At 46.7% G+C, this 72,089-nt stretch overlaps 1 long non-coding RNA gene across 1 annotated transcript; it reads right to left on the bottom strand.

Moving 5' to 3' along the window:
* Positions 1-48,355: 48,355 nt before the first annotated feature.
* On the bottom strand, positions 48,356-52,428 carry LOC129037457 (uncharacterized). The gene is made up of 3 exons (XR_008502814.1): positions 51,925-52,428; positions 50,968-51,058; positions 48,356-48,689 (listed from the first exon to the last, which is right to left on the bottom strand). It is a non-coding gene; the product is annotated as an uncharacterized LOC129037457 (long non-coding RNA).
* Between the last annotated feature and the right edge of the window lie 19,661 nt (positions 52,429-72,089).

The following is a 72,089-nucleotide window of genomic DNA, read 5'->3' as shown; positions in this document are numbered from 1 at the left end:
CTCCATCTTCCTCCTCCATGTCTCTCTTTATGCTGTCTTCATTCTTTCCTATTGTAAAAGGGCCTCCTCCCCTGGGCAGGTAGGTGGCTGCCTGCAACTCTCACCTCACCTTCTCACAGATATGCCTATTTCTATTTTAAAACACAAACAAACCAAAAGCCAGAGAAGGATCCTGACAGGCCCAGGAAAGGATGTGATTAGCTTAGTCTGGGCCACCTGCCCGTTTTTTATGGACTAAATGTTTGTGTGTCTCCAAATTGGTATGTGGAAGCCCTACCCCCAGTGTGACAGTATCAAGAAGTGGGGCCTCTGAAAGGTCATTAGGTTTCAATGAGGTCATGAGGGTGAGGGGATCCATGATGGAATTAGTGCCGTTATAAGAAAACGAAGAGACACCAGAGTTTTCTCTCCACCATGTGAGGTTACAGCAAGAAGGCAGCTGTCTGCAAGCCTGAAGAGAGCCCTTACCAGGAGCCAAATCTGCTAGCACCCTGATCTTGGACTTCCAGAACTGTGAGAAATAAATTCCTGTTCCTGAAGCCAGTCCATGGGATTCTATTAGCAGTCGGGACTGACTTGGATACTGCTCCTGGAGCAACGCTAGTGGCCTGGGGAAGCTGGGCCCTGGGACTGGTGCAGGGAGGGCCACAGTCCCAGCCTATAGCAGCTGAAGCTGCATTTGTCCCCAGGAAGAAGACATCACAGACACAACCCCAGAGGCAGTGGGAGGGGGCATGATTGATTGTGAGCAAGGCAACAGTCTAACAGGGCCCATCTGTGCCCAGGAGCAGAAGAAGCTCCTGGCCATGAAGAGAGCCCTCACCAGAAGCCAAACCTGCCAAGACCTTGATCTCGGACTTCCAGCCTCCTCCCTGGAAACACATGACAGCACATATGGGTGGTCTCCCTTCTTGAGCAAGGCCTGAGTCTTCACCCAGGATCCTCTAGACTGAAAGGAGCTGTCTCTTTAATAGCACTCCGTCAGCATTCAGAGAAAAGAGATTTCCACCTGGTGTTTTTAACCAACACAACCTCCTTCTACACCCTAACCCATAGAGGGCCCTGGGACCAATATAAGAAGGGTGGGTGTTAAGCTGGGACTGCCAGAAGGAGCAGCAGCACCATGGGAGAAAGGCAGGAGGGTCCCCTTTTGACCTGCTGATTGCAAACACTGCAGCCGGGGAGACACTCACTCAGGCCATGCTGGGGAAGCCCAGGGGAGGCACATGTCCTCATTCTGCTAAGGCAATAGGGCTCAGGCACAGGACAGGCGATTTGACATCAGAAAATCCTGCAGGGGCTGGCCTGGCCTCTAGATGCACGTCCTCCTCTTCAGACCCACCCCACAGTCACCCAGCCCTGGGCTGTGGCCACTCCATGGACCCCGTGGCAAAGGCCTGATGTGTTCTCAGTGAATCCAGGTCAGAGAGCGGTCGAGCAGCAACTTGGGGAGCCAAGTGGACGAAAATCTGGACAAGAGAACAAAGCCAACCTGTTGGCCAAGGAAACTCAATCCGATTATGCCCCAGAGCCCCCCGTGGCTGGGAGCAGCCGTGTGACAGAGAAGAAAGGGCGCTTTCATGGGCCCGGCCCTGCCTGCTGGCAAATGGGCCCCACGAGTGCCCTGCCCCCTCTCCAGCGGCCCCACAGGATTGTCTGGGTGTGGGGAAGGAACCCCTCCATTGAGTCTCAGAGGAGACAGGATGGGGGAGACGGGCATCAGGATAAGCCTTGGCCAATGAATACCTTCAAGGTTAAGGCTCTGGAGATTAAAAAAAAAAAAAAAAAAAAAAATGCCTGTGCGCGTTTGTCCTGGAAATTGGCTCGTGGACAGATTAAATTTAGGAGTAACTGGGGCAGATACGCAGGGAAGCATGTTTCCTTAATGAGCCTGTCTTTATTTAACTGCTTAATCATTTACTGGGCCAAAAAATCTGGAGGTGACTCCGAAAGTCACGATGGTTAAGACAGTGATGGATTGAGCCCTTGTCGGGCCATTTCAGGGCCTGGCTCTGGTGACATCAATTCCCTGCTCCTGTCCTTGTCACCCCTGATGGGGCAAGGAGGGGCTACACTCACCGCCAGGGTAACCCCAACGTGGGTTATCAGCCACTTGGTTCCAGAACAGTTTTGCTTTGCCATTTCATTGTCCTCAAAGGGAGGCTCCTGAGACGGGCAATGTTGATTTGGGTGAGGCTTCCTCTTCTTGCCCTGACACCTCCTTCCTCCAGCCTCCTTCATTCCCTCTACTTCACTTCTCATTCACTCATTCATTCATTCATTTGTTCAACTGTTTACACTAACATATGCCATGCACTGTGAGAAAGCCCAGGAAACACAGTGTGGCAAAGCCCGATGTAGCGGTTGCCCTTGTGAAGCTGCTTACGGTCCTGTGGGGAAGGCCGATTTTAATCAAGTAATTCCAAATTCGATCTTTACAACTGCAGTAAATGCACTGAAGAAAAAGTGAAGAAAACTGGGCCCAGGGTAGAAGGAGGGGGGTGATGCGTAGGCGGAGCATGGGGCAATTTTAGGGCAGTAAAACTATTCTGTATGGTACTATAATGATGGGTGTGGAGACAACGCATTTGCCAAAACCCATAGAACTGTCTAACATAGAGAAGGAACCCTAAAGTAAACTATGAACTGGAGCTAATAATAATGTATCAATATGGGTTCTCCCATTGTAACAAATGTACCACACCAATGCAAGAGGTTAGCAATGGGGCAGACAACTGGGAGAGTGCGCGGAGGGGATATACTGAAAGTTTCTGTATTTTCTGCAAACCTAAAACTGCTCTAAAAAATAAGGTCTATTTTCTAAAAAAGTGAAGAGAGCTATGAGACGATATTGTGAACTTATCTACACTTGGGGATCTGCAGAGGTGCTACTTGAAACTGGACTCTGATTGACCTTCAACTGGCCATGGCTGCAGGGTCTGCCTGCAGGTCTCCTTTCCTCTGCAGCGTGTGGGGACCCACTGTTAAGTGAGTGCCTGTCATCTGCAGCTCATCACCGGGCACTGCCCACCTGTTCCATTTGTGATATGGGGGTGATCTTCTGGGGGTATACTAGAACTAAGATAAGGAAGGCGAGGGGAAGCAAAAGGGTATAGCTCGGAACAACAGAGCCAGCAGCAAAACATAATTTTACATTTTTGGAAGACAAAAAAAGCCTTTCATTTCATAATACAAATTGTGGGAAAGTTGGACAAAGTGTTCTTGGCTGGTAAATGTGCATGAAATACTTATCAGTGGGGCGGTATAGAGAGGTGGAGTCTTCCACAAGGAAGGCAGAGATTTTTGTGTTTAGCAAAAGGGACACGGGCTAGAAAAGTTTGGAAACACTGCACCACCTCATGTGAACTCACTGCCACACGGTGAGCAAGATAATAGAGTCCTTGCTTTCCAGAAGGGTCAACCGAGGCTCAAAAAGTTTATGTCACATGCTCATGTCACACAGCTAATAAATTGCAGGGGCAGAATTGGAACTCTAACTAGACACACAAATGTAATAGCCATCACTGCTGACAGGGTCGTATAGAGGGCACTAGTGGACATTAGGGGCATTCTTTGGGGGACTTAAATTTATGGACAGAGTGTCAACTGGGGATTGGGCTCTGAGCTCGTCACCCTCTGCCTTGATAGCATGTGCGGGACAATGGCAGGGAGTCCCCCGTGGCAGACAGTCCTTCAGGAGAGAGAGGAACCTGTGCTCGTGATGCAGTCTGGAAGCTAGAGGCACCAGCCTAGGAAGCAGAGTAAAAGCCTCATTCGTCTGGACATCACTAATGCTGTAGGACACTGTTACCCTGACCTGGGCTGAGCTGAAGTCCAGGCTGCTCCTAGGTGCTAAGAAAGGGCTATAGAGCAAGTAATAGAATAAGATGAGTGAGAGAACACCTAACCAATTTCAGCTAACTCTGCAAGTGTTTTGGATATTTGTATCTAAAAGAAAACTAGGTGTGATCAGACATAGTGGCTCACGCCTGTAATCCCAACACTTTGGGAGGCTGAGGTTGGAGGATGGCTTGAGGCCAGGAGTTCAGTGAGCATGATCACACCACTGCACTCTAGCCTTAGTGACAGAGCAAGCCCCTGTCTCAAAAATCAATCAATCAATCAGTGTAGGAGCAAATAAAATCATGTAGTGGATGATTTCAAACGCATGTTCCCCTCTTTCTCCAAAAAGCAGATCTGAGGGGACTTCCAACAGGCTATGTGTCATTAGCAGTGTTAGGACATGAAAACAATAAGCATGACACAACCTACCTGGTGCAGTCCCATTGGGCTCTTTGCCATGGTGGACATGTCCCCATCTGCACTGTCCAACACAGTAGCCACTCTCCACATGTGGCTACCGAACACCTGCGATGTGGCTACTGTGCAAAAGGAACTGTGCTTCATTTAACTTAATTATCTGTTGAAAGTAAATAGCCACAGGTCTCAACTGGCTACTGCTTCAGACAACACAGACTTAGATGGTTCCCTGAGGTGGTGTGACTTCTCTCCCTATTTAGTTCAAATTCTTACTCTGAAGGCTGCAGCCTAGCAGCAGCTCGCCTCCATGGGATGGCCCACTGTCCCAGAGGCTTGCACGTCTCCTGAATTGGCACAAAAGCCTGGGAGGGAGGCCCATGAGAACACCTGTGGCCCAGAGAGGAAAAGGACTCACCAAAGTTCTCGCAGCTCTGAGGGGGCAGAATGGGACACAGATGTGAGGCCCCTGAGGCCCGTGTTTTCACCTATGCCCTTGTGCTCCAAGCTACCTGGCAGAAGAGGCATTTATTTCTCTAGGTCAGCAAGCAAGACTGGCTGGCTTAGGATGGCCCTTCTGGCTACTGTGAGCTATAAGAAATAAACATTTGCTACCAACAAACAAATATAAATACATACATATGTACATGCACACAGGTGTGTCTGTATCAAGCACCAGGCCCTGGGGCCACCACACTGCTGAGAATAGTCAGGCTCCCTCCTGCCCCCTCTGGAGCTTCCAGCCCAGTGAGCACATCACAGGCACCCAGCTGCCTGAGCTGTGAGGATGGGGCTTTGGAGACAAGGGGACAAGCCAGGAGTCCTTGAGTCCCTAGTATCTGATTCTCAAAAGGCACTCTGCACTTAAAAAATAAAAATGAAAAAAGAAGGAAGAAAATAAATGAGTTTCAACTGACAAATAGGCTTGGGAATCACTGAAAACAATATTTCTCCTCCAGGAGTCTGACAAATGCTCCTTAGCATCTTAAAGAAAGGGACAGGGAGGAGAGAGGCAGTCGGAGGAGTGGACAGAGGCCTGGATTTAGCCTGTGTCACTCCAAGTCCTTGCTCTGTCCCACTTACCAGCTGGGTGACTTTTGGGAGGAGCCTCTCCAAGATTAAGTCTGTGCATCTGTGAAACAGGAATGAAGTGAGTACTACGTGTTTTATACGCCAGGGCGTGGGTCTGCGCCCGGTCTTGGGTGATGCTCAGTGAATTACCGAGTTTCTTTTTCTTTCACCTGGTTGGGAAGCGGAGGGCAAGGAAGGGAGGGGAATAAACGGAGGCTGAACAATGATTATCTGTCTGGCCAGCCTGGGCAGGCCTTGACCATTAGGTAAGGAACTCTAATTAGCAGTCACCTGCCTCCTTGCAGAGCATGCAGCATCCTGGACAGTGGAACTGAGCAAAGCCCATGCACTCGGCCCTGAATCTCCCATCTCTTCACCTGCCCAGGTTTCTATCCCAGCTTGGTGTCCTTGCCTGCAAGCACAGGGTAGCTTCACAGTGAGACCTGGCCTGCCCTGCATGTCCACACAACAGGAGCCCACCATGGCCCAAGCCATGCCAGCCACACCAAGTCCTGCAGGAGAATGTGAGTGACCTCCCGGGGCCATGAGGCAAGCCGTTAGGAATTTCTGGCAGAGGCAAAATTAAAATGTAACACCACCTCCCCGAGGCCACCTCTTTGGATGGTAAATCAGGAAACCTGGACTGAGTTCTGGTTTTGCAAACTTTCTGGCTGTGGACACAGTCACCTCCTTTCACATCCTATGTCCTAGCTAAAAGACAGTAGGAAATCAGATTCACCTATCCAAGCTTCCATTTCCTCATTAGAAAAATGAAACTGAAAGGCCGGGCGCGGTGGCTCACGCCTGTAATCCCAGCACTTTGGGAGGCTGAGGCGGGCGGATCACGATGTCAGGAGATCGAGACCATCCTGGCTAATATGGTGAAACCCCATCTCTACTAAAAATACAAAAAAATTCGCCAGGCGTGGTGGCGGGTACCTGTAGTCCCAGGTACTCGGGAGGCTGAAGCAGGAGAATGGCGTGAACCCGGGAGGCGGAGCTTGCAGTGAGCCGAGATCATCGCGCCACTGCACTCCAGCATGGGCGACAGAGCGAGACTCTGTCAAAAAAAAAAAAAAAAAAAAAAAATGAAAGTGAGAATACCTACCTCTCCTATTTGGGCAGTACTGGGCTTACAGTAAGGATCGGCTAGGCTGGTGGTCTTCAAAGTGTGATCCCGGGACCAGCAGCACCAGCATCACTTGGGAACTTGTTAGAAATGCAAATTCCCGGGTCCCACCTCAGACCTGCTGAATCAGTAACTCTGGGGGTGGGACCCAGCAATTTATGCCTTAATGAGACCACCAGGGATTTCTGACACTTGCTCAAGCTTGCCAAGCACTGCATTAAGTGGTAGCTGTCTGGGGGTTGTTGATATTCTCAAAAAACCCTGCAAGCTGAGTCTGACTATAGCAAGGCTTGTGGTCAGACAAACAAAGGAGAAGTCCTGTTATCTCCATTTTTCGCCAGTGACTTCAGGCAAGCTGGTTGGTATCTCTGAGCCTCAGCTTTCTCATCCTTCAAATGGGAGTAGTACTTGACTGGCAGATTGCCCTAAAGCACCTCAGCTTACCTAAAGCCCTGATCTGCGTGCCTGGAACATTAGAACTGCTTGCTAACTAGAAGTTACTATTATTGTTGTTGTGGTTATTGTTTTCTTCTTAAACCATCAGATGTCAGAGGTTTTTTTTTGTTGTTTTGTTTTTGTTTTTGTTTTTTTTTTGAGACGAGGTCTTGCTCTGTCACCCAGGCTGGAGTGCAGTGGCGCAATTTTGGCTCACTGCAAGCTCCGCCTTCCAGGTTCACGCCATTCTCCTGCCTCAGCCTCCCGAGTAGCTGGGACTACAGGCACTCGCCACTACGCCCAGCTAATTTTTTTGTATTTTTAGTAGAGACAGGGTTTCACCGTGTTAGCCAGGATGGTCTCGATCTCCTGACTTCGTGATCCACCCGCCTCGGCCTCCCAAAGTGCTGGGATTACAGGCATGAGCCACTGCGCCCAGCGCCAGAGATTTTTGTTTCTAAAAATGGTCAACTTTCTCTGGCATAAATCTCCGCTCATACTGCCATCATACCCCAAAGTCCCCAAAAGGACTGGCAAGTAAATTGCCAAAGGGCCCTCTGCTACCCGTCAGATGGTGGGCTTTCCAAGTTTGAATAAGGCAGAGGATTTCAATTACCCGGATTACAAAGGAGGGCCTCGGATGCACCATATGGCCCAGGCCTGGCCGCCCATCGTCCTGCTTGATCGGAGACTCTCGTGTGAGATATTAACATAATATCTCTTCCAAAAGCGATTACAGAGTTGCAGGCAGCAGAATGTCATTTGGTGGCCGTGGCCCGCTCTCATCAGCAGCGATGACTAAACAAGCTAATCAAATCAGCACAAATTTGCACACAAGCCCAGCCACTGGGCCTGGATATCATTTCGGTGAAGGCATAATCCTGCCTAGGATGACTTCACTAATGGGCTCCCGGTGGGCAGCCAGGCCAGCCTGCAGGGCGAGGGCGGCAGCACTCACAGGCAGCCACAGCCAGGGGCCCGGAAGTTACGGAGGCTGTGGGAGCAAACAGCAAACAGAGGGGGAGGACAGGCAGGGAAGACACCCGTGCATTCATCACTCTAGTCTCAGTATGGGTGTATGTGCGTGTGCGCGCACATGTATGCGTGTGTGTGTGTGTGTGTGTGTGTGTGTGTGTGAGGCCGCCCCATGCACCTCCCCTAGCTTCCTGAGAACACTGGCTCCAGAGCTGCTTTGTTTCAAGCCTCAGTTCTGTATTTTACTGAGTGTCCTTGAGCAAGATACTGAACATCTCTGAGCTCAGTGTCCTCATTCATAAAAATGGGGGTAGTGTTTGATCTTAATTATTGAGGCTGCTGTGAGGATTCAATAAAATAATAGAAATAAAGCCCATCACGCAGTGTCTGATGCAAGGAGTATTCCGTGAATGGCAGTTGTTACAACTATTATTACTGTTCAACAGTCTTCACCATGGACCTTCCACAGGCCAGGCCCCGGGTCCTGGGAATGTCAAATTAAGGAAGGCCCTGTACTTGCCTCAAGGTGCGCATAATAAAATGGGGTGATGGACCCATAACCAGATAGTCACGCTGTCCTGTGGGAAGTGCTGTGGGAGTCACAGGGGGCTGAGAGCAAAGCGGGGGTGCCTTCACCCTGGGGCCCCAGGAAGTGGTGCTAGAGAAAGTGAGGCTACAGGTGAGTTCTGGACACTGAGTGGAATTTCCATAGCAGCCTGGCCAGGAAGTGGGAGTCCCGTGAGAGGGCAGACAGGTGCCTGCTGTGAGGGATGGAAACTGGGGGCGTTTACCTTCCTGCTCACACGCCAGCAGGCCATCTGCCCAAAGACTGAGGGCTTCTCAAGTATGAGGCAAGATCAGAACTTGCAGCAATGTCTGAAGAGGCTGGGATAAAGAGGACACATTTCCAGGTGTGTAAATGACAGAGGGTGCAGAGGGAGGCATTGCAGGTCCTCAGGAATAAAAAGGTAGTAGGGGAGGTGCCCACTGTCAGCCTGGAGGACTGGCTTCCTGCACGTTTTGGGGCAAGCCCCGCCCTGTCTCTACACTCCATTTGCAGAGTGGAGGGCCAGCAGGCTCAATGCCTCCCACCTGCACTGACTTTCCTTCTATTCCACAACATTGCCACATGAAGCCTGCGGCATTCATGACTTAATACTTGTCTCCCAAACAGCAACCTCTTAAAACCTAAATCACTACCTTAAAGGAGGTCTTTATAATGTTACTGTCATTAATGAGCCGGGACCATTTGCCACTGATAGAAGGTAACAGTAGAAATAAAATGAAAACTGAATGAGGAAGGTTACATGCTTTAGTTAGAGGCTGGTCCTTCCTAAACACTTGGAGGGGTGAGTGGAAGGAGACTGGCAAGTCTTAGGGGACGTGTTAAAGAAACGCCAGCACCAAGGTGAGACCCTTCTCCCTGCATGATCACAGGCTTGAAGGAGAACTGAAGAGGGACTGCAATCCTCCCTGCTTAACACATTATTTAGAACCAGGCTTATGCACCATCTCCCTGTCCTCGCAGACCCCAAGTAATCACCCCCATCTATTGCCCTCCCTACACACACACTTTGGGAAATGCTGGTCCCAATAATCTGGATAAGCTATAAGCCCTTCAATGCTGTGAATTCAACTCTTCAGAATAGGTAGGAGTGACTGAATATGAACCACCAGGTCACTGCACCTGTTCTCCTCTCTGAGCCCCTCCCTAGTCTTACCCAATGAATGCAGACCTGGTGCCACTCCTGGGAGGTGCTGAGCCCAGCCATGGGGCCCTGGTATGGTTCCATAGATGGCAGTGCTCAGTGTGGTCTCCTTAGATTCTTAGCTGGAGGCATCTCAGAAAGGCCATCCCGTGACGCTCTCATGGTGCTACATCAGGGATAGTTGTTTCTATGGCCTCCCTTCACCCACCAGCCCAGCTCAACCCCTACCTGCAACTCTAGCCCTGTGACTTCACCCCTCACTCCCAGAATGGAGGCAAAGCTCACCAAAGGCCAAGGCAGCCCCGACTACCCGGCTCCAACTGGTTGCCTCATCCGACTCCCTAGCTGCCTCCCTTTTCTCCAAAGACCTGGCTTCAAATTCTACCTCTGCTACTTGCCTGCTGGGATCTTGGACTACTCACTTCACCTCTCTGAAACTCAGTCTCCTCATCTGCATCTTCGTCTCATCAGCTACAACGTAACTGATCTCATGAGTTTTTATTTTTTGAGAATCAAGTGAAATGATGTAGGCAAACTCACTGAAATGCTGCTCAAGGGACTGAATAAATGAATGAGTGAATAATTGAATGAATGAATGAATGAACCTAGGAGGCTTCTAATAGATGAAGAACTGGATGCAAAGTCTAGAGACCAGGGTTCAAGCCCCAGTCCGGAACGTTTCCTCCCTGAGCTTTAGTTTCCCTGACGGCCAGCAAAAAGATTAAATTTAGATGACCACAGGGATTGTTTCCATCTTTAAATGCTAAACTATGATTCAGGGTGTGAGACCAGCAAGCATACTTTTGCAAGCCCTTGCACAAAACCCAAAGCACAGGCTACACCTATAATTTCTCCAAAGCTGGGAGGCATAGGCAGGAAGGAGGTCGGCTGAAGAGGCAAGGCCAGATGAAAAAGCACTCTCTCTTTTGCAGCAGAGTTGGCAAATGTTTAATAGTACAGGTAAAAATCACAGCCCCGCCGTTTCCTAGCTGTGCAATTATCTTAAGAAAGTAATGTGAGTTGTTGGCCTCGGTTTTCCTCATCAGGATAATGGGCATAATTTTACCATCCTCTCTGGCATGTTATGAGGATGGAAAGAGTGTTGACTCTTACTACTTGCTCATTCTTGCTACCTACATGTAGCAAACTCTCAACAAATGGTAACATGCTTACTTTTTACATTTTAAATGACTGTTATCCTGTTATAAGCAACAACCTTCACATTGAATACAAGGGCCTAAAACTAAAGGCAGGAAGGGCCCTTTAGCGATGATGGCAAAGGAGTTTAGAGGTGCTCTGTTCTTCCACATCCTCCCCCCACACACATCTGGGCCACCTGATGCAGCCAAACCTGCATGGGCCCAGAGGGATGGCAGAGGCAACCCTGAGAGATGTGTGTGAGAGAGAGGAGCCCGGCTGAGAGACGAGCCCGGTCTTAGGGATGGACAGTGGCTCTGTCCAGCTCCTTCCCCTTCTCAGTCTAGCTGAGCATACTCTGCCCTGGGCCCCTGGAGGCTGGTGTGGAGATCCCCAGCCCTCACCCTTCACACACTCACATCCTGACTCCTCTCAGGCCCATGTCACAACCTCAATAAACAGAAATCAAACATGCGCAGGCAGATGTGTGTGTTGGTGAGCACACAGCGGGCTGAGAGGTTACCAATGTCAGAGGGAAGATGAGACTCCGAGTTTGAATCCTGCTGCCACCAACTCTGCAACCAGTGCAAATGACTCCACCCCTCTGGGCCTCAGTTTCCTCCTCTGTAAATGAGGAATTGTTGTAAAAATGAAGTTAAAAACCATGCAGGGAGCCCAATTAGCACAGAGTCCGGGTCACAGTTCACACTCCATCGATCCCATCTTTTTAAAAACATTTTTAAGGAATCACAGGTGTATTTCCCTTCCCTACCTCACAGGTGGAAACCTGGGATTAATAAAGGTGAAATCAGGAAGGAAACATCAGCTCTCAACAGCTCCCTGGCTTTCTGAGAGAGGAAGCAGTACAACAACGTGTGAAATGGGGTTAAAGCAGGGCCCCTTCACCCTGGCTGCACATTTGAGTTGCCTGGGAAGCTTTGGAAAACCCAGTGCGGGGGCCAAATCCCTGGCCAGCTACTTCAGACCCCCTGGGGTGGCAGGGGTGGAGGATTATGTTAGGCTCCCCAGGGACTTTCAGTGTGGAGCCAGGCTTGAGAACCAAAGGCTTAGATCCAAAGGACGAGCTTCGGTTCAGACCAGACCAGCCCAGGTTGAATCCTGGCTCTATTCCTTATCAGTGTGGCCCTGTACAAGCCACTCAATGCACTCGAGTCTTGGTGCTTTAATTTGTGCAAAAAAATGGGAATGATATAGAGATTCAGTGAGACATCCGGTGAAAGCATGAGGCCAGGCATATATTAAGCACTCAATAAATGAGAGCCTCCTACCATATGGGGCCTTCCAACCAATTTATATGTACAACAAATAAGACATTTACTGAAGGCAAATGCAGCCACAAACCATTATAAGACCATTATATTTACCTATGTATTTATTTATTTTTATTTGCTTGTTGATGTTTGTTAAACCCTACTTTGTTGTATTAATAGAAAAAGATGTAAGACTGCCAGGTATGTCTGCATTACAAATATCTATCCTGAAGTTATTCAAAATAGCACCTTTCGCTAGCAGACGTGACTGCCTCTGGCTTGGTTCCCCATTATTGAAAGGGACATCTAGCCGGGCACAGTGGCTCACACCTGAATCCTGGCAATTTGGGAGTCCAAGGTGGGCAGATCATCAGAGGTTGGGAGTTCAAGACCAGCCTGACCAACATGGAGAAACCACGTCTCTACTAAATATACTAAATTAGTGGGATGTGGTGGCGCATGCCTGTAATCCCAGCTGCTTGGGAGGCTGAAGCAAGAGAATTGCTTAAACCCAGGAGGCAGAGGTTGCAGTGAGCCAAGGTTGTGCCATTGCACTCCAGACTGGTCAACAAGAGCGAAACTCCATCTCAAAAAAAAAAAAAAAAAAGAAAGAAAGGGACATCTCTTTGAGCTATGTAGTGGAGCTAGGTGTTAATGAAGTCAGGCGGGCCTGATCCCCTGTGACAGCTGCTCCTTCCCGTGTTCTCAGATGGGCCCTCATGCCCACCAGCCATTTGCTTGGTATTGGAAGAAGCTGCTTTGGGACCCGGCAAACCTGTCCTGGTTACAGACACAATCACAGCTCATAGGCCACCAGTGCCTGGTGCAGGGTGGCTGGCAGAATGTTCCAGAAAGGACAGTGCATGGAGGAGGACTCAGGAGAGCCAGGTTCCAGGCTTGCCACTGGTGAAGCTCACTGGCTATGTGGCTCAAGCAGCTCCTTCTGCCTCTCTAAGCCTCAGTGTCCCCTCTCTAAAATGGGGATGGCCAAGGCTGCCTGCCTACTCCACCCAGTCCTCATGTGGTTTCAGGGTGAAAAGGGTGGAGGGCACTGGATTTGTTTGCTCTGGCTGCTGTAACAAACTACCACAAACTGGGTAGCTTCAAACAACCATTTATTATCGAAGCATTCCAGAGACCAGAAGTCCAAAGTCAAAGTGTGGGCGGGGCTGCACTCTCTTTGCAGGCTCCGGGGGAAAATCCTTCCTTCCTCCTCCAGCTTCTGGTGCTTGTTGGCATCCCTTGGCTTGTGGCTGCATCTCTCCAATCCCTGTCTCCAGTCATTATCTCTGCTTCTCCTGTCAGGCTTCTCCTCTCTGTGTATATTGTGAGGACACTTGTCATTGGATTTAGGGACCACACGGATAATCCAGGATGACTGCATCTCAAGATTGTTAACTTAATTACATCTGCAAAGACCCCTTTTCCAAATGAGGTCACATCCATGAGTTCCTGAAATCTGGATGTGGGCATATCTTTTTTTCCAGTGGTGGGGAGCAGTGTCAACACTCAGCCTGCTGCAAGCAGCTCGTAAGTCATTTTAGTGAACTTGAACTGCATCCTCTTGCTAGGGGCAGTGGATTTGAGAGTGCGTGCCAGCCTGATGGGTTGGCGACAGTGTCCTGGAGAGTAAGAGCACATGATAAAGGAGCACCTAGTATCTGCCAGGCAGTGCACTGAGTACTTTGACAATTTATCTCATTTTATCTTCACAGCAAGATACATTTATCTTCCCCTTCCTCAGATGGGGAACCTACCTGAGGCTCAGAAGCACGAAGTGACTTGGCCGAGGTCACTCTCATAGTAAGAAGTGGAGCTGGCATTTGAACCCAGGCAGGCTGTGATTTCACAGGCCATGCTCATAACCACTGCTATCCACTGCCTCCCACAGATACAAGCAGGCCTGAGGTTGGCAGGGAAAGAGACCACAACTAAGAACCACATGTGGCAGGAGGCCTCGTAGGTCACATCCGTGCGTAGTTACAACAATAATGGTAACTAATGTTAATAATCATAGCTAATGATGATGACACTAACATTACATGTGGTGTTGTGATCATGGGAGCTTCCTACAGCCAGACACCGTGCTGTGTACTTTTAATGTATTATCTCATTTAATCTCACTGGCACCCTGTGAGGAGGAACCTACTATTATCCCCATTACAGGCTGGCCCAAAAATCCATGGACTGTAATATGACAACTCACAAAAACAAAGAACTCACAGGGAGAAGAGAACAGGGTGGAGAAGCCACAAAGCTGGGGCAAATTACTAAAAAGAAATGTGTTTCAGAATGTCCTGGTTTTCACCTTGGCCCTTGCCCCCTCACTGAGTAAGACTCCAGTACCTTGCTGTCTGCATCTCATTTCCAGAGAGGCTCAAGGAAGCCCCAAGTCCAATCTGCCCAGAACCGAGCATGCCATCTCCCTCCCTAAGACACCCCAACTGCAGCAATCCTTGTCCATCAGGCACCCAGGCCAGAAACTCTGGCTCCCCCTCCCTCCCCAATGGTCCCCATCAAGTAGGTAACATCCTGCTGATTTTAACTCCCGTGCAGCCCTCAAATGCACAGCTGCCTCCCATTCCTGCACAGTGCCCCAGTTCAGGCCTTCACCACCTTGTTCCTGGGCCACTGCCCAAGTCTCCCCCGACTGCTTTCTGGACTTCTGATACTTTTCCAACTCCCCACTCATTAAATCCATCCCCCTCTCATTAGCTAGTGTGAATTCAGGAAAACTGAGTTCCAGCCATGTCATTCTCACACTCATGACCCTTCCAGGCCTGCAGGACCTAGTTCAAACTCCTTAATTGCATGTACAGTACATGCCATTATAACCTGCCACTTTCTCCCTTTTCAGCCTTATCTTCCACCCCTCCTTCAATCATGACTCAGCTCCCCAGCACTGACCTGGTTGTAGCTCCCCATCTACAATGTGCTGTTTGCACCTCAGGGCCTTTGCACAGGCAGGCCTCCCTGAGGAAATGCCATTCCCACCTTCCTGGTCTCTCTGTCCCATTTTCCAGCTTGCATACTCCTTGACGGCAGCAACTGTGTCTGTCTTGTTCACAGTTTTATCCATAGTCTCAGGATAAAGCCTGGGTCACAGGAGGGGATTTTTTTTTGTTTTTTTGTTTTGTTTTTTTGTTTTTTTTGTTTTTTTGAGACAGAGGCTTAGGCTGTCACCCAGGCTGGAGTAAAGTGGGGTGATCTCGGCTCACTGCAACCTCCGCCTCCCGGGTTCAAGCGATTCTCCTGCCTCAGCTTCCCAAATAGTTGGGACTACAGGTGTGCACCACCATGCCCAGCTAATTTTTGCATTTTTAGTAGAGACAAGTTTCACCATGTTGGCCAGGCTGGCCTCGAACTCCTGACCTCAAGTGATCCACCTGCCTCGGCCTCCCAAAGTGCTGGGATTACAGGCAGGAGCAACAGTGCCTGGCCTTTTGGGGTTTTTTTTAACATTTTAATTAATTGTGAATATTTCGATGTTGGGTGATCTCATAAAAATTCAAATTCAGGCTTCTCTTAAAGATACTGGGATCTGGCAACCCTGAGCCTGGTCCCTGAATGACAAGAATGGGCTGGGTTGGAGTAGCTGCTGCCCCTTCCACCAGGTCACTGGCTGTCCAGTCCTCACTGGACCACCCAGCCCACTTCATTCATCTTTGTCACCTGCCTGGCCCTTCTGGTGTTTGAATTTTCAGGTGTCAGACACATCGAATTTAGCTATGAAATCCTTCACTTATGCACGTACTTATTTGGTCTCCGATATGTGGCATGCCACATATCGGAGACCAAATAAGCTGACACTTACATCAGATTAAACCTGCTTTTCTTAGCAAAGAGAGAAACAAGATCAGTCACAAAGAGTCATTTATGCCCATGAGATTTTAAAAAGCACAAGCTGTCTAAAGTCAGCACAGGCATCCTCATAATGAGGACAGAGGGACAGGTCCTCTAAAGCAGCACTTCTCCAACTTTAATGTGTGCAGGAGTCACCTGGGGCGTCTGCTACACTGCAGCTTCACATGCAGTGGGTCTGGGACAGGGTATGAGACCACGTTTCTAACCATCTCCCAGGTGAGGACAATACTGCTGGTCCCTGGACACACTTTCAGTAGCAAGGCTCTGTGACATCCCTGCAATAAAATAGAGGGTCCTAACCCCCGGATAGCTCGGCCATCTCCTGGAGGCAGTGCCACCACCCCTCCTGCCTGGACAGAATGTGTTCTAGGTCATTCAGCTATTCTTGGAACCCACCTTTAGTGTCACCACTGATGCTGAAGGTAGGAAGCCCTTTGCTTGGAATTCCCAGCTGCATCACTGTGGTCCAGGACGGGGAAACATGGGAAGCAAGGGACACACAGCAAGAGGAGTGGGGTGACGGTGGGGGTGTGGGTGGGGGTGATGAGTGGGGTGGGATGAGGTTGGGTGGGGCGAGAGTGGTGTGAGGATGGGTGGGGTGGCACGGCCCAGCTATTTATGCCTCTACAGTTGCCTTTCCCATTCCCCACTCCCTACCACCCTTGAGTCCCAAAATGGGTTGTCTCACGGGATCTAAGATGCTCCCAGAGGGACCAGAAGACCTGGGATCGAATCAACCTTAGTCACAAACCCCAAATTGCAAGTGTGTTGTTTTAAGCAGCCTTTACAGGCAAGCTCATGTTCCCGGCCTGCATATTATTTCTCCAGGCGGCAGGAGGAAAACCCTTTGCCCTCCCACATCAGGGATCTCAGAGGAAGAAGAAAGAAACTGACACAGGCAGAACGGGTCTCAGGGGCTTCTCACCCTAAGCCTGTAAACAGGAAGTGCAGCTATACTCTCAGGAACACCCTGGTGTTTGCCGGTTTGTTTTGCAGCCTTTGGGCCCACTCAGATAAACAGGGGAGAGGATTGCCAGAAACTCACTGAGCCCTTCATGGCACTCCCTATCTCGGCAAGGTTTGGTGATACCAAGGCTGCTGGCCAAAGATTTGCATGGGGGGAGGGACAGGGCCCGTGCTATCGGCTGCAGGGAGGATCCCACCTTCCCCAAAGTCCCCTTCTGCCATTCCCTGGAAGAAATATTTCTCGGGGCCGTCAAGGGTGGAGAAGCCAACCTGTCCCTGGTGGCTGCAGCTGGCATAAAGCCGGCTGCAGCAGTGGGCCGGAGGAAACAGGAGATGGGGTGCTAGGCCCGTATCAGGCTGCCTGCTCTTGGCTTTCATTATTGTCCTATGTTTTCAAAGTACCAGCTCCGGAGGGGGCAGGAGAGGGTAGAGTTTTGAGACTTGTTCGGCCTAGGTATACATAAACAGCAGCAGACAAAATGTCCTTTATCAGCTATTTCCCAGGAAACAGGGAGAAAATTCTTCTCAGCGCCAGATGATTAAAGAAGAGACTCACCCTTCTGGGAGACAGCCCTCTATTTTTCCCTCTCCCCTTTGCGGAACACTAAGTCACTGTTCCGGATACCCACCAGGAGGGTCCCTGTTGGAGAGGAGGCAGCCGCAGGGCTGGAGGAGGAGGTCAGCTGCTAAGGGGACCAGTTCACTGCCAGCCAGGGCACAGAAATTCTTTCCCAGGCAAGGGGATGTTACGTAGCCTGCTGGGTAAACTGGAAATTATTAACCAGGGGATGAGTAGAATCAAAAGGTTTTGAAAACTGGTTGTTGGCTTTACTGGGAGTTGCAAGCACGCTAGGGAAAAAAATATTACAAACATATTTGGAATTTTTTTCCCCCTGAACCAGGAAGAGGCGTTTCTAATAATTCTGTCAAGTAAAGCTCTCCAGTGTTCTTTCCTGCTGGTATATCAAGGGTGGTTTTGTTATTTCTTCACACAGATGGCCAAGGAAACAATGTATTTTTCTTTTCTTTCTTCCTGGTTTTTTTTTCCCCTCAAAAGAATTTGAGTCTTTCTAAGCTGGCCATTTCTTATTTTTTTCCTATTTCTGCTTTAGATAAAATGGTGACTTCAAAGGGCCTTTGAGACCACTTACATCACGGTAGAGTTTGAAGTTCCCTCTCATCATAAAAATAAAATAGGTGCCACCTCCCGCCATGGCCAGTGAGTGTCTGGATCTGCGTGGGTGCCTCACAGCAGGGCTTCTTCAAGGCATGATGTGTGTGCAGACCCTTTAGGGATCATTAGAAGAGCCTGACTCAGCAGTTCGGGGCCCTCGGTGTCGGCGTTTCTGACCACTCCCATAGGGTGCCCATGCTGCTGGTTTCTGGACCACTCATTGAGAAGGAGGGCTTCTTCCCCCAGTCTCATCCAATCAACCCTCATCTCTGGTTGGCAGGATTGAATTTATTTAAAGAAGCTGAGGGATTTCCCCTTTGAAAGAGAGGCAGACAGGCCTTAAGCAATCTTTTTTTAAATTTTTATTTTTTTATGAGATGGAGTTTTGCTCTTACTGCCCAGGCTGGAGTGCAATGGTGCAATCTCAGCTCACTGCAACCTCTGCATCCCGGGTTCGAGAGACTGTCCTGCCTCAGCCTCCCGAGTAGCTGGGATTGCAGGCATGTGCCACCACGCCCGGCTAATTTTTGTATTTTTAGTGGAGACAGGGTTTCACCATGTTGGCCAGGCTGGTCTCAAATTCCCGACCTCAAGTGATCCACCCACCTCAGCCTCCCAAAGTGCTGGGATTACAGGTGTGAGCCACCGTGCCTGGCCGGCCTAAGCAATATTGAATCTGCCTTTGGAACAGGCGGTGCTGACATGGCACGGTGAGCAGATGTAAGTAAGATACCTGTGGGTACAACACGCCCAGGCTTGAGACATCCTCCCTGAGCTGCGAAAGAGGGGCATATAGACTTCAGGTTTTGGAGGCAGAAAGGAGGCAGAAAGGTAAAAGTTCGAATCCCAGCTCTCCTACTTACTAGCTGGATGGCCCTGGGTAAGTCATGTCACCTCTGTGAGCCTTAGTAAGTGGGGCTGTAAAATGGGGGTAAACTCTAACCCTGAGGGTTATGGAGCAAATGAGAAAACACACATAGAGCACCTTGCATCTGCCCAGTGCCTCATATCTGCACAATAAATGGTAGCTTTTCATTTACCCAGCAAAGTCAATGAACACCTACTAATTTCCTGGTCTGTTCTACACACTAGACATGTAAAGGGAAAAAACAGATATGGTGGTCAGAATGATGCGCCCCAAAGATGTCCATGTCTTAATCCCTGGAATTAGTGAATATGTAATCTTACATGGCAAAAGGGATTGTGAGATGTGATTAAGGCTAAGGACCTTGGAATACGGAGATTATTCTGGATTATGCAAGTGGATCCAATGTAATCATGTGGGAATGAAGGCAAAGAAACTTTCCCGGCTACGGTCAGAGAGAGATGCAATGGCTTGGAGGACGGAGCAAAAAGCCACAAGCCAAGGAATGTAGGCAGCCTCTAGACGCTGAAAAAATAAAAAAAATAAAAAAAGATTCTCCCCTAGAGCTTCCAGAAAGGAATGCAACTTAGACCTGTGTTGCACTTCTGACCTACAAAACTGTAAGATAATATATCTGTCTTGTTTTGGCTGGGGGCACGGTGGCGCATGCCTGTAATCCCAGCACTTTGGGAGGCCAAGGCAGGTGGATCACCTTAGGTCGGGAGTTTGAGACCAGCCTGACCAACATAGAGAAACCCCGTCTCTACTAAAAATACAATTAGCCAGGCATGATGGGGCATGCCTGTAATCCCAGCAACTCAAGAGGCTGAGGTAGGAGAATCGCTTGAACCCGGGAGGTAGAGAGCTTGCAGTGAACCGAGATTTCGCCATTGCACTCCAGCCTGAGCAACAAGAGTGAAACTCCACTTCAAAAAAAAAAAAAAATTATACGTGTATATATATATATTGTTTCAAGCCACAAAATTTGCATTAATTTGTTACAGCAGCAACAGAAAACATCCAACTGACACGATTTCTGCTCTCATGAAACTCACACATCTAATGTGGATAGATGCAATAATTGGGTAAATGAATAAATGAGCAAGGAAAGATGGAGTTACACACCATGAACACATGCAGTGATGTGACAGAAAATGAGTTTGGGGGACTGGGTGCCCAAAAGTCCTCTCTGAGGAGCTGGTGTTTCTGCCAAACCTCAGTAACAAGCAAGAACAAGGCAGGAAGAAAACAGACCCACGCAGAGGGCTCGGCAAGTACAGGGTCAGTAGTAGGAACAAGATGGGTGTATTTTCCCATGGAACGGTGGCCAGTGACGGGGGAGTGGCATGTGAAGCTGGAAAGGCCTGTAATGGGCCAGACCAGGAAGGAGCTGGATTCTAAGTGTGATTTCTATTCTTCTGGTGTATCACCAAGCACATTCTGTATGTCAGAGTCACCGAGACCTAGCAGAGCACCAGAGACGTGGCATATTGTCTTGCCTGAGTGCTTTGCCATAACAAAGCGCCCTAGACTGGGTGGCTTAAACAATAGTAATGTATTGGGATTTTGATCCCAATACATTTTATTCCAAACGTAATATCAAGGTATCTGCAGTGTTGGTTTCTCCTGAGGCTTCGCTTTGGCTTGTAGATACATGGCTGTCTTCTTCCAGTGTCTTTATGTGCTCTTCCTTCTGTGTGTGTCTGTGTCCCAATCTCCTCTTCTTATAAAGACCTCACTCACGACTGGGTGTGGTGGCTCACACCTATAATCCCAACACGTTGAGAGGCCAAGATGGGATAATTGCTTGAGCCCAGCAGTTCAAGACCAGCATGGGCAACATAGAGAGACCTCATCCTTATAAAAAATAAAAAATAAAAAGTAGCCGGGTGTGGTGGCATGCACCTGTAGTCCCAGCTACTCCAGAGGCTGAGGTGGGAGGATTGCTTGAGCCTGGGAAGTGGAGGCTGCAGTGAGCCATGATTACAGCCACTGCACTCCAGCCTGGGTGACAGAGTGAGACCCTGTCTCAAAAAAAAAAAAGACATCAGTTATATTGCTCATTAGGGCTCACCCATGCGACCCCATTTTACCTTAGTCACCTCGATAAAGGCCCTGTCTCCAAATACAGTCCCATTCTGAGACACTAGAGGTTGGGTCTTGAACATGTGAATTTGGGGGACATACAATTCAGCCTGTAACATCTGGAAGTGCTGGTTCCTAATGATGGTGGGGATTGCATTGCCAAGACCCGTCTTCAGAAAACTGTGTTTGAAGCAGTCCCCTTCACGAACCACTTGACTGGGGTGGAGGAGGCCTCCCAGAGAGCAGCGATTTGGATGTTCTTTTGAAAAGATGGTACTTTGTTAAGCACAGAACCGAGCAACAAGGAGCCTGGGGGTGTGCCAGTCTGGGGCAGAATGTAATTGTTCTACAGAGGGAGGGAGAGAGGAGACACCAAGGTTTCATGCTGCGATGCCCAGGACTGCTCAGTCGAAAGGAGAAATGAGAAGCAGCAGCATGGCTAACGGTAATCTTTAAGCAACTTACCGTGCTATAAGAGCTTCTCTTCTTGCTTCCTCATGAGACCATCAGTAAATTCCATATTCTGTGAGCAAACTATTAGGAAAAGCTCAAAGGGGAGGATGGGGAGATCCCGATGTACAGTTTACATTTACAATGCTGTACACAATATAGAACACAGACATGTTGTGTCCAGAGTTGGTTCCTGCCAGTGGGTTCATGGTCTCACTGACTTCAAGAATGAAGCCACGGACCTTCATGATGAGTGTTACAGCTCTTAAAGGTGGCACAGACCCAAACAGTGAGCAGCAGCAAGATTTATTGTGAAAAGTGAAAGAACAAGGATTCCACAATGTGGAAGGGGACCTGAACAGGTTGCCACTGCTGGCTGGGGGGTGGCCAGCTTTTATTCCCCTATTTGTCCCCTCCCATGTTCTGTTTCTGTCCTATCAGAATGCCCTCTTTTCAATCCTCCCTACAATTGGCTACTTTTAGGATCCTGCTGATCGGTGCATTTTACAAAGAACTGATTGGTGCATTTTACAATCCTCTTGCTAGCTACAGAGCACTGATTGGTGCATTTTACAATCCCCTTGCTAGCTACAGAGCACTGATTGGTGCATTTTACAATCCTAGCTTCAGAGTGCTGATTGGTGCATTTTACAATCCTCTTGTAAGACACAAAAGTTCTCCAAGTCCCCACTAGACCCAGAAAGTCTAGCTGGCTTCACCTCTCAATATTATGTGGGACCTCCTAACATTTGTATAGTGTATTACAGTGAGTTTCAAACTTTTAATAACAGAACATTTGGTCCACATTAAATCTTATGCCAACCTAAGCAGAGCAGCTGCCCATCTTCCCCCATCAAGACTTTTCTGAATTTACTGAGGCTTCAAAGGCACAGTTTCAAAAGACTGGATCACTGAATATTTCTATAATTTCCTAAGCAGTAAAGGGACCCTGGATGAGAGTGGGTTGGGGCCTCTCCAGAATCGCTCCTGATACCACTTCAAACACTATGTCCAATCCCCAAACTGTCCCCATTAGAAGAGCAGGGGACACATGCACTTTGAAAACCATCAATATATTGTGGTTTTAAATAAAAACCCAGCTGGACGCAGTGGCTCATGCCTGTAATCCCAGCACTTTGGGAGGCCGAGGCGGGTGGATCACCTGAGGTCAGGAGTTTGAGACCAGCCAGGCCAACATGGCAAAACTCCGTCTCTACTAAAAATACAAAAATTAGCTGGGCATTGTGCACGCCTGCAGTCTCAGCAACTCGGGAGGCTGAAGCAGGAGAATTGCTTGAACCTGGGAGGCAGAGGTTGCAGTGAGCCAAGACTGTGCCAGTGCACTCCAGCCTGGGTGACATAGTGAGACTCCATCTCAAAAAAAAAAAGAAAAAGAAAAGTATGTAGTGATTAAATAAAAATCCTGTCGCAAAGAGGATTGGGGAATGTCCATGGTCCTCAAGCTTGAGTGAGGATGAGACATGATATGTCCCTATGGCAGGGAGCCTGAATCCTGCCTGGCTCTAGCATCTGCTGTCATCTTGAAGTTCAATTGAATAAGAATAATACTGCAACTTCTGGGCTATTTTTCCAAAAGTTGGAAAATGTTGGCATTACTGAATCCATCCTGGCTAAAGTTAAGAGAAAATGTGTCCCAGCTTGCCGGGCCCAGTCACCTGGAAACAGGATGCTCTCTGGCTAATGGTGCCAAATCCATGGTGTAATCTAGCCCTTCGTGAGAATTTAGAGTGACTCTCTCACAAAGTGCTTTTCACGGTTCATCTGCTTAGCGAGGATCTAGCTATTAGCTATTCACCCCTTGCTAGAAATATAGAATACAACATTCAGTATAAAATCCATGACAAAGAAGAAAGGCCCATGTCCATGGCTAGAAAAAAATGATTTAATCCACCAAAATTTCTTTCAGGGAAAGCACTTGAGGAGTTAGAACAAATATTTGGGGAGCAAGTGGGTAGGGCTATGGATGGCGAGGGCTGCTACTGTACAACCTAAGAATGCACTGTCTCCTGGAGTTGTACAACTTGGGGGTACTGGGAGACCCCGATGGCATACATTGATAACAAGTGTGGCTCCTACATTGCCTTCTGGCAAGGTCAGCCCTGTTTCCTAGCGGGCCCAGTTTTGGAGAAGCCCCAGTAATTTACTTAAATAAAAACCCAGCTTGGCACAGTGGCTTATCCCTGTAATCCCAGCACTTTGGGAGGCCGAGGTGGGCGGATCGCCTGAGGTCAGGAGTTTGAGACCAGCCTGCCCAACATGGCGAAACTCCATCTCTACTAAAAATACAAAAATTAGCTGGGCGTGGTGGTGCATGCCTGCAGCCCAGTAACTCGAGAGGTACTGGAGACCAATTATTGTACTGGTCATTATCAGTACAATATCAAATCAGTATCAGTACCTTGTAGGGAGCAGTATTTCTTTGCACAACTCAAGGGAAGAAGGGCAGATAGAAGAACACTACTTGGTGGTTGCATGAGATTCTTTAAGATTTTAATGTGAACTGTAGGACCAGACCCCACCCTGTGATCACAGAGATCTTCTGAAAAATCTACAGGTCTACAGGAGTGCGTCTTTTTTTGTTTTGTTTGTTTGTTTGTTTTTTGGTTTGTTTTTTGGTGGGTAGCAACGAGGAGGCTGAGTTCCATGTCCAGATTGAACCTGCATCAGGGAGGAGGGACATCTGGTTTACATCAGTGATGACTCTTTTTCATTCATTTACTGAGCACCTACCGTACACAGGCAGTGATGGAGGAACAGGGAGCATACATATTCTAAATAGATAAGTCCACATTGTTGTGTGTGATAAAATACACATAACTTAAAAGTTACCATCTTAACTATTTTTAAGTGTACAGTTCAGTGGCATTAAATACGTTCATATTCTTGTGCAACCATCCCCATTGTTCATCTCCAGAACTTTCTCATCTTGCAAAGCTGAAACTCTACCCATTAAACAAAAACTCCCCCTTGCTCTCCACCCTCGCAACCACCATTCTGTTTCCTGTCTCCTTGAATTTGACGGCTCTAGGAACCTCATTTAAGTGGAATCATACAATCTTTGTCCTTTTGTGTCTGGCTGATTTCACTTAACATAACGTCCTCAAGGTTTATCCATGTTGGAGGAACACGGATCTGAACATGGATCTGAACATGGATGATCGGAATTTCCTTACTTTTAAAGGCCGAATAAAATTCCCTTGAATGGATAGACCCCATTTCATTTATCCATTCATCTGTCTATGGATACTTGGTTTGTTTCTACCTGTTGGTTGTTGTGAATAACGCTGCTGTGATCATGGGTGTATACAAATTATCTCTTCAAGACCCTGCTTTCAATTCTTTTGTCTTTAAACTGGAAGTGCAATTGCTGAATCATGTGGTAATTCTGTTTAAATTGTTGAGGAATGGCAAGATTGTTTTCCACAGTGGCTGTACCATTTTACATTCCCACCAATAGTGCACGTGGGTTCCAATCTCTCCACATCCTTTTTATTTTTATTTATTTATTTATTTACTTATTTATTATTTTTGAGACAGAGTTTCGCTCTGTCACCCAGGCTGGAGTGCAGTGGCACGATCTCAGCTCACTGCAAGCTCTACCTCCCAGGTTCACACCATTCTCCTGCCTCAGCCTCCTGAGTAGCTGGGACTACAGGTGCCCACCACTGCGCCTGGCTAATTTTTTTTTTTTTTTTTTTTTGTATTTTTAGTAGAGACAGGGTTTCACCATGTTAGCCAGGATGGTCTCCATCTCCTGACCTCGTAATCTGCCCGTTTCAGCCTCCCAAAATGCTGGGATTACAGGCATGAGCCACCGCGCCCGGCTCTCCACATCCTTTTTAATGCTTTTTAAACAATAGTAGCCATCCTAATGGACAGAGTTTTGATTTGCATTGCTCTAATGATTAATGATGTTGAGCATCTTTTCCTGTGTTTATTGGCCATTTGTATATCTTTTCTGGAGAGTTGTCTATTCAAGGCCTTTGCCCATTTGTAATTGGGTTGCTTGAGGGTTTTTGTTGTTGTTGAGTTGACAAGTTTGAATTTTTGAGTCCTTGTAAGACCTACTTAATTTTTCTGGCCTTTGACTACCAAGATTCTAAGACAACCCCCATTGACAAAATAAATAATCGATGACAATGACTTCCACACGTCACAAAACAAGTAGTATTTCTAAATCTTCCAGACTTATCATGCTTAGACCCTGTTAGGAACAACTTTCAGCTTCTGAGAAGAAACTGGGAATATCTAAGGCCCAAGCATACGGCTTATATTCCTCTCATCTAAACAGTTCTCATCTAGGTAGCTTTCATTTAGCCTTCATTTTGCAAGGGGTGGAAATACCCTTCACCCAGTTCCAAAACTGCAGCTGCTGATGTGTGAAAAAACCCCCAAAGTCACATGTCCCACAGGCAGCTGCCTTTTGACTTGAGTGTTTCTACGTAGAAACACTTTTCCTTTAAAACAAGGGAGATTGCATGATAAGTATTGAGAAAAATTTCTCTCTCCTGGTACCCCAAAGCAAAATTGAATTGGTGCAGGATTTAGGTTGTTTATTCTTAAGAATATGTTTTTTCTCACTCTAATACTTGCAAATTTGAGTCTACAGGGCAATTATACAATAGTATACCTAAATGTGTTTTTTTTTTAGCTCCAAGACATTGGTATGTTCCTTTGTACAAGGCCTGCACACTGTCTTCTGACCTGTATGCACAGTCTATTGTAGAATGCATGTTGTGTTGTATACTGTGCAGTGCGTTAAACAGCTGATCATCAGGACCACAGTGTGCCAGTCATGTTGCTAAGCATTTTACATGTATTGTGAATAGTAACCAGCAAGAATCAAGAGCAGGAATCCCAACTCTGACCATTATTAGCCTTGAGATACTACCAAGCTACTGAAGTCTCAGTTTCTTTATCTGAAAAATGAAAATAACATTGAGAGGTGAAGCCAGCTGGACTTCTGGGTTGGGTGGGAACTTGAAGAACTTTTCTGTCTTACAAGAGGTTTGTAAAATGTGCCAATCAGTGCTCTGTAAAAATGCACCAATCAGGGCTCTGTGGCTAGCTAGAGGTTTGTAAAATGAGCCAATCAGCACTCTGTAAAAATGCACCAATCAGGGCTCTGTGGCTAGCTAGAGGTTTGTAAAATGGGCCAATCAGCACACTGTAAGATGGACCAATCAGTGCTCTGTAAAATGCACCAATCAGCACTCTGTAAAATGGACCAATCATCAGGACATGGGCGGGGACAAATAAGGGAATAAATGCTGGCCACCCCAGCAGTGGCAACCCGCTGGGGTCCCTTTCCACCCTGTGAAAACTTTGTTCTTTTGCTCTTCACAATAAATTTGCTGCTGCTCACTCTTTCGGTCTGCACCACTCTTAAGAACTGTAACACTCACCACGAGGGTCCCCGGCTTCATTCTTATAAGTCAGCGAGACCACGAACCCACTGGAAGGAACAAACTCTGGACACAATATTACCATCTTTCATCTATTCTAAGATGCATAATTTTTCACATTTTAGCAGATCTGGAACCACAGCATGTCACACAATCAACAGAGTTTTAGATTTAATAAAAAATAGTATAAACTGTTCAAGATGTTGTTATGAAAATTAAAGGAGATCCCACGTATAAAATGCAGAGCACTGGCTCTGAGGCATGGTAGTCCTGAAATGCATATCAGCAGATACAACTTAATCTGTGTCTTCCCACTCCAGACACCCTCATAGCCATCGAATGGACATCTCAACCTGCCCCAAGCAGGACCCTGATTTCTGTGCTCCACTCCTACCCTTGCCCAGTTTTTTCCTTCCTTGTGTACAGCTCTACCTTACACCAGCTGCTCCAGGCCAAATATCTAGGAGTCCTCTCTGAGTCCGCTTTCCTCATTCTGAGATAAAATTCATCCCAAACCCTGTCAGCACCGTCTTCAAAATCTATCCAGAATCTGACCATTTTTCACCACCCCCGTGCTGCCAGAGTCACCATCACCTGTTACCCTTTTCATGACATCAGTCTCTTCACTCAGCTCCTCTGAATGCCCCTTCCCTCCTGGCTGTGCCCCTCCCTTCTCAGATACTCCATCCACACAGCAGGCAGAAGGATTCTTTAAAACCCAAGTCCCTCACCTCCTCAGAACCCTCTCATAGCCTCTATCCCACTGACAGCACCATCGTCATCTCCCTGCCTGCAGAGTGCTGCATGACCTGGTGTTATGAATTGAATTGTGTCCCACCAAAGTCATATGTTGAGGCCTTACTCCCAAGGTGACTGTATTTGGAGATGGGGCCTTTAAGGAGATAATTAAGGTTAAGTGAGGTCATGATGTGGGTCCCTAATCTGATGGGATTGGTGTTCGTATAAGAAGAGGTGGCTGGACATGGTGACTCACACCTGTAATTCCAGCACTTTGGGAGGCCAAGGCAGGAGGATCACTTGAGGCCTGGATTTCAAGACCAGCCTGGGAAAGACAGCAAGACCTGGTCTTTACAAAAAAAAAAAAAAAAAATCAAATTATAAATTAAAATAAAAAGAAGAAGAAGAAATAGCAAAGCACTCTCCTCCTGCTTGTACAGAGGAAAAGCCGTATGAGAACACAGCTAGAAGGTGGCTGTCTGTAAGCTGAGGAGAGAGACCTCACCAGAAACCAACCCCGCCAGCACTTGATCTTGGATTTCAAGTCTCCAGAACTGTGAGAAAACAAGTATCTGTTGTTAAAGCCATGCAGTCTGCAGTAATCTGTTATGGCAGCCTGTACTGACTAACACATAGCCCCTCCTGACCTCACCTGCCCTTCCCAAGACTCTTTTCCTCCGCCAATGTGTTGCTCTGAACACACACTTCCACACTGGTCTCATTGCTGTTTCCTGAAGCTGCTAAGCTCATTCCTGCCTTACAGCATTTGTGATTGTTGTTCTCTCTGCCTGGAATGTTCTTCTGTCTTGTTTTTGCTGTGGTGGTTTTGCTCACCACCTTCAGGTTTCTACCTGGTGTCACCTAAGAAGGCATCTCTATTCATCCTAAGTAAGACTTTCCTTTCTGGATCACCTTGCACCCCCAATCTTGTTTTATTTTTCTCCACAACACTTTTTTATTGTCTCTCTCTCTGTGACCAGAATAAAACCTCCTCCCAGAATAAAAGCTCCAAGATGATCAGTCTCAGATCTCTCCTTGAGAAGATCAGAGACTGATCATCTTGCTCCCTGCTGTATCGCAGCACCCAAACGATGCCTGGCACATACTAGGATTGTAACATATGTATGTTGAATGACTAAGTGAATGAATTAGTATGTATCATGCTTGCTTTATGGACATATGAGTATATGTATGTATGTATACATACATGTAACATGTGTGTGTATTTACACACACATATTCATCTATATATTTGTATCTATATCAACATCTGCACCTGTCTATAAAGCAGGACATGTTCATTTGTAAAGAGGATACAGACCAAGATTTTATTTCTGATTCTATATGGATGGAGGAATTCTAGTGGCAAAATGATGTTGTGTTTGAAAACCAAAAGCCCAAGGTCACACAGCTTCCGGTCCCTCAGAGGCCAATTTCCTTATCATACTAGATTGGCTCTTGAAAATCTCACTATAAATTATGAGGAAGAAAGAAATTCAAACCAAAGAATAGTAGAGCTAGAGGGTTATTTGAGATTCTCTAGTTCAGTCAACAAAAAGTGTGCTACTCCTCTCCCATCTCACACCCTTGGCAGACATCACTAATGGATTATGGCACTTTCCACCATTGAACTTCTGAGTCTTTTTTAGCATAATGCCTCAGGCTGACTTAGCTGCTGAAATGAAGTGATTTGTCATCCCAAATCTAACCCACCTCAATCAGTTTTTGGATTGACAATCTGAGGCCCAGAGAGGAGCATTCATTTGTCCCAAATTGCACAGCATGCCAGAGCCAAGGCCTGGGTCACCCAAAGCTGAGCTGGCTTGTGTTCCTATGGTGCAACATTAAGCTTGAAGGGAACTTAGAGGTCATGTTCAATATAAAATCACATAGAAGGTTATTATTTCTAAATTATCTTTCATTACTTCTGATTACTTCTAAGAATTTTGATCACTTGCTGCCAAAAGTTAACTTACCAGTAAAATGAGCTACAGGAATCAGACCAATTCTGGCAGCCAGCAAGATGCTAAATAGAACCAATTGTAGTCAAGAGACCAAGAAGAAATTCCTGCCTTTTGAGATCAAGGAAAGTAAAAGACAGTTCAGCAAAAATAGAGAGTGAGAACCTTGAATGGTGAAAAGTGAGGGCGGATCAACACGTTTTTCAAACCCGTGCAGGCTGCAGAAGACACTGTCACCTTCCTCCCAAGAGCCATCCTCCACTTTTATCTCTGCTAACAGAAACCCAGTCATATTCTGATCTCCAACCCTCAGGCGAGGTAACTATTCCTAGCTCAAGACTAAATCCCAGTTGTCCAAGCCAAACATGCAATCTCATTCCCCCTGACAATGATGAATACAAAACTGCATGTGATCTGATTCTGACCACAGTCCTGCTACAGGACTCTGGGAAAAACTGCTCACTCTTAAAATGAGAAACACAAAAATGCCAGTCTCTTGTTGCCTTTGGACATTGGTACATTTGAGTGTGATGACTGGGCTATGGCAACCATCCTGGCACCATGAGGAGAACAACTTGAGGCAGGACTGACGGGCCCAGGACCCCAGAAAGGAAGGACAGTAGAAGAAACCTGGATGCTTGGAAATGTGGAGAACCCCAGGAGACACCCTGCCTTGGGTCATAGATCTTTCTTCTTCTTTAAACCATTTGGCATTGGGGTTTCTCTTACCTGCTACCTAAAGCATACCAACTGGTACATGAGATACCTCTCATTTCTTCCTAGAGACTGAAACAGGCTTAGTCAAAGCTCCAGGCCTCTCCCAACTCCCAGACATTGCACCCTCACTTTCCCAGTTGTCTAAGGACAGAACAGACCCTTATATCTGAGGGTACCTGGGGCAGCTCCACCATGACCCATGTGTATTCCAGGTGCCTGAAATACCACCCTTAGTGAGGTATCGTTCTGTTTAGAAATGCAAATTGTCCTGGGGTAGATTAAGTCCCCTAAGTGAGAAAGAACTAATTGCATCTCTTCTTCCAAGAAACTTTGGCAGACTGTTACTACAGGAGAAACAGATGCCGAGATGGGAGTTAATGCACAGGGCTTTCATGAAGGCAAAAGCCTGTGAGAGAAAATGGGTGGAAGGGAGGGTAGAGAGAGCAGTCAGGCCATGTGATGCAAGACCCTGAGTGGAGGAGAGAGGGAAGGAAGATTGGGTAGAAGCATTCTAGGCAGTTGTGCCAACTTGATAGGCTTGGCAGTGCCTTCCTTGAGCCAAGGTCTAGTAACAGCAGAGTTCTGTGTCTGCCAGTGATAGGTCCCCTTCAATTCCTGCCAGGCAGTCCTGGGTAGGAGCAGCCTCTCAGAGGTGTGGCCTTTGCACAGACACAGCTGGAAAAAATAGGCTCCTGGGGCAGAGGGGAAGGAGACTTGGGGTGGGAGACACCCCCACAGGGGGTCATGTCTGTATGATGGTCACACCCTGCTCCATCCAGGCACTCACTCAGTAAACCTCTTTCAGTGAAGCCAGCTCAGACCACCAATTCTTCACATGGTGGTCATGTCAACGGCTGTCGTTGCTGACGAATGGAAACTAGAGAAGGGGCTAGGTCACTTGAGAACACAAATGTGTCAGGCCAGGTTGGCACAAGAGAAAGCTGAGCTCACAAGGCAGAGGCTTCAGGAGCCACATGTGCCTGGGGATTAGTGCTGCTCTGGACTTTACAGGCCATGCAGCTTGGGGCAGTTTGAGGCCATTTTCTCTGGTTCTCACTGGCCAGGAAGAACCCCACCCAATCTCTGAGTTACTCATTGTAAACCTGGCTGCTGCATCACAGATTCAAAACACTGGGCCTTAGGTGTTGCCTTCTCACATGTTAGTTCTCACATATTAGTGCAGGTGCAGGTCTGGGACGGGGACCCAGGCTCCTGCCCTCTTGTTGCTCCGCCGTCCCCAGAGTGCTGTGAAAGAATACCATCCACAGAAAAATATTGATGAGGCAATGCCTTGGCAGCCCATGTATGTGCCAGGCACTGTTCTCAATACTTTATAAGTATCAAGCCTTTAACCCTCAAAATCTCTCAGAGTAGATAATATCCTAATTTTACAGAAAATGAAGCCAAAGAAATCGAGTTGCCAGCTCCACAATCTATGCTGGCGACAACCACGCCTACTAGCCAGAAGGAAGGGGGGTGGGGGTGTGCAGAGAAATGGAGCCCTCCTTCCCTTTAAGGACTGAGACAGATACCATGAGTCAGGTGGCCACTCTTTGTTTCCAGGGTGGCTGAGAGATGTAGTCTTTAGCTGGGCAGGCATGTGCAAAGTGCCCAGTTAAATTACTACTCTGCCTGGAATGGCTCTTCCAATCATTTACACCATCATTCATGATTTACCAGGCCATGATTTAGGCTAACATTATCCAAGATTCAGTTCATCTGTACTGGGAAGATACTCCCAACTCCACCCCGGCTGGATTAAATGCCCCACTTAGGGCTTCCATTAGCCCCTGGGATGCCTCCTATGTCACTCTTATATGTTATTAGAAGATCCTCCCTGGTCCCAATAGGCCTACAGACATGATTTGTTTGGCCCACACAGTGTTTAAAGAAAAAAAAATAGAAAACAAAACCACACTCACACACACACACACACGCACACACACACAAGCAATTCCAAACATATGGCTTCCCCTTAAAAATTATAAGGCACAACAATACTGGACAGTCAAATGAGACTGAGTAGCTCCCCAATCCCTGTACAGAGGACACAGGCACTTTGTTCTCGCAGTCCCCACCACTCCCTAATGTCCCACACCCTCCCTAATTCATTCGTTCATGTTGCCTGCCTGGCCCCAGTAGGTAGTAGCCATTGCAACTCCATTGGACCATGGGTTTTTGGGGGGCAAAGTGTGCTTCAGCTGGATGTACCTTGCACTTGGCACATAGCAGGTGCTCAGAAATGTTTGTGGAGTGTGTGAATAGGTTCGCTGAAACTTTCAGGATTAAATTGCATTGCAGCACAGACATACATTCCACCCACACCCTTCCCAACCGTCACCCCAAAGAAATCTATATTTAATTGAGTTTGCAAAATCAGAGCCTCCAAGCAACTTCACACTAGAGATCCTTTCTAAACGGCAGAAATGCGACAGCTTAGCCCTGCGTGCTCAAGCCTATTCATAGCTCGGGTGTGTTTCCTGGGCAGCTGCATTGTTCTTAGTGGGAGAGCAGCAGAGGCAACCTTCTAAGTCCAACTCCCCCTCTGCCTCTCCCAACCCTCCCTCATGCCCTTCCCCACTGCTCTTTCTCTGTCCAGCTCGCCTGCCCGCTGCCTATTCTGTTGGATGGTTATTTATTTATTGTCAGCACTAATCAGAGGGTGGGGATGGGAAATAGGAGCTCTTGCTGATGCAAAAGTGCTTCACCAGGGTCCCCAGGGAGAATCCTGTGCGGTGTGCAGCGCCAGAGGTCACTGTCACCTTGGCCTTGAGGTGGCCTGTTTACCAAAGTGAAATGAAGATATCAGTCAGATGTCAGGTAAATGCTAATGGCCAGCTCCTGGGCAGAGAGCTGGCACAGGATTGGCCAGGCTGGGTGAACCCTTCCTTTCCAATTCTGCAGCACAAAGGCCCCAGTGACTTAGCAACTCCGATAAGAGGTCAATGGGCAGATGTCAGTCCTTGATTGAATGCGCCTTTTGGCCTGGTTTCAGGAGCTCCAGGGCTGCCTCTCTGCATTTCCCTCGGCTCTCCTCACTCCTATTCAACTGGAGGAAGGTGAAGCATTTGTTGGAAAGCCCTCCCATCCACCCTTTCCCTATCTCTGGCAGGAAAGAAAGCCTATCCCTCGTGTCCCAAGGTCCGAAAGCACAATGAAAACCGGCATCATTATCCTCCAGCCATGAATGGGAAAAGCGGGATGTTGACTATGGGTCGTCACCTAGGAGGACGGATGAGACTGGATTCAGTCACAGAAAAGGACAGGAAACAGTCGCTGCCTTGTTTATCACTGTGTGATAGATAGCACCCCTGGGCCTCCTCTCCACCCAGGGCCTCATTAGGAAGTCAGCACCTGAAACAGGAACCTCCGCATCACATGGTCTAAGATGAACAGGGCCTGTTAGCTCGGTCTCCCAGGACTGTGGATCCTTTTTGCATTCCTCCTATTGTTTTTCCAATGTGGGGGGTTGGCACTGGGCACAGTGAGGGTCTCACACCTCTGCTGGTTCTCACCAACAGGAAGCATCTCCCACATTGACATCTTCAAGCAGCCCCTCCCCAAGCCCCTCGAAGTCACTTAGTCTTCATTCTCATCTAGGCTTTTCTGCAAACTCTCCTGCTCCTCAGTCAACCCTCTTTTATTCTTCTTTAGACTTTTTCTCTGCATCCTCCTGCCCCTGCCACCATAACAATTGAAAGAACTGTCAAATCTTCTCAAATAAATTTTTCTGCATTTTTTTGCTTCTTCTCGTATTTAACCTTGTTGATATTTTAATTTTTTTCAGCTTGTGAAAGATTAGAAATCAGAAAGAATTTAAGAAGTTTGCATAGTATACAACACCATGTGCAATAAAATGGGCACAATTTGTCTCCCTTTTATACCATGTAGCTGCTGATCACTTTGGACTGCTATGAAATACATAGGACATCAATATGTAACATATTAGCTCTATGTTGATTTCTATAGACAGCGAGGCACCTGACCTTTGGTCTGGAATGCATTTTAAAAATCGGACGTGGATTGTATTACTTTGTCTTGCTGCACAGTTGTTCACCACAAACTGTCACAGGTGCCCCTCTCAGCCTTTTTGGTACTCCAGTGGGGGCCTGCTCTGATTAGACGCTGTGCTCAAGGCCATTCTCACTGGCTTGCTATTGCAGGGCTGCGAATGCTCGAGAAATCAGACTCTTACACACAGGTGAGTTTCTGGGGTCTCGTTAGTAAACCATACTTTCAAGTAAACCACCATAGCCTCCACCATATTCAGAATAAGCAAAACCCTAGAAACTTTGACTTGAAGAAGGATGTCCCGTCCCTTTGATGACAAGTTGCCTTGTCACGGGAAGATAAAAATGGCTTTATTTGCCCATTTGCCACAGTAGCTCTGATGATCAACCCTGCTTACTGTCTTGTGCTCCCTTCAATGGATTCTCCATGCACAAAGCAGAGTGATCCTCTTAAAATACAAATCAGGTCAGCTGTCTCTCCCCTGCTTCCAAAAATTCTGCAAAATATTTAGCATCTCAGCCTAACTCCTTCCTACAATAGTGCCTATCACTCTGACTTCATCTCATGGCATCTTCTCCCCCTCACTCGTCACGCTGGAACCACATTGGCTTCCTCACTGTTCCAAAGACATGCCAAGCTCACTTTCTGCTCAGTGGGGTTGTAGTTGCTGTTCTCTCTGCGTAGGATGCTCTTCCCTCAGATTTCTGCATGGCTGGCTCTTTCTCATCAGGTCTCACCTCAAATGTCACCTCCTCCGAGAAGCCCTCTGATCTCCTCTCACATTACTCAGTCTCATTTTCATCACATCCCTTATCATTACCCAATATCTTTCTGTTCATTTCATCATGTACTTCCCCTACCACCCGCCGCTGTGAGAAAATAAGCTCCATGAGAGCAGCAGCATGGTCTGGGGTCCCATAGACGGGATCCTCCAAGTCCAGATCCATCTCCAGGCGGCTTCCAGTCCAGAGTTCTAGGCACAGCACCAGCCAGCTTCTTGAACAAGTGTTGGCATTTCTTTCTCAGTGGCTTTGGAAATCAAATGTCAGCCCCCAACCTTGTGACTCAGCCGGCAGCATGTGAGAAGGCTGGCTTGGGGACAGAAAGTCCTTCGGTCTTTAGAGAGATAGCAGCTCTCCTGGGAATGGGGCCACAGATGAAGGCTGAGCATGAAGCCCGGGCACTGGCCTGCCACTGGAAGCTGACCCTCTGCTGGACCGTGCCAACTCTTGACATTTCCCAAACCAGGCAATGGCCCAGCCTTTTGAAAGCCAGTATCGCCTAGCTATGGAATTACCATGCAGATAGTGCTCGGGGAATGAAATTAAATTTCCCTTTTCAGAACAAAGACAAACACACTCCTCTCACCCATCCTAGGAGAGCTGAGCTGGGAGTGCCTGCCTCCATGCCAGGATTCAAAGCCCACGGGCTCTCCTGCTTGCTTCAGCAGTTCCTGGCAAGTGCAACGGAGTCCTCCCGCTTTAAAATCGAATTGCCTGCCCACGGTCGTGAATCCCATCTCCAAAGGCAAGAAAAAAAAAAAGAAAAATTTTTTAAAAAGTTGGTGGGGGTGGGAGGGGCCGGAGTTCTCACAAGTTCAGCCCAGATGAGCCCATTTAAGCTTTTGACATTATGCCTTTTGGGGAGGCCGATTCAAAATAAAACCAGCCCGAGAAGCTCCTGTTTTAAACAGAAAGATCCATAAATGCAGCTTCTGTCAGTAATGAGAAAAATGGAAATCACAAGCAAAACCAGAAAACTCATTCTCCCAGAATCTTAATGATCTCCAGAATAATTGTGCTGATCTCTCAAATCAAGGAGTGGACGGTGACAGCCCTGGGTTTTCACATGAGGGTCAGATGGGTTCATGTTTTTTTAATTGGGCTCATTTCTAAGCAATGTGCTTGTCATGATGCCTTAATCCCTTCCCTGTGCCCCAGCAAAAATGCTTTCTCTCTCCTTGTCTCCCTCAAACAAATGCAGCTTCTCAACAGGGAAATGAGCTTCCCTGTCTTGCAAACAGATTTCTTATCATATGACTGATCCACTGTGGGTGAACTTGCATTTCTCTTGCATAAGAAAGCAATTTCCTGAAGAGAAAAAGGGGGGAAGATCAAACCGCTTACCTCTCCTTGTTTTCCATGTTAACATCCTTAGCTGAAGCTCCTGAAGATAATGGGAAAGAAACGACTTTATTTCAGAGGATGAATATAAATCTTTCAGATAGCAGTGGGATGTTTAGGGCTCTCTAAGAGGCAGCCAGGTTTTCCTGCATTTGTTTTATTTGGCAGGACTCACGAGAAGGAACAAATTTTTTGACAATTTCAAAGGTTCTCCAGACAAACTGCTACCTTCTGATAAAATCTAGCAGGCTAAAGTTCAACAATGACGAACAAATTAGAAAATTCTGCCATTATAGCGGAATATAAATTGGCAGGTTCATTTAGGAGGCTTAAAACAAAGAATGAGATCTTAAAAGTAATAAAAAATAATAATGAGCTTTGGGATTAAAAAAAAGAAAGAAAAGGGTAATTTCTCAAGTGTGCACAGAGGTGTGAAAAGTGACAGCAGCCATCAGTTAGATAAAGAAGCACCAGTGATTTGGCAGACAGTAACCATAGCACACAGTCTCAGGGGGGCCTCAGACCTGTCTTGGCCATTTCACTTCTCTTGTAGGTTCTGGCTTTCAGCTTCATTGCACCAAGAGAGGGTAGTGAGCCCAGCACAGGCCCAGCATGAGGATCAGCCCTGAGAGTGGGCTCGGGGTGGAGTCAGAAAAAGAGGAAAGAAGGAGGGAAGGAGAAGGGAAGGAAGAAACTGCTATTTTACCTGCGTTGGTTGATTCAATTTGAGAAATGCTTGTTGTACACCCACTATGTGCCAGCTGAGGCCAGGGGCCAGGAGAAAATGGTGAGCAAAGCAAGAACCCAGCTCAGCCCTTTTGGAGCTCATGGAGAAGATGACTTTAACCACATGCTATGGTTTGAGTGTGTCCCCTCTGAAACTCATGTTGAAATCTGATCCCCAATATGGCAGTGTTGGGAGAGGGGCCCTAGTGGGAGGTATTTGGGTCATGGGACACCAATGTCATGAATAGATTAATGCCATCTCTCAGGAGGGAATTCTGACTCTTGTGGGAATGAATTGGTTCCCAAAAAAGAGGGTTTTTTTAAGTGAGCCCAGACTCTCATGCATGTCTTTTTGCCCATGCCTTCTTACCTTTCTGCTTCTCCACCACCTGTGACCCAGCATGAAGCCCTCACTGGAAGTGGAGTATATACCAGTGTCATGCTCTTGGACTTCCCAGCCACCAGAATCATGAGCCAAGTAAACTTCTTTTCTTTATAAATTATCCAGCCTCAGATATTTTGTTATAGCAACACTAAGCAGACAAAGGCACTAGACAAACACACAAATAAATGTAAGGTGGTCATCTTGCTGAGTGCTACCAGGGAGTACATGAGCATGTGGTTCTGGGCACAGGAATAACCAGGAGAAAAGACCAGATGTGGTGGTCAAGACAACATCCCTAGAGGACAGGGAGGTTGGAGCCAAACGCTCATTATGGTTGAGTGCTTTTCTATGCCAGTTCCTGGCTAAGTATTTTATAATCATTATCTTATTCACTTCTTGCATTAGCCCAATGGGACAAATGCTCTTATAACCCCATTGCAGATGAGTACCTTAGGCTCAAAGAGGTAATATTGCTTGCCTGAAGTCACAGAGCTGTGGAGGACTCAGACTCAAAGGCAGGTGGCCCTGTCTCAGAGCCCAGGGCCCTGACCACCACAGCATACACTGCCCTCCCAAGAAGGGGGGGCATGGCAAGACCAGCCTTCCATCTCCGAACCTTCCTGCCCTTGCCTCCTCCTGTCTCAGGGAAACACACACATGCACACACTCACACTTACACGTGCTCTTACACACTCTTTCACAAACCCTCACACTCTCTCCCACTCACAATACTCTCAGTCACTTACACTTTCACACTTACACACTCTCAAGCTCACACACTCTTTCTCACACACACTTCCTGCCCTCCTGTTCCCAGAAGCCAAGGTGACTGCCCCTGAGTCTGCCGTAAGCCTTACCACCTCCTTCCCTCCCAGTGGCAATGTTCCTTCCAGCCTAGTATGGTTCAGGTTGCAAGCAAAGTGAGGTGTGAGCTCCCACCAGCAATACACAGAGGAATACTCCTCCGTGTAGCCCAGAGGAGGGGGAAACTGACCCAGACCTTGGAGCATGAACAGATCCTTGTCCAGAAAGCTGAGAATGGCTTTCCAGGCAGAGAATGCTGCCCACGGAAAAGTGTCTGGGAGATGCGGATGCCATCTGTACTGGCTCAGATGCACCCCTGCCCTCCACAGCACCCCCTCAATAGCTGTTTCCCCTGCAGCATTCTCCACTTCAGCAGAGGCACCACTAGCCACCCCATGGCACACAAACCAGGGACATGGGTAGCCCCCTGGCAGCTGCTCACTTACTAACCAGACTGTCACCAACTCCTCCTAAACACAGTCTGAGTCTGCCCATGTCTCTGCCACCCCCTCGTTCTAGCACCCACCCTCTCCTCCAGACGACTGTCAGCCTCTTAACAGTTCCTCGACTCACCATGTACACCCAGCACCCTCCAACATGCTGTCACAGAGCAGCCAGGGTGGCCTTCCGTTCTGCAAATCGGACTGCAGGGCCCCCTATCTAAAACTAGTCCCTGGGGCTCAGTTCCAACAGCTGCTCTCACAACCCACTTCTGCCGTGGACTAGGTCAGATGCCCTGGTTTACTCTCCATGACGTACGGTTCTTTTCCTCTCTAATGCTTGGCAGTGTTCTCACCTAAACACTTAAATGTCTGTGATTATTTGGTTTGAGACTTGGAGCTACAGGAGGGCAGACACTGCCTCCACCCTTTCCTAAGTTCTCTGTACATAGTAGGCCTGCAAGAAGTCTTTGTGAGTGTGTGGATGGATGCTGATGCCCTTGGAGGTGTGGTGGAGATGGGACCTGGAGCAGGTGGAGGGGGAAGAGACAGATTCATGGGGAGTCTCCATCACTGTGCTAAGGCATGGGAAGAAAGGGGGGACATGAGGGATAGCATTGGCAGTCTCCCTTGGACTGGTGTGGTGGCTTGCCCTTCCCTGGACACAGCCAGCTGGGTTTAGACTCACTACAAGGCCCCTCTCTCTCTCCAGCAGGTTTGAGTTGCTGGTGAAATAAGTGGGTCAAGGGAAGTTACGGTGTTTGGGAGATGCTGGCATCTGCTACCAAGAGCCTACCACCTACAGCCAGGCAGTACCTCTGTGCTGCCCACCTGCTGAGCTGCCCAAGGATGCTCAAGGCTCAGGGGAGCCCTGGACACTGGCAAGGAGGCCAGCACTTTCCTTGGTCTCTGGAAGGCCCAGGGAGACAGCTAGGGAAGATGCCTCAGAGGGTGGCACTCCTTCCAGGCATGGGATAGATGGTAACAGCACTATACAACACCCACAGCATTTCTGCAGCCACCACAGAAGTGCAATGTTGGTTTCTAAAATTTAAAAATCAGAACACCACAGGGAAGTCTAAATTTCTGGCTTCTCTTGAAAAACTAGAAGATTCCAGCCAGGTGTGGTGGCTCACACCTATAATCCCAGCACTTAGGGAGGCTGAGGTGGGCGGATCGCTTAAGCTCAGGAGTTGGAGACCAGCCTGGGCAACATGGTGAAACCCTGTCTCTACAAAAAAATACAAAAATTAGCTAAGTGTGGGAGCTCATGGCTGTGGTCCCAACTACTTGGGAGGCTGAGGCAGGTGGATCATGGCTGCAATGAGCCATGATGGTGCCACTGTACTCCAGCCCAGGCAACAGAGCAAGACTTTGTCTCAAAAAAAGCAAATAAAAGAGTTTTAGAAATGTTTTCCAGTTCTGTGAAGAATGAAGGTGGTATTTTGACAGGAATTGCAGTGAATTTGTAGATTGCTTTAGGCAGTATGGTCATTTTCACAATATTGATCCTACCCATCCATGAGCATGGGATGTCATCTGTGATTTTTTTCAGCAGTGTTTTGTAGATTTTTTTCTAGAGGTCTTTCACCTCCTTGGTTAGGTATATTTCTAAGTGTTTTATTTATTTATTTATTTATTTATTTATTTTATTTATTTATTGCAGCTATTGTAAAAGGAGTTGAGTTCTTGATTTGATTTTCAGAGTAAGCACTGTTGGTGCACAGGAGAGCCACTGATTTGTGTACTTTAATTTTGTGTCCTAAAACTTTGCTGAATTATTTTATCAGTTCTAGGAGCTTTCTGGAGGAGTCTTTAGGGTTTTCTAGCTATACAATCATATCATTAGCACACAGTGACAGTTTGACTTTGTCTTTACCAATTTGGATGCCCTTTATTTATTTCTCTTGTCTGATTGCTTTGGCTGGGACTTCCACTACTATGTTGAATAGAAGTGGTGAAATTGGACATCCTTGTCTTATTCCAGTTCTCAGATGGAATGCTTTCAGCTTTGCCCCATTCAGTATTATGTTGGCTATGGGTTAGATGGTTTTTATTACATTAAGGTATGTCCCTTGTATGAAGATTTTGGTGAGATTTTTAATCATAAAGGGATGCTGGATTTATCCAGAATCTACAATGAACTCAAACAAATTAGCAAGGTATCAGCTGGGTCGAGGAAACCCAAGGCTCAGAAGGGCCTAACACTTGGCCATGGTGGTCTGTGCTGTGTTGATGTGGACAGGTTGGAGCTGTGTTGTTCAGAATCCCATTCCCCAATACAGCTCTGGGTCTGAGCTGGCCAAAAGAGGCATGAGAATCCAGAGGTGGGGGAGCAGCAGCCTTCACTCTCAGGCCAGCCTCATTGGATGTGGTGGCAGCAGGATGCAGAGATGCCAGTGGGTTTCCATGGGCCTTTGCCTCCTTCTGCCCTGTGTCCAGCCCAGATGCTCAGTGGCAGAAGCTTCCTGGATTCTCCTCCATCAACTTCCCCACGTGGCTTCCAGATCGGCTGGCCCTTGTCCCCTCGGACCATCCAGTCTGTAATCCAGACCTTCTTTCTCCCACACTGTGAAAGGTCAAATTCCAATAACAAGTCCCTTATTCCACTCATTCTAGTGGCCTCTTCCCTCATTGAACCCTCACTTATACCTTGCTTAAGGCACAGCTATTAAGAGACAGAACCTAAGTTTTCTTTACCACGATTTCTACCCAGTCTGTCTGACTGGTAAGCCTATACTCTTCCCATGGCATTCTCTAAGAGTCGATGAACCCAGAGTGATTGGGCAGCCAAGTGCTTAGTGCTGTGGCAGAGTGCAGATGACACTGAATGAAGAGAAGCCAACCATGCCCTCAGGGAGCTTTTGTCTGTTTAGAGACAGAAGATGAACAGACACCACACTTTGAAAACATACATATGTCAGGGTCTCTCCTAGCAGAGACAATGCCAATTAAGACAGTTTAATTCCGTAATGCTGATACCTGGCATTCAATGATTATTTACTAACCTTTGCCAGAACCTTTGTTACTTATACAAACTTTTGGCCCTTCCCTCTTACCATGGCAGTGCCTTTAAGAATTTCTGTCCCCAAAGCCCACGGCAGTGGCCTCTGAGGGCAACCATGACTTAATTTAAATCTGGAGTTTTAAACAACGTTAAGTGATGTCCCACAGGAGTGGCCTAATGTCTGTGATGCTCTGGCTTTTTGCTAAACCAGCGTCCTCTGGTCAATGGGCCCATTTGGAGCTCGCTCCATTTCCCACCAGGCCTGTTTCTGGGGTCATCTTGTTATAAGGATGGGACAGGTAGCATGAGGTTCAGCCTTCCAGGTGCAGGGCTAGTCACTACCTGCAATTGGGGAGAGCCTCCACTTCCTTGGGGAACCCTGACTCCACAGCTCCTAGCTACAATTTGCCTCCCCAAAGGGTAACCAAATGAATGCCTTGCCAGGAGGCAACATCCATTCTGTGATTTCAGCAAGCATCTTTCTCTGGGGCTTACAGAACTGGCCCTTTAAGGCCAATGGGCTGCCTCCCGGGCCTGGTGGATGGAGGGGGCAGGGAAGAGGAAGAGACTTCTCAACTGCCTGGGAGAGGGAGCGGAAGCCGTTGTGATACCATGGCAACGCTGAACACTCCAAAATGGATTTGTCTAATTTGCAGGTTAATAATCAGAGAAACAGAAGGGCAACTTTCTATGAGCTACTCATGGATCCCTGAAGGCTGGTGCAGAAGAGAAATGGGCTAGGTGGGTTGAGGCCTGGCAAAAGGGTCCCACCCACTGGGAGATGCGGAAACTGAAGCTCGGTGAGAGGACTGGACCAGCCCAAAGTCACCCAGTATGTCAGCAGTAGCTCCAGTCAGCAAGTCAATGTTTCAATTGTTCATTCAGCAAAAAATATTTACTGAGCACCTACTATGTACCAGGCACTATTCTACCAGGTAGGGGTAAAGAGTGAAGGGTTAACTGGTGTTACAGCAAACTTGCAACCTGAACATTAATTTCGGGAATTACTGCAAACATCCATGAAGCCTTTACTCAGCACCAAGCTCAGTGCCAGCAAATGCAGTGCACCTTCCACTAGATACCCCATGAGACCCCTGCAGCAGACACTGTTCTTATTCCCTTTGCATTCATGGAAAAATCGAGGCCCAAGGAGGATCAGGCGCTTGCCAAGGTCGCACACTGAGTCCATCCGAATCAAGGGGCTATGAGTTGCCTTCATTCTGCCACATCTCTGCCCCTACACTGGGCTGGAGTGACTGAACTTGGGGCAGAGAGAACCTGGGAAAGTAAACCCTATGGTGCTGGATCCCTGAGGGCTCTGAGAGAGGGGAAGTTGGCAAAGAGTGCTGGAAACACAGGACCCCAGGACAACAGACCCCACTGCCGCAGAGCCCACTCAGGTCATTCATATAGCGGGATGCAGGCGGGCTCTGTAGTCAGAAAGATCTAGGTTAAAGGTGAGTGACATGACCCCTGAGCCTCAGTTTTCCTGTCTGTACAATGGAGACGATATGGTGGTGTGAGATTCAGAGGATCAGTGCCCATGAAGGTGCCTGGTTCAATGCTGGCTGAGAGTTAGCAGTTACTAACCAGAAGCTTGAAGACATCATGTGTAAAAGGGCACAGAGGCCTGGCAGGACCCGTTCCACAGGTACTCTCTGTTCTGACTTGCTGATGTGTCCCATTATACACCCCCTTCCTTCTGAAACAGCAGGGGCGGCCAACTGTTGCAAGGAGTCAAATATAGCCCTGGCTTGGTTTCCACCGGCCAGGGGCTAGGATTTATGAAATGTACACAATGAAATGTACACAATGACCACAGCACTTATTCCCATCACTGTGACCTTTCCAGATTGAATCACTGATTGGTGACACCTCACTTCTGGTGGCCCCTACAGTTTACCCACTACTATCACATACGTTTGTTCAGTAATCCCAGGACCTGAGTTTTAGAGTTGAAAGATCCTGGGGCGAGGGAGGGTGGCAATGAATCATCTCACCTAGCAGTTACCAAGCCTGGGTGCACACCGGATTCACCCGGGAGCTTTTTAGACATGAACGTGAGAACAGTTTTCTTTTGCGTGCACACTGTAGAGCTTTCCAGCTGTACCAAATAGGATTCAGTAAGTAGTCCCTCAGTGTCTTCCCCAGAAGCAGCCACTGTTTCTTTCTTACTGTCAAGGGGGCAATCCATGTATGTGTAGGGGAATGCATTCAATGCAAGCACAGACAGCCACTGCACACACCTTCTGTTCCCTGTTCTCATTTATCAGTGCATCTTAGTTGTATATATCAATATATCAGAACATGAAGATCCAACTGGTTTCTTCTTAATGCTGCACAGTATTCCTTTGCTCAGCATTGGTCCCTCGTTGATGGACATGGATGGACTTTCCAATTCTATGCTGATACAGTTTGGCTGTGTCCCCACCCAAATCTCATCTTGAATTGTAGCTCCCACAATTCCACCATGTTGTAGCAGGGACCTAGTGGGAGATAATTGAATCATGAGGGCAATTTCCCCCATACTATTCTCATGGTAGTGAATAAGTCTCATGGGATCTGATGTTTTTTTAAGGGGAAACCCCTTTCACTTGTCTCTCATTCTGTGTCTTCACTGCTGCCATGAAGACGTGCCTTTCGCCTTCCTCCATGATTGTGAGGCTTCCCCAGCCATATGGAACTGTGAGTTCATTAAACCTCTTTTTCTTTATAATTTACCCATTTTCAGGTATGTCTTTATCAGCAGCATGACAATGGACTAATACATATGCTGAGTCAAACAAGACAGCAGTAAGTTTCCTAGTACATACATTCCTTTATGCACAAAACAGCGTAATTTTGTGTGTGTGCTAAAGGATATTGTATTAGGGAGGCTTAAGGTGACAGATTCCTGGGCCCTCTCAAAGACATTCTGATTCCATTGGCCTGGGGTAAGGCCCAGGAATCTGAATTTTGAAAAGCACCCACATAATTCGAATGGGCCCCCATGCCTGGAATCTCCTGGCTCATCTAGTGAAAGAGAAGTGCATGTCCTACAAAGCTGAGCAGACTGTGCCAGGCTCCCGACTCCTAGGTCCAGCCCAGTCCATGGCAGCTCCTGGAGAAGGCTCTGTGTGGCCACCACCAGTGCCCCTACATGTGTGCCTGGCTCCTGCCAAGGAAACACAATCATTAGCCAAGTGACCCTGGAGCCTGGCTAATCATGTCCCTTCCCACTTCATGTAATTTTATTGTTTTTAATAACACACAAGGCTGGGCGCGGTGGCTCACGCCTCTAATCCCAGCACTTTGGGAGGCTGAGGCGGGCGGATCACAAGGTCAGGAGATCGAGACCATCCTGGCTAACATGGTGAAACCCCGTCTCTACTAAAAACTAAAAATTAGCTGGGCATGGTGGCAGGCGCCTGTAGTCCCAGCTACTCAGGAGGCTGAGGCTGGAGAATGGCGTGAACCTGGGAGGCGGAGCTTGCAGTGAGCCGAGATTGCGCCACTGCACTCCAGCCTGGGCGACGAGCGAGACTCTGTCTCAAAAAAAAAAAAAAATGTAAATAACACACAAGAGGTCAGTAAGAGTGGCTGTCTCTGGGAAGAAGAACTGGGCACGTGGGAATCGGGGTAAGGAAGAAGACTTTTCTATGATAAACATGGGTGTTATTACCTTAAAAAAAATCTGCTGCATAAAAAATATAAATAACAATGGAATCACTGGGTCTAGCTCATTCTCTAATTGCATGATCCTGAGCAAGTCGCGCACACTCTCTGAGCCTCAGTTGGGGGCGGCTACGACACTGGGGGGTCCCATCAAGTGCTGAATGAGTGACTGGAGGTGAGACTCTGAGCAGAGCCCTCAAAAACCACGCTAGCTGCAGCCCGAGGCAGAGAGAAGCTGGCAAGGTTTTTCCCGTTGTGCAAAAGGGCAGAACACAGAGAAACAAAGGCCAACTTGAGGATGGCCATAAAGTCAGGACGACAGGGACGAGGCCTCTCCAGCTGCCGTAAGCCTGCCTCCGTCTCCCTTGGGGAGGTCTCTGCCTTGAGGCCTGGACCTGGTGAGAAAAGTCATTCCGTGGGATGTTTTCTGCTCTCTCCCTGTGGCCTAGGATGGCACCCTCAGGTCCCTTGTGGGCAGAGAATGACACCCCTCCAGACTGTCTCAGTCTGGGCAGGCAGAGCCAGCCCAAGCTCCAGGTGGGACTGGAACTGGGTGCTTCTGCCCATGGCTGGCCAGGCCTGGGAAAAGAGGAGACGCCTGCCTCTCAACACAGACTTTCTCCGACTGCCCTCCCCTGGGAAGCAGCGATGACAAAAGCAAAGAGAAGAGGAGCAAAACCCCGTTGGGAGGCGGAAGATGGGCCAGGAGTCCCCAGTGAATTATCTTAACTATGGAAAAAAATTGGAACATTTTGCAACCATTTATGGAGTTTATAGTGAAACAAAAATTGCTTTTGTTCTATCAGAACAAGACAGATGAGTTCATTTCCCCTGTTGAGGCCCTAAACTGGAATGGTTCTCTTGAACGAAAGTAAAAAAGTGAGGTTCTTTGGGTCAGATTTGGCATGTAGATGTCTTCCCCAACCCACTTCCTCTCAATTCAGACTAACTGGGGACTTAGAATACTTGGTGCTTTTGAAAGGGGCAGCTCTCTCCTGTTTGCCACAGTCCCCCGCATCCCCAATTGCATCACATGCAGACTGTGTCTCTCATGCTCACATTACTGTTCTAGCTCAGAAAGATTCAATACATACCCAGTACCTGAAATACATTTTGGTGATTTTGCTAAAGCAGTAATAGGTCTGCCTTTCTATTGCTCCTTTCTACCATTTGCTGCTAGCAAACAAGTGTCCCGAGTGCATCCTGGCTAGAAGTCTGAAGCTGTACTGTTTCAAAACTGTGATCTGAAGAAAGCTACTTCCCGTTTCTGAGCCTCTATTTCCATAGAATTGATAAGAAAATGATATTTTTAAAATCATTATTTAAGTTCATAATTATGATGTTTTGTGATTTTGTCAATTGACTGGGTTTGCACCACATGTTGCCAGTGGAGGCCTTGGGAAAGCTGGAAAGTCCAAATGTCCTGGGTCACTTGGCTGGCGGTTGGCTCTGGCTGCCAGCTGGGAGCTCAGCTGGAGCTCTCACGTAGGAGCCTGGCTTGTCCTCCTTGCCTCTCCACGTGGCTGCTGGTGCTTCCTCATAACATGGCACTGAGGGATGTTCCAAGAGCCAAAGACAGAAGCTGCATCTCTCCCAAGGCCCAGCTTCAGAAGTTACCCAGTGCTACCTCCATCATAGTCTATTGCTCATAACAGGTGTGAGTGCCTGCCCCAAGGATTCCAGAGGAGGACAAATGGACTCTACCTCTTGATATGCCATGGCAGAGGAGTCTCCTCACGAAAGAGCATGTGAGGTCGGGGATATTTTTGCAACCACTTTGGAAACATGATGTTGCACAAATGGACTTCCACAGTGCCTAATGAACATGAGACCCTCGACTGTTAGTTTCATTCATTCCTTCAACACACAGGTCAGATTTGGCATGCAGATGTCTTCCCCACCCACCTTCCTCCCAAAACTGGAGACTTAGAATACTTGGTGCTTTTGAAATATTGAAGGATCTGGTAGCCTTGGGCCAACCTACATCCCTGTCAACCCTAGGCAGGGCCTTGGAAGGGGCTGCCTTGTGCACCTGTTGCACGCCAGGTATTACACTAGGCTCTAGGAAGATGGAATTGGTTTCAACCACCATGCAACTCACAGTTCTGGGTGGGAAACTAGCAAGTAAAGCAGGCATGACAACACAACATGGTAATTGTTTTGCAAAAGGAATGCCCTGGAACTAGCACCTGGGCCCACTCTGGGCCAGCAAGAATTAGCCTGGGAGATCCACTGGCCCTATTGGGAAATAAAAATTCTTTCTCACAGGGGTGTTAGGCTGGCAGCAGGATGCCTGGAGCTGCTGAAGGCAGGCTTGCCATCATGTGGGATCCACCAGAGCCCATCTTGCCGTGGCTGGGGAGGGCTTGCTTGCAGATGAAACCAATGCAGAGAAATGCAGAGCCGCGAGATGGAGGTGAGACTCCTGAGAACACCTTTGGGGCCTCTGAATCCAACTGTGCATGGACTTTGCCTTTGGACTTTTTGGTTCTATGTGTCAAGCAGGTTTGTTTTTTCCTGAAGTAATTTAGGTTAAGGTTTCCCTTGCTTCTTGGGTTTCCCTTGCTTCTTACCGAAAGGAATCGTGATCCCCAGTTCTTAAGGAACTCATAATCTAATAGAGGGGACTCATGTGCAAGCAAACAATAATGCTTCAATGTTGTAAGGACTGTAAGGAAGAAATGTGCATGCAGTTTTATGAAGAAAGTGTTTGGGTTAATTTTCCTGGACGCAGGAAAAAGAAGTTCTAGAATGTTTCCCCCACATACCTATCACAGAGCTGGTCACACCAACAGATGCTCTGTGTGTATGAGTGGAAGAAAAGGCAGAGTCTTATGACAAAACTAGCAGAGACCAAGCGATCCCATGTGAAATCGTATCCCCTTCTTAACTTTCTAAATTCAGGGGTTTAGAATTGGCTGCCCTGGTGTCCATGTGACAGTAACAGAATCTCCTTAGCAGAAGCAGAGTCTTTTAATAGACCTCCAGAGGTTAATGGGCCTGACATATCTTTGACATTTATTGGATTTTACGAGCTAGTGGATCTGACTCAGAAAGCCGATCAGATGTTCCAAACCGATGGCCCCTTTGGGGTGCTGTCTTCGCACAGAGCCATAATGAGGTGACCTTGGATGCCTGAGTCCGGAAAGAACAGAAAGAGGATGTCGGAATCGTAGAAATTGCTAAACTGATCAAGGCCTACACAGTGCCCTCGGGCTCGCTTCTGGCCCTGAGATGCTTTGCCCATGGATTCTGTAACTGTACGTTCCTCTTGCCTCACCCTGCCCGAACAGTTACAATCATTCGTCTCTGGAAAAAAAAAAAATTCCTTCTGTTATTCAACAGATATTCATGGAAAAGCTTCACTGTAATGTCATTTAATAAATGAACATTTCCTGGCACAGGGAACTCCAAGAAGATTGTAGGATGTCCCTTGTCCTCTACCAGCTTAGGAGTCTTGCAGGGGAGACTTCAAGACACCCAAATTCTATTAGTGCCCGTGATGGGGCTGGCAGAGAGAACCATAAAGAGAACAGAGGCAGTGGAATTGAAAGCGAGCTTGCCCTCTGGATGTTAGGGAAGCTTCCCAAAGTAAGGGGCATTTTTGTTGAGTTCTGAAAGTCAAGTAGAAGCTCTCCAGAGAGGGGAGAAGAAAAATGACATCTAGGTGAGATGAAGGGTTTACGACATATACAAAAGTGTAGAGATGCAGAGATGCTGTTATTGGAAGATGCAGAGTAAGTGTCACAGACGACAAATATAAGGGCTGGAAAGAATAGAAAAAGATACTCTCATACATTGCTACCAGGGGTGGGAATTTACTATGGAGCTTTTTGGGAAAGTGATTTGGCAATATCTATTCACTTTTAAAATACACTTGACATTTAACCCAGAAATTCCACCTTTGTTTGTTTGTTTGTTTTTTAAGAGTCTCACTCTATTGCCCAAGCTGGAGTGCAGTGGCATGATCTCAGCTCACTGCAACCTCTGCCTCCCGAGTTCAAGTGATTCTCCTGCCTCAGCCTCCCGAGTAGCTGCGATTACAGGCAACCGCCACCAGGCCCGGCTAATTTTTTGTATTTTTTAGTAGAGACAGGGTTTCACCATGTTGGCCAGGCTGGTCTTGAACTCCTGACCTCAAGTGATCTGCCAGCCTCGGCCCCCCAAAATGCTAGGATTACAGTCATGAGCCACCATGCCCAGCCCAGAAATCTTGCCTTTGGAGCTCAAGCCTGTCGATATTAAAAACAAAAACAAAAAGCACTAGTATCAAAAGCTTATATTATACTTAAGCTGATATTTATTGTAGCATTGTTCATTGTGGGAAGATAAAAAAGAAACCACCTGAAGATCTGCTGACAAGGGATTGGTTAAATAAAATGTGGCATATTCATATCTTGGAATTCCATGGAGCTATTAAAAAGGCAGAGAGTAGTCTCTCTAACCACTGGTCTATAAGAATAAGTCTGGTACATCATGGAAGCGCTCTTCTTCAATGTAATGGGGATAAGAGTCAATTAAAAGTCATCAAAAAGACACATTGCTTTAAAGCTTAAAAACCTCTGAATCATTTGCCATTCTTTGGATGTAAGGCCCAAGTCTTTTTACCGGACATTTTCAGCTAATTGGTATTCCATGTTACCTTTCTTGCACAAATCATTTCTATGATATGTAATCTACAATTTTCTGTTCTGTTTTCTTTAAAGTGGGGTGAGTTGCAGCCGGCTCCATAGCTCAGGGGTTAGAGCACTGGTCTTGTAAAGTGGGGTGAGAATTTAAAGGCAGTGGTAAAGCAATCTGCTTATAGAACACCACTAGATTTTTATGATATCCCCTCTTGTGTTAAATTGTGAAATATTGCCACAACTTCCTCCCATGCCAGTAGGCATAAGCTTTTGTGATGTGACATTGCTGCTCGTCCTATCAAGAGGTGAAGCCTATTTCCCATTCCTTAAAGTGAGGATGACCTTGTGACTTGCTTTGGCCAACAGAAAATGATGTCAGGCTAGAGCTTAAGAGACCTTGCTCTTTTCTGGTTTTGGCCCTGTTGGATTACTGCCCTGAGGCCACCATGTAAGGAAGCCCAGCTAGTTCAGGATAAAAGGCAACGTGAGGGCTCAGTGGACGGCCAGCACCAACTGACAGACAGATGGAGAAGGTCATCTCGGACTTTCCAGCCCAGTCAGCTCCAGCTGAATGCAGCCCTGTGAGAGAGTCCAGGCAAAACCAGCAGCCCATGAAATTATGAGAAATAATAGATCATTATTGTTCCAAGCCACTACGTTTTGGGGTGGTTTGTTATACAGCAAAAGGTAACTGATATACCCCAGATCTTTATTGTCATCTGGATAGCAAATGTTTTTAGAAAGCAACATTGAGCAAATCTTTCCAGGGCATTTAACTTGATTTTCATAGAAATGTGATGGTCTTCGTTTTCTGCTCTAATTGCACTAATTTATAAAGTATTTGATGAAAGCATAGAATTACAGTTATAAACCCAGTGGTATAAACAGGCTTAAGGACCAATACAACCTGACTGTGATGAGCCCAGAAGTCACCTGGTGGGAGCAGAAGGATGCAAACATACCAGAAAGCAGCCTACTGGCCAAAGCTTGTTAGCACCATGGGTGTCCAGGAGCATCAGAGGAATGGAGAGCACTGGGGAATCCAGCCACTTTCTGTAATAGAGGTTGGTAAAGAAAGCTTTTACCCTGTTGTTAAGAAAGAAAATTAGCTACAGAGAAATTCACATGGTAGGATCCAATTGTAGAAAAACAAAACCAACATATCTGTTCATGTTAGTATGACAACACGGAGAATGCTCTAGAAGGATACTTTCCAGACTTGTCATGGCTACCTCAGGGGCTAAGAGTGGGAATAAAGAGGGAAAGGAGACATGGGGGAAAAGCACTGTAGCAAAATGCAAAATGTACATGGCATTAAGTAAAAACAAATAGAAGGTTCATAAATACGAACACACCAGTACTAAGTACTACTATCAACAATCACAACTTGAATATGAACACTGAAGGGAAACGGACGAATGAAAGATGATGGGATAGTAGGCAGTTCTGAGCTTGAATTTATTTAGCAGTTTCTGTAATAAAGAGCAGAGGAAAAAAAACTACACTCTCAGATATATGCCATAGTATCTTGTGATTTTTATGCCAATGACATATTATTATAATCCACCAAAAATAATTTCCCTCTGCCCTATATCTGCATATTCATTTGTTGGTATATTTTCTATAATATTTAGCACTTTCTAACTGGCTTTATTTGCATATATTTTTATATTTTGTTATTTGATTATAAGGTACTTGAGGGTACAAAATGGTGCCTTACATAACTGGGCATCTTCAAAGTGCCTTGTTCATAATAGGCGATCAATAAATGTTTCTTAGATGAAACGGGAAAGAAAACCTCACTCTGATGGCAGTTGACTAGGGAGAGATCCAGGAGGTAGTCAATTCCATCTCTGGAAGAGCTCGGAGGAAGTGCATTAGTCAGGGCACAGCAAATGACAACAGAGCCAGACTCTCACCTGCTTTTTAAGCAATGAGGAAATACATTTTCTCACATAGCCTGATGTCCGGAGGCAGGAGAGCTGCAGTTCCCAGCAACTCATCCAGATTCAAAGTGCCCCAGAGAAGATGAGAAACAGTTTCTTTCCATGTTATTTTCTTAGAAATATGGAAACCTGGTGGAGACTCATATAAAAATGGTGGATAGGAGGCAAGAATAACTTGCAGCTCCCATTCGGCTGGACAGAGCAGCAGGTGGACACTCACGTGAACTTTTGCTCTAAGAACTACCGAGGGAACATACCAGGAAAGCCAAGAGAATGAGAATCCACAGACCCTTTAAAGGAGGTAGATTGCCACTGCAGGCTGCATGGGACTGCCAAGGAACTGTGAGTCTGCTTGTTTTCTCAGCTGGGAGGCTTGTAACCTGGGGCAAGTTCTCAGCCCTGCTCACCCGCTGCCTGTAAATAAATCCTGTTCTGTTGGGGGTGCATGGTGAGAGTGGCCTTTCAGGCTGTGGGCTGCATGGGAGCTGGGTGAGGCCTGTGGCTGCCGGCTTTCCCCCAGTTCCCTGGTAACCTGTGTGACACAGCAGAGGCACACATAGTCCCCCGGGAACATAAATCCACTGGCCTGGGAATCACACCCCCATCCCCCACAGCAGCTGCAGCAAGCCAGGCCCAATGAGAGGCTGAGCTCAGACATGCGTAACCCTTCCCTCATTTGGTGGTCTTTCTCTACCTGCCCTGATAGCTAAAGGCAAAGAACATAACCTCTTGGGAGCTCTGTGGCCCCCGCCCACTACCCGACCCTAGGGCAGTCTTGTATCTTTCTTCTACTACTGTAGCTGATGAGCTCTTGAAAGTGTCACCTCCTGGCCACAGGCCAACCAACTCAAAACCAGTGCACTAAACAAAAATATAACCCAGGACCCTCAGAGTCGACTTCACTCCCCTGCTGCCTCCACTGGAGCAGGTTCTGCTATCCACAGCTGAGAGACCTGAAAAAGGTTCACATCACAGGACTCTGTGCAAACACCACCAGTACCAGCCCAGAGCCTAGTGGCTGTGCTGGGTGGCTAGATCCAGAAGACAAATAACACTCATTGCATGTCAGCTCTCAGGGAGCCCTATCATTGGGAGAAGGGGAGAGCACCACATCAAGGGAGCACCCCATGGGACAAAAGAATGTGAACAGCAGCTCTTGAGTCCCAGATCTTTCCTTTGACATAGTCTACCCAAATGAGGAGGAACCAGAAAAACAATTCTGGTAATATGACAAAGCAAGGTTCTTTAGCACACCCAAAAGATCACACTAGCTCACCAGCAATGGATCCAAACCAAGACAAAAATATCTGATTTGCCAGAAAAACAATTCAGGAGGTCTACTATTAAGCTAATCAAGGAAGCACCAGAGAAAGGTGAAGTCCAACTTAAAGAAATAATAATAAAAAAAGATACAGGATATGAATGGAAACATCTCCAATGAAATAGATAGCATAAATTTAAAAAATTCAGAACTTCTGGAAATAAAGGATACACTTAGAGAAATGAGAAATGCACTGGAGAGTCTCAGCAATAGATTGAACAAGTAGAAGAAAGAACTTCAGAGCTCGAAGACAAGGCTTTTGAATTAACCCAATCCAACAAAGAAAAACAAATTTTAAAAAATGAACAAAGCCTCCAGGAAGTTTGGGATTATGTTTAAATGATCAAACCTAAGAATAATTGGTGTTCCCAAGGAAGAAGAGAAATCTAAAAGTTTAGAAAACATATTAGAGGGAATAGTCGAGGAAAACTTTCCCAGCTTTGCTAGAGATCTAGACATCCAAATACAAGAAGATCAAAGAACACCTGGGAAATTTGTCATAAAAAGATGATTACCTTGGCACATAGTCATTAGATTATCTAAAGTCAAGACAAACAAAAGAATCTTAAGAGCTATGAGGTGAAAGAATCAGGTAACCGATAAAGGAAAACCTATCAGATTAACAGCAGATTTCACAGCAGAAACCCTACAAGCTAGAATGGGATTGGGGTTCTATATTTACCTTTCTTAAACAAAACAATTATCAGCCAAGAATTTTGTATCCAGTCCTATGTTCACCCTCCTTAAACAAAACAATTATCAGCCAAGAATTTTGTATCAAGTCCTATGTTTGCCCTCCTTAAACAAAACAATTATCAGCCAAGAATTTTGTATCCAGCAAAACTAGCCTTCATAAATGAAGGAAAGATAATCTTTCAGACAAACAAATGCTGAGAGAATTTGCTACTACCAAGCCAACACTACAAGAAATGCAAAAGGAGCTCTAAATCTTGAAACGAATCCTCGAAATACACAAAAATAGAATGTTCTTAAGGCATAAATCTCACAGGATCTATTAAAACACACACACACACACACACACACAATGAAAAAAAAAACACAAGGCATTTAGGTAACAAATACCACAATGAATAGAATAGTACCTCACATCTCAATACTAACATTGAATGTAAATGGCCTAGATACTTCACTTAAAAGATACAGAATAGCAGAATGGGTAAAAATTCATCATCCAAGTATCTGCTGTCTTCAAGAGACTCACCTGACACATAAGGACTCATATAAACCTAAGGCAAATGGGTGAAAAAAGATATCCCATGCAAATGGACACCAAAAGTGAGCAGGAGTAGCTATTCTTATATCAGACAAAATAGACTTTATAGCAACAGTTAAAAAAAAGACAAAGAGGGACATTATATAATGATAAAAGAACTAGTCCAACAGGAAATATCACAATCCTAAATATACATTCACCTAACACTGGAGCTCCCAAATTTATAAAACAATTACTACTAGACCTAGGAAATGATATAGATGGCAACACAATAATAGTGGGGGACTTCAGTACTCCACTGACAGCACTAGACAGAGCATCAAGACAGAAGGTAAACCAAGAAACAATGGACATAAACTGTACCCTAGAACAAATGGACTTAACAGATATTTACAGAACATTCTACCTAACAACTGCAGAATATACCTTCTATTCATCAGCACATGGAACATTCTCCAAGACAGACCATATGACAGGCCACAAAACAAGTCTCAACAAATTTAAGAAAACTGAAATTATATCAAGTGTGCTGTCAGACCACAGTGGAATAAAATTGAAAATCAACTCCAAAAGGAACCCTCAAAACCATGCAAATACATGGAAATTAAATAACTTGCTCCTGAATGATCATTGGGTCAGCAATGAAATCAAGATGGAAATTTAAAAATTCTTTGAGCTGAACAATAATAGTAACACAGCCTATCAAAACCTCTGGAATACAGTAAAAGCAATGCTAAGAAGAAAGTTCATAGCATTAAATGCCTACATCAGAAAGTCCAAAAGAGCATAAATAGGCAATCTAAGGTCTCACCCCAAGAAGCTAGAGAAACAATCAAACCCAAACCCAGCAGAAGAAAATAAATAACCAAGATCAGAGCAGAATTAAATAAAATTGAAACCAAAAAATACAAAAGATAAATGAAACAAAAAGCATGTTCTTTGAAAAGATAAATAAAATTGATAAACCATGAGATTAACCAAGAAAAGAAGATAGAAGATCCAAATAAGCTCAATTAGAAATGAAACGGGAGATATTACAACTGATACCACAGAAATACAAAAGATCATCCAAGGCTACTATGAACACCTTCAGTTGCATAAACTAGAAAACCTAGAAGAGATGGATAAATTCCTGGAAATATACCACCCTCATAGATTAAACCAGGAAGAAATAGAAACTCTGAACAGACCAATAACGAGCAGCAAAATTAAAAAGGCAATTAAAAAGTTATCAACAAAAAAAAAAATCCAGGACCAGACAGATTCACAGCTGAATTATATCAGACATTCAAAGAAGAGTTGGTACCCATCCTATTCACACTATTCCAAAAGACAGAGAAACAGGAAACCCTTTCTAAGTTATTCTATGAAGCCAGTATCACCAAAAACAGGAAAGGACATAACAAACAAACAAACTACAGACCAATATCCCTGATGAACATAGACGCAAAAATCCACGAAATACTAGCTAATTAAATCCAACAGCATATCAAAAAGATAATCCACCATGATCAAGTGGGTTTCATACCACGGATGCAGAGATGATTTAACGTATACGAGTCAATAAATGTGACACACCACAAAAACAGAATTAAAAACAAAATTCACATGATCATCTCAATAGATGCAGAAAAAGGATTTGACAAAATCCAGCATTCCATTTATACATCCAGCAAAGGACTAATATCCAGAATCTATAAAGAACTCAAAGAAATCAACAAGAAAAAAAAAAACAAGCAATCTTGTCAAAAAATGCAATAAGGACATAGACAGTTCTCAAAAGAAGATCTACAAATGGCTAATAAGGATATGGAAAAATGCTCAACATCACTAATTATCAGGAAAATGCAAATCAAAACCACCATGAGGTACCACCTTACTCCAGCAAGAATGGCATTATCAAAAAATAATACATGTTGGCTTGGACATGGTGAAAGGGGAACAGTTGTACACCGTTGGTGGGAATGTAAACTAGTACAACTACTATGGAAAACAGTGTGGAGATTCCTTAAAGAACTAGAAGTAGATCTACTGTTTAATCCAACAATCCCACCACTAGGTATCTACCCAGAGGAAAATAAGTCATTATATGAAAAAGATACTTGCACTCACATGGTTATGGCAGCACAATTTGTAATTATAAGAATATGGAACAAGCCCAAATGCCCATCAGTCAACAAATGGATAAAGAAAATGTTATATATATATAAAATGAAATACTACTCAGCCATAAAAAGGAATGAAATAATTGGAGACCATTATTCTCTCTTTTTTTTCTGTTTTTTTGAGACAGAGTCTTGCTCTATTGCCCAGGCTGGAGTACAGTGTTGCAACCTTGGCTCACTGCAACCTCTGCCTCCCAAGTTCAAGCGATTCTCCTGCCTCAGCCTCCCGAGTGAGACCATTATTCTAAGTGAAGTAACTCAGGAATGTAAGTAACACAGATATGGAAGTAACTAAGTGAAGTAACTCAGGAATGGAAGTAACTCAGGAATGAAGTAACTCAGGAATGGAAAACCAAATATCATATGTTCTCACTCATTAGTGAGAGCTAAGCTATGAAGATACAAAGGCATAAGAACCATACAATGGACTTCAGGGACTCGGGGGAAAGGGTGGGAGGGGGCAACGGATAAAAGACTATACATTGGGTACAGTGTACGCTGCTCGGGTGATGGGTGCACTAAAATCTCAGAAATCACCACTAAAGAACTTATTCATGTACAAAAACATTAATTGATTTTTTTAATGTAAAAAAATACAGATATATGGAAACCTTTCCAGTAGCCCCATCAGACTCCTCTCATGTCTCATTGCCCAGATTTGGGCCACATGCTAAAACTGAGACCAGTCACTGGTTCATGAAAGGATTAGCATGATTGGCCTAGACCATCCATGGGTCCATATGTGGTCCTATTTTGCACATGATTAGCATGCAGTTTTATCACATGGAATTTACCAGGCAATCTTGACAGCACCTATACCCTGTTCAACAGAGGAATCCACTGTTCACATGTTTGGATGCCATAGCAAAGTCAAATAGCTATAAAAGTTTCTAAACACTCTCCATTTCTATACTTATTACACAGCAGTAGTAAATAGTTTGCTGCAGAACAGCACTGCTCAATGGACCACACTTTGAGTAACAGTGGCTTAGACTACTCAGAATCTCCTCCTACACCTAGGATGGAGTCAGCTCCCTGACACATGTGAAGCTAGGGTGGAGACCTTAGAAAATCACGGATATGTTGTCAAGGCACAAAGGCAGAAAGGAAGCTGGGTAGGCAACTTGTAGTTCATTACACTGTACTTCAACAACCAGCTGAGAGCAGGTCACCATTCATACACAACTTTGAACACAACTCCACACACTGAGATGGTGTCCTCACTGCATACAGCTGCCTTGTCCTTCTCTAAGGCAGAATGAGATAATACTCCCATTCCTGACTAGAAGCAAAGAATCTGGCCACAGGTGATAGGGAGGGAAAAGATTATTTGGGGTATCTGACCTGGGTCAGTTAGGCTAGGCTAGGCTGCCATAACAAACAACTCCAAATTCCCAGCAGTTTATGACAGTAATGGATAATTTCTCACCCATGCTACATGGCCACTGTGAGTTGGCTGTGGCTCTGCCCCACATCTGCCTTATCTGGGGACCCAGGAGGATGGGGCAGCCTTTATCTGGAACAGTGCTAATTTTGTGGTGAAGGGGAAAAGAACATAGGAAGCCACAAGATGATTCCTTAAGCTTTTCCCAGAAGTATCAATCTTCACTTCCCTCACATTGCATTAGCCATAACAAGTCACATGGCGAAGCCTGAAGTTAATGGGACAGAGAAGTAGAATCTTCCCTGACGAGGACCATGGACATTTTTGAACAAGAGCACAATCTCTCATGGCCCCTTCCTGAGCCCGGGTGCCACATCCATGGAGAATGGTTTTTTTCCCCACATCACCTAGATTGGAAAGTCTTTCCTGGTTGAGGACACCGTCGATGTTTTGTTGTGACTCTCCTCACAGAATAAATACTCCAAGGTGGCTTTTCCCAGCTAAATAAATACAGAGGTTCAAAGTGTTGGGGGTGGGGGGGTGCTGTGTATCCACTATGTTCTAGATACTCTGCTAGATTCCTTCCATATGGTTTATAAACATTCTTACAATCACCCTCTGAAAGCAGGCATAACTTTACAGCAGAGGAAACAGGCTCAGGAATAGTGCGTAACTTGTCCTAACTGTTAAAGCTAGAAAAGACCATGGAAATAGTGACTGTTTATACTATCATCAGTATTATTAAAATGTCTGCCTTTTATCAAGAATTCTTCCATACCCAGTAGTGTTATTTACTTCACTTGGATAATCTCATTTGAATTTTACAACAATCTTATGACAGAATTGCTAATATTTTTATTATTCTATCAGTGAGGAAATTCAGGCTTTGAAAGAAAAAGAAAGTTGCGCCCAACTTGTGAAAAAGGGGCAGAGTTCGGGGCAGAGTTCGGGGCAGAGTTCGGGGCAGAGTTCGGGGCAGAGTTCAGGGCAGATCCCAGATGCGCCCAGGGTCATTCTCTAACCCCCAGAGCACAGCATTTCTCAATGAGTAAAGAACTCATGAGGGCATCAAAGCTTTCCCTGGACCATATAGGAAGGAATGGGGAAAGGCCTCCCCTGCAAGCCAGAGAGGAGAGGAAAAGGAATGCCTGGTGGGGATATGGGTGCAAGGACGGGCATTGGGCCATTTGCATTCCACATCCTTCTAAAGAAGACCCCTCCGCGGCCGGGCGTGGTGGCTCACGCCTGTAATCCCAGCACTTTGGGAGGCCGAGGCGGGTGGATCATGAGGTCAGGAGTTCGAGACCAGCCTGGCCAACATAGTGAAACCCCGTCTCTACTAAAAATACAAAAAATACCAGACGTGGTAGCAGGCGCCTGTAATCCCAGCTACTCGGGAGGCTGAGGCAAGAGAATCACTTGAACCTGGGAGGCGGAGTTTGCAGTGAGCCGAGATTGCGCCGTTTTACTCCAGCCTGGGTGACAATGCGAGACTCCGTCTCAAAAAAAAAAAAAAGACCCATCTGCGTCTTCTTCAATGTGTTGTTTTTCTTTCATAATATCGTGGCCATAGGATGCCCCAGCTGAGGTGGACATACGTTGTTTTCCTGCCTAGAGTTCCCTCTTTTAAAAACAGCGCCTCCCTTTTCCTTTGGGGAACAGCCTCTCCCACCTGGGTCTGTGTGGGCTTCGTGGTCATCATGGAGCAGACGTCTCCACTTTGAGCAGCGTCACTTGTGATTCATCTTAGCTATGGAAATGCCAGCCAAGGAGACACCCATTGCCCTGGGGGAAGATAGGATTTATTTGGGAGCCATTGTCTGTCCCTCTTCAAATTCTTTGATACACAGAAGTCAGAAGGCACCAAGGAGGAGAGGGGCAAATTTGCTCGGAAGCCGTGGTGGTCATGGATCATGTGTTTGGGCTGCTCATTTTGGCGGGAACCCTCTACCACAGAAGCCTGCATGGTGGGTAGAGACTTCTTCTACTACAAACACTGACATTCACTTCCCAGCTTCCTTCGTGGCTAGGAGTTGGCACGTGGACTAGGACTTCTCCAATCAGACACACCCCTCTCAGGACATCAGCATGGGCACTAGTGACACGAGAAGCAGGGTCTTCGTGGAATCCATTCTAGCAAGGAGCTGTTCCTCCACTGGGCAGAGACACAACCGCCTGCGTCACCAATAACACCCGACGGCTACTGCTTGATAAATATTTCATGGGTGAACTAACAAATAATACTAGTAGCAGCCCTGGTATTATCGGTGATGCATGGTATAGCGTCTCTCTGCCCAGTGGAGGAACAGATGTGTCCTCACAGGGCTGGCTCTGAGGTGTGTTTTGGGAAATTGTTCTGCCTGGGTGACCCCACGCCTGGGTCTCTGGCCCGCCCAAAGACTCTGGGAGCTACTCAATAAACAGGACTTTAAGAAATACTTTTCTGCTTCACCTGGCCAGGTTTGGCTCCTGTCATGTGTGTAAGGACCCTGGCTGAGGATAGAGAAGGCAAAGCGGGTCATGAGCAAAAGGATCTGAGAGGAGGGGGCCCTCCAGAGCTCACTTCACCTCTCTCTGGCTGCAGCCTAAGCCCTGGAGACTGACAGTTTCTTGCATAATGTTAAGGGAGGAAGGGCTGAGGCCAGAAGAGAGATGCTGACCATGCTGCTAAATTAGGCAATGGGGCTTCAAGGCACAGGTTAAAAACACAAGTGACCTCTTTTGGGCACCAAGATGGAGAAAAAGTTATACCAGTTACCCTTCATCACTTCAATAACACCTCTTCAGAGGTGAAATTCAAGGACTTGTGGTTAGTTGAAGGAGGGGGAAGATGTGAAAATTAGGGACAATGGAGCGCCCCCTGCCACCCTCGAACTGAGAAAAGGGCAAATTGATCGCCAACTCCACCCACAGGTCCTGGGGCTGAGTGATTGTCTCAAGTATGAGCCAGACATATGAGGAAACTGGACAAGGGCCCTTCATGAAGGGCAGGGCACCATGGTCCTGGGTGCAGAGAGCCCCCAGGGCCCCCAGCGACAGCCCCTTCTGTGTCAGCACATGCCACAGAGTCAGGCTTCCAGAAAGCCTTGAGCTTTGCAAACACAGGGTCTGGGGAATTCCAGACATTCTGAGTGGCCACATGGTCAGCACACCCCGTGTTCCAGCTAGGAAAGCCCTCCGAAGGCTCTCCTGGAATTTGAATTATTTGCCTGTAGGTTGTTTAGAGATTTTCAGTGGAGAATTGGGGTTTTAATTCAGAGAAGCCAAGCGTACACATTTAAAATGCCAATAAGCAAAAAGCTAGTTATTGATATGTCAAGAAAAAGTCAGGCAACCCACACAGAAATCTTCAGCTCTAAATTTACAACTGCAGCCAACTTCTGAACTTCGAGTCCCCCTACAAAGCCGAGGTCGGTGGGCCCCCACGCTAGAGAAATGAGTCTGTTTTTTCTGATGCAAGTGTTCTAAAATGGATGGTTCTGATGTTTGCACAACTCTGTGAATAGACTAAAAAGCATTTGCATGTACACCTTAAAAGGGTGAATTGTATGGTATGTGAATGATAGCTTAATAAAGCTGTCACCACACATACAAGGGGCACAGAGAGCGTAGAGTAGGGTTTGAATCTCAAACTTCCCACGCACTGGCTGCGGGACTTGGAGCAGGTCACTAACCCTAGATAAGCTTTGCTTCCTCAATCTCTAAAGTGATGATCAAATCATAGTTATGTTGTGGAATCAACATACGGGGGAAATGAGAGAGGTCTGTGACATTGCCTGGCCCATGGAACGCACTCTATGAATGTGTGCCTTACCAAGTCCCTGTTACTGCCAGACATAGGGGACACAGAGATAAATCAGACTGCGCTCCTGCCTTCAAAGAGGAAGCAGCTGTTTGGAAGACAAGTTTGGGAGACAAGCAGTGACATTTTAGGGTCATCAGTGCTGTGATTCAAAGACAAAATCCATGCAGTGGAACCAGAAAATGGAGGGGAGGAGGGCCGGAGGGCTCAGGGAGGACAATGCCACTCCTTGGACCCAGCTTCCCTGACCACCGAATCTCCACAACCCCATTACTGCCTCTCTATTGCCCTCCTTTGTTTCTCCCCAGCATCACCTGAATGTGTTCTCATTCATTTACTTGGGCGCTCCCTTGATGCCTGTGTCACTCCCACCTAGACTGGCAGCCCCATGAGAGCAGGGACCTTGTCATTCTTGGTCACTGCTGTGTCCCTGGTGGCCAGAATGGTGTCCTGTGCTTAGTAGACACTTGGTATTTGCTGGAAGAAATACAGCATTAAGATGAGGCTTGGAGGGTACCTGGGAACTAGCCAAGTGAAGAAGCCAGAAAGGGCATTGTAGGCTGAGAGCACAGCAGCCAAGCTACCATTGCTGGAGACTGCACAGAGTAAGGAGGGGGACAGGAGGGGGATAGCAGGGGATGGAGATGGAGACACAGGGAAGGGCAGCCCCAAGATGAGGCTTGGCTCTCACTCCAGGGCTCTCACCACTACAGAGATCCCCCTCTCTGTTGGCTCCAGTCTATGAAAAACCCCCACAGATCCTGGTAGGCGTGCTGAGTGCAGCTGGTGCATTTCTATAGCAACCGTCACCATGGCACCAGAGGCCTGGATCCAACTTCCGGCTCTGCTGAAGCCCTGAGCTCCTGTTACCCGCCCCCGCTACCCTGAGCATCCTTTTTCCCACAAGGTAGAAAGGATATGTGGCTGGGGTCCTGCAAGGAGAGCTGTGGCCAGGATGCGGGGCACAGGGTCACAGGATTAAACATCACATGTGTTAGGACAGACACAGCTGCCAAAGGTGGACACAGACTGAATGTTCACTGGTGATTCGAATTTGCATTGCTTTTCTCAGATGGGGGTAGGGGGTTGGGTTTGAATATGTAGCAAGGCGTGGAGCAGACTGGCCTCTATGTGGGCTGGCAGGGAGTGGTGGGGGGCTCTGGGTAGGAGGCCTAGGATGTAACCCCAGCCCCTGAGGCCCCCAGACCTGTGGCTTCTCTGAGCTTCACTCTCCCAGTCTATAAAATGGAAAGGGTAAACACTGATGCTATCAGCCCATTTCAGATATCAGAGAAAGAAGCAATGTGCCTTGCACCTTTTAGGTGCTTGATAAATATGCCATGAGTGAATTAATAAGTAATATTAAAAGTAATATCACCTCTCAGTCAACAAAGCTGTGAGTCTCAGTCCCCTTCTCTCCTCCCCGCTCCACATTCTGTTCAAACCCAATTCTGTTGCATCAGCTTCAGACCCATCTCCTCCTCTCTGCCATGTCCCTGCCTCTCACCTTAGAGGTCAGGTCGCAGAGGAAGCACTGGTTACCAAGTCACAGACCTGAGTTCTAATCTGCCACTATAAGTTGCTGGCCTTGTGACCCTGGGCAAGTTGAGTCATGTGCCTATGCCCCAGTTGCACAACTGCCTGCTTCTACCGAGATCCCTTTGGTTGAAAGACTCGGAAACCAAACCAGGCTGGCTTAAGCCCAAAGGAGGGATAAGGTGAGGGTTGTGAGATTTAGCAAATAAAAATACAGAATGCCAGCTCAATTTGAATTTTGGATAAAGAACTAACAATTTTTTGGCCAAGCATGGTGGCTGACACCTGTAACCCCAGCACTTTGGGAGGATGAGGCAGGAAGATCACTTGAGGTCAGGAGTTCGAGACCAGCTGGGCCAACATAGTAAAACCCCATCTCTATTAAAAATACAAAAAAAAAAAAACTTGGCCAGGCGTGGTGGCATGCTCCTGTAATCTAGCTACTCAGGAGGCCGAGGCAGAAGAATTGCTTGAACCTGGGAGGCGGAAGACGCAATGAGCCAAGATTGTGCCACTGCACTCCAGCCTGGGCAACAGAGTGAGACTCTGTCTCAAAAAAAAAAAAAAAAAAAAGAACTAATAACTTTTTTAATATAGGTATGTCTCAAATATTGCACAGGGCATACTTGTATTAAAAAAAATCATTATCAGACAATCAAATTGAACTGGGCAACCTGTTTTCTCTGGCAACCCTAGGTGGGCGGATACTTACCAGCTCATGAAACAAGCTGGACCCAGGGGCTCAGGTGACATCGTGACATCATGAGGAGGCTCTCTCTCCCCCACTGCCATCTCTGGGCTTTGCTTCTGTAGCCTCAGGGAGGCTTATCCCCTGTGAGGGTAAAAATAGCCATCAACTGCCCCTGCTCCTGAGGACTGGTTACAGAAGACTTCCTCCCTCCTCCTCTGCTTCCCACCCTGTGCCCACGCGGAGCCCTAGCCCTGCCTCAGGGATCACCCTTGTTTACCAAGCTGCAGCTTGCTGTTTGAGCAGCTCTTCAGAGGCCGCCTCTGACCTGGCCATCCACAGCTAGCTCTCCATACCTAAGCCACTTCGCCTCCAGATTTTAGTTTCCTAATCTGTGGGGTTAGAGGACTTGACCTGCCAGGGGTCACAAACTCTAACAATACTAGAGTTTAGGCCAGGACTTTAAATAAATAGGCTCCTGGAGACAGCAGCCTCATCTAAAGGGAGGAGGTACAACTCAGCTCTTGTTCTTTGCTGTCAAGCAGGAAAGCAGGCCCAGGATTGCCAATGCTTCAGATTCTCAGAAAGAACTAGAAATCTGGATATTTAAGGAAGAATTTCTCAATTTTGAGTGGTGGTCCCCCATTGCAATCTAGAGCTGGGCTTCTCAGAGGGGTTGCTGGAAACTGCATGCCATGGAATGCCTGAGGGTGCTATTTAAAATGCGGATTCTCTGGCCCCACCCAGAACCTCTGGAACCAGCACCTAGAAATCTGCCTTTTAGCAGGCACCTTCAGATGACGCTTAGGCCCATTAAAATGTGAGGACTACAAATCCTGGATTTTCCATTTTAATAAGGTTGGCCCTTCATTTGCGCCCATTACAATGGGGACAGCAGCACATCTCCCTTAGCATTTTCTCCTCAACCATTCCACCCTCTACCCCAGTGCAACCTCAGAGCTTAGCAGTTGAAGGAACCAGGGCTTTGTGGAGCAGGAGCACCTGCCACCTGCACAACCCAGAGAGAAGGGACTTCGATCCCCATTTTAATCACAGATGAGAAACCTGAGACTCCAAGAGGGGAGGTGACTTGCCCAAAGTCACAAAACCGACAGTGGAGGAGCTGGAGTTCAAATCCCAGTCCATGTGACATCACAGCCCCCTGGGGAACTTTCCACCAAGCCAAACTGTCTCTCCTCAAGTGGAAACAGAAGAAAGGCAATCATCATGTTGAGAGAACACTGTTGGTTCAGAGATCCTCTCTCCCGAAGTCAGATGCTAGCATGACCAGTGCAGAGCGGCTGATCATCTATGACAGAGGAGGGGGAACTCAGCAGGGTCCTGAGAAGGAGAGGGGGGAGGCAAGGCAACCTTGATAAAAGCGGATGGCTCCCGGGAACAGGACAAGGGCTGCTGCAGACATCAGTTCTGATGCACCCCCATGTCCATTCAGTGCCCACAGCATCTCCCAGAAACACGGGGAGTGGCTGTCTGGCTCTGACCTTCACCATCTAGCCCCCATGCCTACCACCTGGGAAGTTGAGCTTGAGTTAACTATTGCAACTGTGAAGTCTTAACTCACAGGGAGATCAGGCATACAGCAGCTGGGGGTCCTACTGCACTTTGTTGTGGTCTCTATCTCTGGCTACCATTAGATCAATCAGTGCACATGCATGTCATCTGGCCATGGTTTAGTGAGGTGCAGATTTGCAGTGAACACTCGCTGAGTACCTCCTGTAGGCTTTGTGCTTTGTTAGGCACAAATGACTGGAATTTGATGTGCTGTGTTCCAACAGAACACAAAAGGCAAGCCGCCCCCAAAGTGCTATGGGAATAGACAGGAGAGAGGTGAACTTCACATGGGAAGGATGCAGGGCAAGCTTGTGAAGGAGGTGGCCTTGGAGCTGGGATGGCAAAGATGTGTTGGAACTGAGCCACACAGAAATGAGAAGGTTAGGGCATTCTCTGTGGCATAAACTGTGAGCCAAAGGCATGGAACTGATTCTAGCCCCCATTAATCCTGCCTCCCTGACACTTCCTGTCTGTCCCGGAAGCCCAGCACATCCCAAATCTCAATTATTCACACAAACCCCTCCTGGTGTTTGCTATATTCACATACAAACTGTGCTCTTATTTGTTTCACATTTTTCTTTAAGTCAACTCACCAATTTTTATTTTATAGAATTTATGTGAAGAAGAATCTCTCACAACAGTAATTGGAAAATAGGTTGCACTTGCTATAAATAGATGGCCACCATAAAAATAAGAACACCGAAAGCAAAAGAATGCTACTGAAATGCAGCCAGATTTCTGCTGCCCTGGAGAGATGCTGAGTCTGCAGCCTGTTCTCTCTCCGGTAAAGAGAATCACGAGTGTTAAGAGGCATTAGGGATACCCCAGCACCATCATGAGACTCTCCTTGATCTAATCAGAAGGATAGAGAGAGGACTGAATAAGAGAACTACTTTCTTTAATGCTTTATCTGTGTCCCTGAAGAAAATCTAGATACTACTAGCATTCCCCACCCACATTTTGGGAAACTGAGTCCCAGCTGAAACCTGAGACCAACTACATGTGTACCTCCATGGTTTCCCATATACTGTTACAATCGTGCCCTGGGAGACCTTAAGCTCCATGGCTCATGGTTACCTGAGGGCTGCCATGGTGGGTGAGCATTGAGCGTAACAGTAATAACAACGACCAAGAACCGCCACAACAGCAGCATCCACCAAGCACCATAGCAGGTAGCACTCACTGAGTTCCTACTGTACTTCAGACACTGTAATGAGCCTTTGCCCCTATTACATTATTTCATCGTCGCAGTTGTGCCATGCCCATTTTTCCAGATGAGAAAACTGAAGAGAGGCACAGAATGGTCAAATATTTGCCCAGAAGCAATTCCGTCCTCCATATGTCCTGAATTCCCATACATGACTTCATTTATTTACTCATTCTTTCATTCAAACATTCATTCAGCAGATATGCCTTCTGTTTCCTTTGATTTCATTAGAAACAATACTGATTTCATCTTAAAATGAAACTTGAAGTCCCTGCTGTCTCCAGCTTCCTACAGGCTTTGACTATCATCCCTCCGCTCCTTCTTGAATGGCTTCCAGTTGCCCTCTGTGAGCTCTGCCATGGTGCAGCTTCCAGATCTCCCATCGGGACCCAGGCACCCATTCCTCTGGATTCTGGGAATGTTGGCTGCTGGTGACTCTTCACTGAGTCCTTCTCTGGGGTTGGCACTAGGCTGAAGAGGACTGCGTGGCCTTAGGTTCTGGCCCCACCCCAGGGAGCAGCCACAATCGCGACTGATCTGCATGGGGGAAAACAACGCAGACCCCTTGCCCCTATTCAAGCCAACTCCATGGGGCCACCCTGGCTCCTGAGCTCGCAGGGGACCAGCTGAGGCCTCAGTGGCAGCTGCGTCACTGTCCAGCTGCTCCCTCTACCCAGCCTTGCCCCCTGCACCCCCCCCACAGGTAAGCTTCTCCTGCTTACTCCCCAAAATGCCATCCATCTCAGTCTGCTTCCTGGGAAACTCAACCTAAGACCCCTTCCGAGGGCACTCATCACATTCAGAGCTGCCACCTGCTCATCTCCCGGCAGCCCCTTCCCAACTAAGACTCCAGCAGAGGAAGCCTGGGAACCTCAGACCTACACAAAGGGCCTTCTGGCACCAAAGCCCCAGGGTCACCTCAACCTCCACAAGCTCAGAAAGCCTTGAAGGTTGTTGGGCTTCTTTATTTATACGTTTTACTACATTAGCTAATTAGCTTTCTTCCCAGGCCCCATTACTGTTCCCTCAAGTGTATCGTGGCCTCAGCTCTAATGACAGGCAGCCACTCAGCCTGGCCAGGGAAGACATTCTCTTTCAGGCCCACAGGGATCAGTCGGGAAGGAGAGAGGAAGGAGAGGGGAGATTGGATTACGGGGTGTCAGGCAAGGGTCACTTCTCCCCCCACCTCTTTCTGCCTTCCAGCAAGGACAGGGAAATCAGCATTTCCCTTCCTGCAGTGGGGCGTCCTTCCTGAGCCAAGAGAAGAAGACCCACGTGGTAAGTGGTCTGCCTTTGCTTGATTCTGAAATGGTCCATTCTAAAAAAGAGCCCACATCTGCCCCAGACTTGACCTCTAATATTTCTTAAGTTTAATTGCAAATTACTGTCTCAGCAATTCCGTAGGCTTCCCAATCTGGCCTGAGCCCAGAGAAAAAGGCAGGAAACAAACGGAATTAGAACCCGCAGGCTGCAGAAGCAATTTGGGATGTGGCATGAGGCTCACGGTAATCATACTTAGCATGAACCAGGCAGGAGAACTCAGCCTACAGAAGCTCCCAGGCCACCAAGTGCAGCCCCTGCTTAGAACCACAGGAGGGGACAACCAGGCAGTCCAGACAGTGTCTTAACGAAGAAAAGAGAACCGGAGAGAAATCGGTACAATGCAGCCTGGCCTGTCATCATCCCCAAAGCCCTGGATACCACAGCTATTTAGTGAGCACCTAGTGTGTGCCAGGCCAGCAGCTCTCAGGCTCTTTGGTCTCAGAACTCTTTTGCACTCTTAAAAATTATTAAAGACCTTAAAGTACTTTTGCTTCTATTTACTACATAATAAATTAAAGCTGAAGAATTGCACAAACATTTATTTATTCAGTAATTTAGAAAACGTAACAAATCCATTCCATGTTAACATATAACATTTTTATAAAAATAAACTATATTTTACACAATAAAGACATTTAATAAAAAGTGCAGCATTGTGGTACATGATTACAAATCTATTTAATATCAGGCTTACTCGAAGACAGCTGAATCTTCATATCTGCTTCTTCATTCAATCTGGTGCCACATCTTGTTTTGGTGAACACGAATGAAGAAAATCTGGCCTGACACAGACATGTAGTTGGAAAAGGGGGAAGTACTTTAATAGCCTTTTCAGATAATTATAGATATACTTCTTTGAGACTACATGAAAAGTTGACAAGTGGGTAAGCGATGTTGCAATGTAAAATCTGAAACCATGTGAATGAACCCTTTCTACTCTGTCACTTTAAAATGCAATGGTCTGGCTTGCCCTTTGAATGGGTCTTTTACCCATGCATGATTTGATAACATCGCGTATTTTGTTCATTTGGAAACTATTGCTTCGCTGCCTCCCCCGCAGATCTTTCAAATATTGACACATTTCATTATACAGTATCAAAAACCATATGCCTCCATATCACCACAGATCTCATGGGAGAAGTGTAATGGGAAGTTGCCACCCTCACGGTTGCAGATAAAATTTTCCAAACTTCTAATTTTCACTTAGCTTGAATTCTATCATTGGCAACAAGTACTGTTAATTGCTTTCTTTGAAGTGCCAGGCTCATTTTGTTACTTTTTGGGAAAACATCTGCCAGAAAACCTATCTAAATAACCATGGGTTGCGCTGTGTGTGTGTGTGTGTGTGTGTGTGTGTGTGTGTGTGTGTGAATTCTTTCAAGTAAAATGAGTGTTCCATGAAAAAAGTGGCTATTTCAGCTCAAACAATCACATGTGCTTCTCCTTGTCATTACCTTCAACCATTGTGCTTTAGTAGGCAGCTGGAGTGAGAAGTGCTTTATGCATACTTTCCATTTTTTCACACAAATTATTAAAAAGACATGCATTCAAGGGTTGAGAATTTTTTAATTAATAATTTTACTGCTTCATTTGGGAGGCCGAGGCATGTGGATCACTTGAGGTCAGGAGTTCAAGACCAGCCTGGCCAACATGGTGAAACCCTGTCTCTACTAAAAATACAAAAAAAAAAAAAATTAGCTGGGCATGGGTGGCACATGCCTGTAGTCTCAACTAGTCAGGAGGCTGAGGCATGAGAATAGCTTGAACCAGGGAAGCAGAGGTTGCAGTGAGCCGAGATTGGCCAACTCAAGCCTGGGCAGCAGAGTGAGACTCCATCTCAAAAAAAATCCAAAAAATCAACAACAACAACAAAAAAACAAATTTTACTGCTTCATTAAGAGTATTTCTAAGTGAAACTGGCATGTGTTTTAATGCAAGCAGGTAATAAGAAGAATACAATGAGTACCTGTACACTTCAGGGCCATTCCCTTGATTTATACTAAGGTGTAAGCAGTTTTACCACCGCCGGTGTAAATGACAACACGATGAAAAAAGAAAATAATATCCTGGAGTTATTATGAAAATAGTTTTCTTTTCTTTTCTTTCTTCTTTTTTTTTTTTTTTTTTTTTTTTTTTGAGACAGAGTCTAGCTCTGTCACCTAGGCTGGAGTGCAGTGGTGCAATCTCGGCTCACTGCAAGATCTGCTTCCCGGGTTCACGCCATTCTCCTGCCTCAGCCTCCCCAGTAGCTGGGACTACAAGCGCCCGCCACCACGCCCGGCTAATTTTTTTGTATTTTTAGTAGAGACAGGGTTTCACCATGTTAGCCAGGATGGTCTCGATCTCCTGACCTCGTGATCCGCCTCCCTCAGCCTCCCAAAGTGCTGGGATTACAGGTGTGAGCCACCGCACCTGGCCCCGAAAATAGTTTTCATTGTGAGGCCCTCTGAAAGGGTTTAGGAGGTCCCCCAGGGTTCTGCAGACCACAGTAGGAGAACCATTTAAGTGAGGGGAGTGTAGCAGTCTCTGAGCCTCCAGAAACTCCCAATCTGGCTGAGAAGAGAGACCATAAACAGATGTAATTACCACATCATGTGATGAGGGCCGGTTGGAGCCATGGCAGATAGAGTGACTTGTTTTCCAGTGGGGAAGTTAGCAAAGGTTTCACTGTGAATTTTTGAAATGGGTCTTGAGGATTGATTAGGAGTTCATACAGAAAGAAAGTGGATCTTTATATTTCTAGTTTCAGAAGGACAGGCCCTAGGAAGGCAAGGCACCAAAAAAATGAAAATAAACAGGACAGTTCATATAATTTTTTTTTTCTTTTGAGTTGGAGTCTCATTCTGTCACCCAGGCTGGAGTACAGTGGCATGATCTCTGCTCACTGCAACCTCTGTCTCCCAGGTTCAAGCGATTCTCCTGCCTCAGCCTCCTGAGTAGCTGGGATTACAGGCACGTGCCACCACGCCTGGCTAATTTTCATATTTATAGTAAAGATGAGGTTTCATCATGTTGTCCAGGCTGGTCTTGAACAACTGACTTCAAGTGATCTGTCGGCTTTGGCCTCCCAAATTCTGAGATTACAGGTGTGAGTCACCGCACCCTGCCCATATGATTAATAAATAAGAATATTGGCCGCCCTCGTGGAATACCTATTACATACCTCACACTTTGCATACATTATATTTACCTCCAAAAACCTATGAAATGCATACAATTATTGTCTTTGTTCAGAGAAGTTAGGAAACTTCCTTAGGGACACAGAGCAAATCTATCAGGAAAATCAAGATTAAAATCAGAATTGGCTCACCCCAAAGCCCACTTTTGTTCTATTTGCTTCCTTCCCTAGAGGAAGCCAAGAAGAAGAGCAGCCTCCTGGGCCACTGCTGCTCCAAACTTCAGCTGTTCCCTGATGTTGACCAAATCAAGCCCAGCCTTCCTGACTTGGCATTCAAGGCTTCCCAGTGCAACTCCACCTCCCCTTTCTAGCCCCACCTCCTGTGAATTCCCAGTTTAGCCACACTGGAATTCTTTCCTCTTACCCAGAGCTATGACCTCCACCGGGAGTCCCTTCCTCCTTTCTCCTTCCATCTTGATTTATTGCTTGAATCCAACCTATCTTTTCAGGCTTACACGTCCCTCCTTTCCAATCCTCTCCCCACAATCTCTGTCCTCAGCACTGCTTGTCTGCATTGATGTCATGTATCACAGTCTGTGTACCAGACTACAGGCTCTTTGATGGCTGGGCCCACATGAATCTAAGAATATTATCTCTTGGTTCTTATTCTTGCTTTTTGAGCCTCGGTGTTCCCCTCTGTAAAATGGGGATACTAGCACCCTACCTCATGGACTTGTGGTGATGATTAAATGCATTAAGATGTGTGCTGAGAAAACTGCCTGACACAT

Source organism: Pongo pygmaeus, chromosome 4, assembly GCF_028885625.2.
Source record: "Pongo pygmaeus isolate AG05252 chromosome 4, NHGRI_mPonPyg2-v2.0_pri, whole genome shotgun sequence".
NCBI lineage: Eukaryota > Metazoa > Chordata > Mammalia > Primates > Hominidae > Pongo > Pongo pygmaeus.
The sequence above is the reverse complement of the archived record's forward strand: the minus strand, read 5'-3'. Positions and strand labels throughout refer to the sequence as shown.